This window comes from Peromyscus leucopus, chromosome 3 (genome assembly GCF_004664715.2).
Source record: "Peromyscus leucopus breed LL Stock chromosome 3, UCI_PerLeu_2.1, whole genome shotgun sequence".
NCBI lineage: Eukaryota > Metazoa > Chordata > Mammalia > Rodentia > Cricetidae > Peromyscus > Peromyscus leucopus.
The window spans coordinates 10,024,340-10,096,428 of record NC_051065.1 but is presented as its reverse complement, the minus strand read 5'-3'; the positions used below and the strand labels follow the sequence as shown (position 1 = coordinate 10,096,428).

Here is a 72,089-nt window from a genome sequence, read left to right as displayed (position 1 = left end):
CCTTGCAGTTTTATGCCACTAAGGAACAGAAATAGACAAACATATTTAAAAAAAAAAAGCTCTGGAACAAAAATTCTTCCCAGATAATTATTGATAGGAAAATCTAATCTAAAAATTCTTCTGCCCAGCCTCTTGGCTGCATCCCAGGCTTCCATTTGCTCTGCAGAATTGGATTTCCTTTGCTCTCTGCTCAGAAATGACTCTTTCATGAGCTGAAGGATGCCTAGTGGACACTAAAACAGTACTTTATGAGAGCCAGGTGGGAGCACTCTGTACTGTGTCCTTATTTTTCTACTGAAAATATGTGATAAGGTTAAAACTTATGAGGAACTTTTCTTGCCATCTTTTCTTTCTTATCCTTTAAACTTCAAGGGGGTGGGGCTGTCCTGTCTTGTGCTTGGCTAATGTAGAGTAGGCAGGCAATTTTTACAAATTGGCATTAATTATAAATGAAAGCTGAAAAATATTTGTAAATAAGAGAAAACTGGGGCTGGGGAGATGGACCCATGGCGTGGTGGCTGCGACTGTCAACTTGACAGCATTTAGAATCACCTGGGAGACACACCTCTGAGCATGCTTGTAATGGATTACTAGATTAGGTAAAGTTCTGGCAAGCCCCAGAGACGCTAGCTAGACTAGGTTAATTGAAGCAGAAAGATCCACTTAACTGTGGATGGTGGTAGTCCATGAGCTGCAGTCCCAGACTGAATAAAATGGTGAGCGTGAGATGAGCACCAGCATTCATCATTCTTTTTCTTTACTGTGGACTCAGTGTAACCAGTCGCTTTGAATTCCTTGTACCATGCCTTCTCCACCACCGTAGACTGTACCCTCTAACTGTGGGCCAAAAACAAACTCTTCCTTAAGTTGATCTTGTGGCATATTTGATCACTGCAAGGGGGATGTAACCTACATAGAGGTGGAAGCATGTGGACTTCGGTTCCAATCCCAGCCCCCATATGAAATCTGAGCAGTGTCATATGCATCATGCATCATAAGTCTAGGGCTAGAGAGGCAAAGACAGGTGGATCCTGAGGGCTAACTGGCCAGACTGTCGAGCCAAAATGATGAGTTCCAAGTTCACTGAAAGACTCAGTCTCAAGAGAGCAAGGTGAACAACTTGATACCAGGCCCCAGCCTCTGGCCTTCACATGTTCACACAGGGGCAAGTGCACCTGCACACACACAAGTACAGCACATATATGCATGCACATGAGTGCACACATACACACAGAGAAAGAAAATCATTACATTATACAACACAAAGCCTTGAATCTGAGCTACAATAATTTTTTTTTTTACTAAAATAAAATCTCAAATCAAGAACCGGTGGATGGTTCTGTGGTTTAAGGCACTTTTTACCTAACCTCACAATCAGATTTCCATCCCTGGGACCTACATTGTGGAGGAAGAGAACAAAGCCCCTCGGGTTGTCCTATGACCTCCATGTATGGGCAGTGGCATGCACATACAAAAATAACAGATAAATGTAATAAAAATGTTTAACCTCAAGTCATAAAAAACAACTTTGTGACCCATCGTTGAGACTGGGAAAAGACAGCTCCGCAGTGTTGCGAAAACCAGGATTCCCACCTGCACAGAGAGGAAATTGCGCTTCTTAAAAGTGGAACTTAAATTGAGTGCTCACTAAAGGTTAATGAGTTCCTATTTCATGTTCCGGAAAGATAAAGCATCAAAGTCCTATAGAGATGTCTCTTTAGTATATACAATACTCCAGAAATCAATGAGATACTTAGAAGGCTAAACAGGAACATCCTTTACTTATGGAAAACAGGATAAAATAATGCTAAAATTAATCATCTTGCATTGTTCTGAATGAGAATAGAATGCCCTCTCCAATGACCATCAACGGTGGATACAGACACTCAAGCATGCACTCTTCTCCCCTGTTGTTCCTAAGAGCCAGGCCTTCCCACACAAAAGGTGATTCAGAACATTCTCGTGTATGACATTTTTGAGCCGGGGAGGTCCTATTTGAAACAGATAAAATATTAAGCTGGCACCAATTATAAACAAGCTCCTGTGTCTGAATATTAAACCAGAAATTCCTGGTTCACTGATGCAAGACTTACTTTACATGGGATAGGGAGAAAAGACATGGCATGTAAGAAAAAAAAAGTGGGGGGGGGCCTTTCATAAAGTATCTGGCACCACTTCACAAGTGTGATAACTGAAGGTCTTTAACGACCTCCCACTTTTTATCTGCTCCTTTAAACTTTAGGCAGGGGCAGGGTCCAGTATGTTGTCAGGAGATGAGGGATGGTTGGAGGGAAAGTGGGCAAGAGAGGGAAAGGTGTGGTTTTAAAAGGAAAGTAGAGAGCTACTTGAGTAATTACTTATTCAAAGTCCACTGTGCCGTGGAGAGAGCAGCTCAAAGGAGAAACACCAGTGTCTCCAAATTTCTCAAGCTTTGTCCTTGTGACAGTGAAACCTGATCAGCAGAAGCCTGGCTGCTCTTCTCACAAGGACACAAATCGCTCAATTCAAGTCACCTAAAACGTGGGGAAATAATTCAATAGGTGGGATTTGCCAAAAATCCCTGGATTTAATATGATCTTAAGATGAAATACAAAGCATCGAGACATCCCCTAATCCATGATTTTCAGATATAATCAACTAAACCAGCCCTGCCTTTGTGAAGAAGCTGTGCAAGGTCTGGCAGACAGACAAGATTTGCAAGTTGCTTCTTCTTGGGGTCTCCTGATAGAACTGCTTATCCCTTAGCCGATAGCCAATAGTGCACTGAAATTTTGATGACTGGTATTTTGAAAATGTTAAAGAATAGACAAAATCCTTAAGCTTAACTTTCTTTCCTCCTCCCCCCCCACCCTCCACCCCCCCCAACCCCACCCATTCCACCCCCTGCTCAAGACAGGGTTTCTCTGTGTAACCTTGGCTGTCCTGGAACTCGCTCTGTAGTCTAGGCTGATCTTGAACTCACAGAGCTCTGCCTGACTCGCCTCCCCAGTGCTGGAATTAAAGGTGCGCGCCACCACCGCCGAGCTCCAAGCTTAACTTTTTTTTTATATATGTACATGTAATTTTATGTTGGACTTAATTTTTTATAGACATGAAGCTGTTTCATAATTAACAAAAGGGGTTTTCTATTAAGTTGTTAGTACAATTCGAAACTTTGTCTCAATGCACAGTAAGGCCTCCATTTTTACCATTCATGTGACATTATTCAATAGTGTCAAATTCTAAGGCTGTCAGATCCAGGAACTGGGGGGAAGGTGACTTGGTCCTCAGGGGACATTTGGCAATGACTGGAAACATTTGGGGTTGTCATGACTGGGCAGCAGTAACGACAGTTAGTAGGGTAGAAGCCAGGGATATTGCTAAACATTGTACAGTCCGTGGGACAAGCCCTCATAGCACAGGCTGGCCTGGCTGAATGGCCAATAGTGTGGAGGCTGAGCAAGCCTCCTCTAACCCAAGTGCTTTAACTATCAATAAATTATTTCATGAATAAGCATGGAATACGTTTCATGAATAACCAATGATTAAAGCTGTATATGAGCAATACAGGGCATCAGAAGATATGTTTGTGATTTGAGAAGAAAACGGAAGAGGAAAATAGACTTTATTCATATGCATATTCACAAACACGGTAAAATAAGCGCCCCCCCCCAAAAAAAAAGAACTTCTTTCTTAGACAATGTGAGGGAAAAATGAAGGAAGAAAATCCTACTCACAAATACTAATCTATGATCAAGCTGAACTCCCCCACTATTTTAATATGCCATCTAAAACTATCTTATTAGAAGCCAGGATATATAACAGACAGAAAATGAAAGCAACCGTGTGGATTTAATATGGGATTTTATGTCCCCTTCTTTATAGCAGAATATGTTTTTGAGGCTCATTGGAGGGTAATCCAGCACTCTGGAAAATACAATTGTGTACTCAGCCATTTAGTTCTAACGCATCTCCTTTACTTTCCTTTTCGGAAAATCTATCAGGTTAACAGGCATGGGACCATCTTTCCTGTGGGAATCATGCTGGTTTAATTCCCTTGAGGACAATGGTAACTGCCACGGTCTAAGAATATTCTAGTAGGATAAGCAAAATCATTCTTATAGCGATGCTTTTAAAAAGCTTGATGAATTAAAATAGTGAAACGGGCAAGAATGTCACTAAAATAAGAGTGTCATCCAGTTTCAACCAGTGGTAGAGGGATATATTCAATAAGTCAACTTGTGAGTCTTCCTCTCTTAAATTCTATATGGCATACACCAAATCTAGAAAGCTTCTATTTTTAGTTTTGGCTTCAGAGACATCTTTTTTTTTTTTTTTTAAATAAAGACCTATAATTTTACAAATGAATCTGTAACTGAAACTGCCCAATAAAAGGCTTGTTGGTTTCACCTCTTAATTGCATTGAAAATGTGAAGGTACTGCAAAGACTTGGAAGGGATGAAGCCTCAAAGCCAGATAGATGCTCAGCCAGCATGCAGACTGCAGTCATGTGGTTTTCTTCTTTTCATGAAAGACATTAGTTTTTGAGGAAATGTAAGCCTTATCAAAGATTAATTGGATGTCAACTGTCTCTTCCATATCCTGGTAATCAACATGATAGCCTCCCCTGCAGACTCCTGCCTTCGGAAAGCAGCATCAAGACCAGTAGTTCTCAATCTCCCTAAAGCTGCGACCCTTTAATACAGTTCCTCATGTTGTGGTGATCCCACAACCATAAAATTAATTTTGTTGCTATTTCATAGCTGTACTTTGCTACTGTAACGAATCATCATGTAAATATCTGTGTTTTCCCGTGGTCTTAGGTGACCCCTGTGAAAGAGCCACGACCCACAGGTTGAGAACCGCTGATCTAGACCCTTTCTAATTCTCAAGAAAGTCAGCCTGTTTGAATGAATGCAGGAGAGTGAACTACAGGGGAAAAGCAGTCAATGTAAGGCCGGTGTCGTCCCTTTGAATTCAAGAGAACTTAGATGAAATGAGGAAGGGTGAGCATAAATGCAGGGGCAGCTGGAGGCTTGAGTAAAAGCGCTACATGAGGAGAGGAGGGGCCACCAGGTCCTGGGATTCAACCCTGTGACATTCTGCATGCTGCCACTCTGCCAGCCACACACTGCAATAACAAAAGATTCACATTTTGTTTAACTATAAAAGACAGAATTTTCGCTCCAAAATATGTCCCCCATTCAGCTCCTGTTTTTTATTGTTGTTTGTTTGTTTGTTTGTTTGTTTTGTTTGTGTAACTTTTATTATTCCCCAAATAGAGTTTTCTTTTTCAAAGAACCCTTCCAATCCAGTTCCTGCAAGGGATTTGGTATGTGCAGCTGGCGCTGACCCCTGCTGAACGTGGTACATGGTCCTCCCATCTCTTGGGCTCTGGGCAACCTGCAAGCATCATTCTAAATCTATATTCACTAAATTCCTGTTTCCCACAAGCAAATGTGTAAGTTTACCATCCAGTAAACCCTTTATGCCAACTCCTCCCTTCTGAAGCTCTTGAGAGAATGATCAGCAGGCTCCTTCATGTACTATGGCATGGTTTTGTGCTTCTGTTTACCCTGCTCCTATGAGGGTATTGCAGATCTGTCTGCATGTTAGTAATTCCTGAAATCTTTGAACAAAATCCCGACTCAAGGGAAAATCAAGAGTTAGCTGTAGTTTGGAGGTAAAAGAGCAGACCTCTCCTTGAAGTATGATGGTGCAAACTCCCAGAAAAAGTCTCACATACTCAACTCTGGGAAAACTGAAGGGCTGCTGGAGTCCATCACCTGTCAGTCAGTACGCTTGGCTCCTAGCCTCACTGTGCGGCAGCCACACTGATGGGATCCCTACTGTGAGTTAGGGACCAAGTAAAAAGTTCTGCATGAATTAACATCTATTCCCTCAGGATGAGGAGCAGGTGCCAATGACATTAAACTAACTGAGGGAAATGCAGACTTTCCTATTGCTTACCCTACAAGCACCTCCAGACCTCCCTCCAGTACACACATCTCCCTGGCCAATCTGCTGGCCTTTAGGCACCCGGGTCTGAACTGCTAGCCAAGTGGCCCTGGAGGCCCACTTTGCCCAGCTCCACCGAGCCAGGAGGTGACTCATCCGGCCGCTTCCCCGTGCTCCTTCGGGCCCTGGCAAGCAACTGGAGAGGTGCCCTCCCACCCCGCAGGCCCGGCGGGGCGGGGCGGGGCTCGGCCAGCCAAGGCCGGGAGCGGGAACCGGCAGCGGGAAGCGGCCACCGCCCGGGCAGCGCGACCTAGGCGAGGCGAGGCGGGGCGGGGCTGGGCGCCACGGGAAGGGGTGGCCCGCGCTGCCGGGGACCGACCGACCCGAGCCGCTCACGCAGGGCCAGGCACGATGGGGCTGGAGACCGAGAAGGCTGACGTGCAGCTCTTCATGGCTGATGACGCCTACAGCCACCACAGTGGTGTCGACTACGCAGATCCTGAGAAGTATGTGGACTCGAGTCACGACCGGGATCCTCATCGGCTCAACTCGCATCTCAAGGTGAGTTTCAGGCAGGTCGTCACCGAGGCTGGAGGCTGCTGTGGGTCCCTGGCTCTCTGCAGGAGGATGCCCCTTTAACTCCTGCCCATCAGTGGTGACTGGTCCTGTTGGCCCGCACAGACAGCCCTCAGGCTCCCTGCACAGCCAGGAATGTTTGTCCCAATTCCTGTGTGCCCACTGTCACCCTAAGAAACGCTGGGAATACTCTATAGCCATCTTTCCTGTGGACTTCCCCTGCTTATAAGGCCTCTGCTCCCGCCCCACCACCACCACCCCTCCAGACAGGTTGGTGACAGCATGGGTCCTGTGTCTTGTCTCTGCAGCTAGGCTTCGATGATCTGATTGCAGAACCTGAGACTACACACTCCTTTGACAAAGTGTGGATCTGCAGCCATGCCCTCTTTGAAATCAGCAAATATGTGATCTACAAGTTCCTGACGGTGTTTCTGGCCATCCCCTTGGCCTTCGTTATGGGGATTCTGTTTGCTACCCTCAGTTGTCTGCATATCTGGTGAGAAGGGACACGCGGGGTGGGTCTGCCTTCTGAAGCATAGGGGTGTTTTTATCACCTGCCCCCTGTTCTTCCTATTTCCCAGGCCGATTTGCAGAGAGAGCTCTTGCATTGGTTCCCAAGCAGTAGCAAGACTTGAGAAAGCTTGAAGGGCAGTGTGCTTTCTTTAGAATAATAGTCCTTTAGAATAATAGCTAAGAGTTTAAACAGAAGGAAGCAAGGGCCTCTTTCCTGGGTGTGATTTTTCCTTCCATGCAGAAGGCTGAGCTGAGGGCGGAGGTGGGGGCTGGAAGGCTGCTTCCTGCCACAGGCTGCTCTCTCAAGGCCCTGTTGTGACTTGTGCCTGTGGTTCTGGGCAGGTCCTTTCTTTCTTTCGTTGCCTTTTATTCAGGCACCATCTGTGCTTGGGTTAAACAAGCGTGATCTCAGAGCAGAACACCACAGTCTGACCAAACAAGAATGGCAGGCTTTGGTAAACAGTGCTGTGGATGGGGACGCTCAAGTTTTGCTGTTGGTAAATGGTAAATAATGGAACCAGAGGAGATGGGAGGTGTTTACAATGACGGTGTTGCACACCCACCGTGGATGAATGAAAACTCAAAGTATGCAGCAATGAAATAAGGCCATTGCATTATTCCTTCACCTGTGAAGCATGAATGAATATGACATCTAGTTACAAGAAAGAGAAATATGGAAACCCAATGAACATCGGTGGGATGTTTGTGAGTAACGTTACTCACATTCAAAATGCATCATCCATTTTATAGAGCATTTTTAAGCACTCAAACTTTTCTTAAGGGAAACAGCATATTCCTTCAAGAAATTCTTTTGTGTTGAAGGTTGTCCACTTTATTCAAAGAATCCTCCTCAGTGTCACAATAGTTCTCAGGTTGACTCCTCAGGGAGGTCCTGCGGCATGTGTAACCACAGGCGCCACTGTGTAGTTCTTCATTTGACAAATCTGATAGCTCCTAACACTGAGCACTGAGATGTATTTATACCCCAATATATTCTCAGTGTTCACGGTTAGGGGCTATCAAGTTGGTTCATTCTTCCAGTCTCTACATAAATTTAGTTGCTGTTAGCTAGTTAGTCCTGCACACCAAGTCTATTAGATGCTCAGTCTTGCTGAGCAAGTACACAACATTTTTTTCAGCTTGCCCATCGCCTGTGAGGGGGGTTTAGATACAGATGTGAATAGTGAGAAAACACCACTGAACTCTAATGGAGAAATTGGGAAAGGAGGGCTACTTTGTGAGGGGGAAAAAAGTCTTTTAAAAGATAAACATAATTCAGATGACCAGAGGATAAACAAAGCCCACCAATTTAATCCCTTGAGCCTGTAAGCAGCCATGTTGGAAGTTCCCAAAGACTGCCAGAGAAGAGAAACCCTCTGCTTTATGCACATGCAGATCCACACCAACTAGACGTATAGTTATGTCATATCTGACATTCCCACACATGTGGATTTTTCCCATGCCTAAATCAACATATAAAACTGGACATTCCTAATTAACTAAACCCGCCAATGGAAGGTCTAAGTTAGTTATTTTTCCTGCTTTCAAAAACGTGAAAATAAAAAAGGGTCCCTCATGTACTGTGATTTGCTAGCTTTGATGCTCTTTGAAAGTACAGAGTGCAGATTGATTGACAGCTCTATAGGTCTTCTCGTACCTTCTGTGGAAGAATTGGGGGGAAAAAACAGAATTTTTCATTTGCTAAATAGACATTAACAGTCCTCCAATGACCCAAAGGATGCTTTTCTCCACCTGGCTTTCCCAAGAAGGGGAGGAGTTCTGTGTCGGGTTTCCACAGATGAATCATCAGCCCACCTTCCCTTTTAGCCACATGATATGTATTATTTAACTTCAGCTTGTTTTTCAAATTGCATTCATGTGGGACATTAATATTTAACTGTCACATAGCTGTCACCAGGTAGCTGTGAATCTATGCTTAAATATTACTTTGTGCCTGGATGAAACAGCCTTATCATTAATGGATTACATCCCTAGACAGATAAGCCAGATCAATGGGATGCTGTATTGAAGAGTAGACTCATGTGAGCAAGCATGGGGTTTGTTTCCTTTCTTTTTTTTCCTTTTAAGTTGTTTATTTTATATTTTTAAACAAGGGATTGTTTATTGTTTAACCAAAGTTAAGAAAATAAAAAAAGGGGGGGGGCTTTTAACCAAATGAAAATGTCACCACACATCTCATTTTAGATTTTTGTTTTGATTGTGGTTATTGCTTTGGGAGGGCATTTGGTTGGTGGTTTATTGATTGTTTTGGTTGGTTGTGAGCACAGAGCTCATCATGTTGCCCAGGTTGACTTTGAACTCCTGGACTCAAGGAATCCTTGTGTCTTAGCCTCTCCTGTAGGTGGAACTGCAACTAAACCCCACAACAGCTAGACTTCAGATTCTTTGCCCAAATAAAGAACAAAAACTAAAATATGAGCATCTAGTTATGTTGGACCTTCAGCCAAATGTTCAGGTCTTTAGGACTTAGGAGATGATTTTGTCTGACTCATCAGTCAGATCCATTCACCATTTGGCAAACAAGCTCACTATAAATAAATGCATCATAACCAAAAAAAATGTCACTGGGGCATCTATAATTGTATTTGCCTGGAATGTGATGCAAATAGATGTCCAGTTGCTACAGACAGATTGTTCAGCATCCATTCTAGATGTTTTCAGTACAGTGCAGGGCTGTGACAGCACAGTCATTATGATGCTGTAGTGTAAAAACAAGTAACAGTCCCTGATCTCAGGCTATTTATCCAGCGGCAGCACACAGAATCTGGAGATTATGGAGTATTCATGAGAAGTGCTTAGTTAGCTATGTCGAGCCATTTATCATTTATCATCAGTCTAAACGGTGTGCCATTTTAGAAGAGAAATGATTCACAATGTTGAGAACATAACTTAAATTCTACACCCAAGGATTGTTGAGCTCTCTGATACAAAGAGAGAGTAACTTTGAAGAAAATAAAATATATTCATCACATCCAATGAGCTGAAATCTTCAAACATGGGCAACTGGAGTTTGTTGCATCGAAAATGCTCAAATCCCTTTTAGAGCCCAGAGATATAAGGGTTATGAAGATAGAAAAGGATTAGCCTAAGGAAGAGTAGAGAGCCCAATTTGTTCAGGGGGAATTGGGTTTGATTAACAAACTTTCAGACATAAAGTTCAAACTTTTACCAATTTGAAGTTATTTTTGTTAAATTTTTTCATTACATATTCTGATTTTGACATAGGTCTGTCTATTATTATTTTTTATATGAGGACCATGTGGACATCTCAGAGACATGCAATAAGACTTAGCTCATACAATAAGGCTCTGTAAGATTTTGGTCTCTTTTTAACTTGTGGCAGTGTGTGGAAGTGACATTCAGTGAGAAGCATGTGGAATAAGAAGTGAATAGTTGCCATCACTCAACTTTTAGTCAGTTGGTTAGTTCTAAAGCACCCATAGTTAATTTTCTTATAGAATTGTCTCCAATATTTAGCAGCTGGAACAAAACATAACATAAACGTAGTCTCTGTAGATGGGCAGTATGAATAATTCAGCTTTCTAAAAATATATCCATCAAGCACACAATCGCTGATCCTTTGGGTTGAATGCAGCAGGTCTTAAGTTAAGACATATTTAAGAACAAACCAAGAAAATGGACCTCAGTCTCAACCTGGATAATAGTAAAAATCTCCTCAAGACGTCTCTAGTGACCCAAATTCACAATACCTTTGTGCTCACAGGAAACACTGTTCAGAGGATTACACAAAGAATTCACCTGGGTGATATAAGAATAGTAAGCCATCTTAAGAAAAAGTATACAAGTGTGGGAATACATCTTTTATTTTTGAACTACACCACACAGCCCTTTGTGGTAAGTGTAATTCCTATGAAAAATAATAATATGAAGCAGTTAATTACATAAATGATGACAATATAAAGCTGAACAGAATACTAAGTGCATTTCCATTCAATTCTTAACAGAAGGTGAAGTTCAGCATATATTCTAGAAGGAAAGAGAGAATTCAAGTATCTATTTGCCAGGCTTTTTGATAAATTTGAAAATGAAGAGGTTTGTTTCAATACATTAGAAGCACAGCCAGGAGGCTCCTGCCCAGGAGGCCTGGCTAAGAGAGGAGGCAAAGAGAGAGGCCACAGGAAAGGCAGGCAGGAAGTAGATCCTCAGAGAAACAGGAAGTGCTAGCAGGTAATGTTTAGAAGCAGAGATCTGGCAGAAAAATAAACTGCTTTGTTTATTTTTGTTGTACCATTTCCACTAGCATCCAACCAGCAGAAAGAATATTAACATTTATCATCCATGTGTCTGTTTATTTTTTAAACAGCTTACTTCTTGCACTTCTTATCATTCAGGCCATTGTCCATTTATTTATTTTGAACTGTTGAACCATATTAAAGTGAGTTAAGTCATTATTACATTTGTTCATGCATGTTTGTCAGTCCCCTTGGTAACACTAATTGTTAGTGGTAACACTAACAATGCTTATATTTCCCTCTTCCCCCATTCCAGGATCCTAATGCCGTTTGTGAAGACCTGCCTAATGGTTCTGCCTTCCGTGCAGACAATATGGAAAAGTGTGACAGATGTTGTCATTGGCCCATTGTGTGCAAGTGTAGGACGCTGTTTCTCATCTGTCAGCATGCAACTGAGCCACGACTGACAACTTAGACGCCAGGCCCAGATAATTGGATACTGTACTACTTGTTGATGTAACACTGAAGCACTACTGTTCTGTTCATGCCCCAATTGTTATAATCAAGAAGACTGTTGAGATGGGACCCACGTTCATAAATGTTCACTGACAGATCTTAACAAATAATGATTTCTCCACTAAAAGACAAGGATTTCATATCTAATTTTATAACAAGTATTGGCAACATTCAATGTAGGAACAGACAGTTTTTGCTTTAGTAGAAAACATCCATATGTAGTGATGACTTGGTAATGGTCGAGGGGCAATTTCCTCAAATACTTCAGTAATTCTGTGCATAACTGGTCATAAAAGTATGGGATTTCCTATTCCTTTTACTCTAGGAGTAATACTTTTAAAATTACTTTTACAGATATCGTCATGAGGCTAGCTAGAGATAATATATACAAACATTCTAGAAACTCCATGCAGTAACAAACGCATATACCTATGATAATAACTATCAAATACAAGACAAATAAATGTGAAAATGTGTTCCTCTGAGATATTATTAGTCTGCAAGCCTATTTAACAAGATGTTTCGTTTTGCTGTATATTTTGTACCTAATGCAAGTGTTACTCTAACCCATTTGCTTTAGAATGTTTTTAATATATTTGCCACCTTATTGATCTCATATATAAGGTAAGCAGAGCTACCACAGGGTGACTTTCTTTGTAAGATCGTCTGTCACATATGAGAATTTTTGTAGCTTCTTTGGATTGCAGTGTAAAATGGGCTGTCTAGATTTCCTCTCTGACTTTCCCAGCAAATGTTTTGTAACTGGGGTTCATCTGGCTGTGACCATAAGACGTGGAGTTACTTTTGTTTACTAGACTGTTTTTCTCCCATGTAGTTAGAAGCTTAATCTGTATCCTACATTCCTGTGAATGCTTCGATTACTTTCCAGTAATTCTGGTGCTAGTTAATGATATTTTTATCTATCTCTAACATCTAAGTACAATTTTTACTAGCGTGGCTCATGTAGAGAAACTTACAGGAGAATTAACAATTGTGAGGGTTTATAATAATGAAGTACTTGTGTAAATTAAAAGCTTATAGTTACCATTTTCAAGATATTTTCTGGTATGAATTTTGTGATCTATAAACATTATCCTATGCTTTTTCATTTCTAGAGCCCTAATTTAGCATATGCTCACCATGGCCTTTAAAAAATTGGCATGTAAAAATTTCTACATTATAATTACTATAATTTTTCAAATTCCAGAATTATTATCAAAACCTGAATTAGCATTTTCTTAAATATCCTTATGGGTGTCAAATCGTCATTCAGTGAAAATTAATAAAACCTTTCCAATTTTCCAAGTCTGGTCAGTATTATGTATGGGTTACTAAATTGGAATTCTATTGCAAACCAGATCAAAAGATCATGTCAAGAAACTAAGTTGTAAAGCTCAAACTTTTTTTTAATGTAGTCACAAAAGAAACATTTCAAATCATGCTCAAAAGAGAGGCCATAGCCTGGTAATAGCCACAAAGCGTTGTCACTAACATGAATATAGAGACTGTATTATGTTAGTTTCTAAGGTCAGTCTCATGACTTTATATTATTTTTTTTATAATTTAAGCTTTAAACACTTGGATATATTGATTAACCAAAAAATTTAATAACAAAATACCAACTGAATAAATTATAAGCTTCAACCTTTTTAAATAGTTTTGACAGATTTTTAAAGAGAATTATGTATAATTATATATAAACCTTTAATTTCTAATATATATTATTTCCTTTTTCTGAATATTATTATTTTCAAATGATTTTTATTGAAACTTATCATGAATCATTTTGTACTAAAAAACTATAATTATGGATAAAGCAAATCAAAGTTAAATATGCAGATATATTGGTTCTTTTATCTGGGGCAGTTGGAATTCAAAGGCAAAGAAATTCTCTCATAATCTAAAATAAAATCTAAAAATCAGTAAATGAGTCCATTGATTTTATTATATTTTTTTTTTGCTGCTTACTTCATACATCTGGAAATGAAGGATAAGAGTCTTTTCAAATTCACCAAGACCTCCAACAGCAAGCACATGAGTTATTGTTCCTTGCTGTGTCTCCTGGGAGGAGGAGATGGGTAAATGGCCAACATGCTTGCTCTGCAAGCATAGGACTAGAGTTGGGATCCCCAGAACCCACATAAAAGCCAGGTAGGCTTGGCAGTCCTCTTTAGCTCCATCTCTACAAAGACAGAGATGGGAGCCTCGGGGCCGGCTGGCAGACTAGTCATATCCACAAGCTCTGAGGTCAATGGAGAAACCCTGCTTTGGTGAACGAGGTGGAAATAGAAAACTTCCAACATCACACCTTGGGCCTCTGCATGCTTATGCATGCATGCACACACACACACACACACACAAACACACACACACACACACACACGTGCAAGTGTGTGCACACATGAGACAATGTGTACACACCCACCACAATGCATATAAGAAAAAAAGAATGTTTTCCTTAAAAATTATTAGGACTGCTCATTAGTTCTCAATTCTTCTAACACTTAAAGACATTCTACGAAACGTTTCTGTCACTTGATGAATAATGAGCAGTGGCTCATAATCAACCACTCTTAATCTTTGTAAAATCTCATCTTACTAATCCTAAATATACTCCTGCCTCTATTTCTAAGTCTTAAATACAAAAGTAATAATAATATAAATCACATGTTAAAATACCTTGTATTCCAAAGCCAGATTTTTCCAAAATTATTTTTGGAAAGTAAGTATGTGAAGAACAATTGCTGTTATTGGCATAGACTTTCTTGTGGTCAATTAATCTGACAATAAATCAAATGTTTGGCTTTTTAAAATGTTCTTTAGAGATTGAAAGAACTTTAAAAGTCCCTCTTTAATGGTCATCTAAATCCCACTCACTTATTTCCAAGTCTTCCTTGGAAAGCTGTTCCCTGTAGGAAAAAGATCCCTGCTCTAGATATCAGACATCTTGGTTCCACCCTCAGCACTACCATGACTCCTATGGTACACATCCTGCAAACAGCTTAGCCTCTGTGTCTTGGATTTCTTATCTGTAATGAAAAGACTGAGTTAAATGGTCTCCCAAGAGCTCCACATCCCACTGTTTTCTATAACAGCAAAATTTGGGTATGTCTCTTCTTACAAATCTGTTTAAGGACTATAATAATGATGATAATGAAACATAATATAGTTCCTGTCAGTTATTCAAATGGGATACTAAATATACATCCACAGATATACTTTCATTCTCCCACTGATTATAGGACTCCTTTGTAACTTTGACTCTTTATGACAGGAATTCCTAGATTTGTATGAGCTTTAATATTATTATCCTATTCCTAAATTAACATATTACCATATATTTTCATCAATTAATTTTAAATTAATTTCTATTTTAGATTAATTTGAAGATTTACCAACAAAATCAATGTTTTACCAATGTTATGGTTTGTATTTTTAAATGGTCCCCAAAAGGTTCGTGTCCAAAAGGCTTGGTTATCTGCCTGTGGTACTATTGTAAGCCAGTAGAACCTTTAGGAGTCTGGATCTAGACAAAACAAGCCATGTCCTTGGCAGTGTGGCATGGAAAAAGATATTGGGATCTGAGCCCCTTCCTCTCTCTTTCCTTTCACGTCCTGGTTACCATGAAGTAATCGGTTTACTCTACCACACGTGTTCTCTCTCAATACAGCCCAAGTGCAACAGGACCCAGCAATTGAAACACCTAAAAGAAAATACGAGCCCCAAATAACCCTCTCCATCTCCAAGTTACCCCAGCTGTTTGCCACAGCAGTAGAAAGCTGATTGAGAACCACCCACCCCCATTGTCATTGCCACCATCAGCTCAGGTGTCCCAATTGGCCTCACCCTCTGCCTTCAATCGGTTCTCCGCACTGTGGAGATCCTTGAATGGTGGCAGCACCAAATGTATCCAGGCAGTGTTTTCTGAATGAATAACCAGATGAATAAACAAAAGCAAGGACAATCTGGGTGCTTGTAGAATTAGGAGAAAGAGTCCCATTTCAACCTCCTTTTTTGTTTACAAAAGGAGAATGAAACAGACTGATTTTGGTAAAAGTTTCCTACTTGGATTTTCATGCTCATAAACCCCCAAGAGAAAACTAAACCTCACATAAGGCATGTGAGAGCTGCAGTCCTTCCTCTGGGGCAGCACCAGTTTTGCTGGTCACTCTGCTCATTGCTGTGACTAGATCCTGGACAAATACAACTTCAGGAAGGGTTTATTTTGACTTGTGCTTTAAGAAGGGAAACACTGGGTCATGGTAGGAAAGGCGTGGAAGAGGAGTATGAGGTACTTGGTCCTATTAGCAGTCAGGAAGCAGAGAGCACACAGGAAGGCTCAGAGAGACTCTCTAGACCCGCCCCCATAGACCCTACTTCCTCCAGCCAGGCTCCACCCCCTAAAGGTCTGTGGCTTCCTGCAGCTCTAGCGACAGGGGACCAATAGGCTCTACTTCCTCCAGCCAGGCCCCACCCCCTACAGGTCTGTGGCTTCCTGCAGCTCTATCGACAGGGGACCAAATTTGGAATGTGTGGCGCATCTCACTCAAGCCATGCCTGTCTTAGTCTTCATTGTCTTACCAGAAACCTATTTTCAAATCTTCAGAATAGGAGTCTCTACAGCTTGGAAACCTGCCTGTAGGCAAGCTTATGCACGCCTGAGATGGTAGTGTCTTTTGACACCCCATTTCCCACTGAAATAAACTGAAACATGGTTTCTGTAAACTTTGACGTGTCAGAAAAGACAGCCTATACATTGTGTCATTTGGAGTTCTGGTACAAATTTAACGGCAGTGAAGAGACCACACAAAGGGCTCCATTTCTGTGGTTGCAACTGTACCCCTGCAGCGTGTCTGTGTCAGATAACAAGGGCTGCCAGCAGTTCCTTGGGCTTGCACAGAGCAGGCAGGAGAAGAAAAGTCGGTAGAGCGGCAATGAGAACTTACCACAGCTGATGCAATTCATCACAAATCAGGATATAGGACATTTCCTCTGAAAAGCGAAGAGGAGGAGGCGAAGGATGTCAGTGACTAGAAATTCAGGATACAGACTTAAGGAATAAGAATAATTTGGTTTTGATGCACCCAGTGTCTTGTCTCTTCACTTCGAAGTAGTAAAATGAGCCAAAGAAGTCTCCCCTCGTTATAGTTTAAAATCATTTTGTACCCTCTAGCCTTTCTCTGGCTAGCATCTGAAATGCTACCCCAGGGATCTTACCTCTGATGCTTTTTAAGTGGAAAATAGCCTTGAGTGGGGTCACATTTCAATTGATTGCAGCCTTGTATTTTAAACTCCAGTGTGAATGGGTAGTCTAAAGGGGACATTGAACGCTGCAGAAGGGATCCCAGGAAGAGCCCTGAGTACCGCATGGAGCACATACACAGACCAAGAAGAAAGCCAGGTTAGACGCACAAAGGCAGGCGGCTGCAATGGCACTGACCTTAACCCTTCCCAGCTCTGTTTGGGGGACCTCGCCTTCACATTCCTAAGCATGGCTCAGTGGAAACTGAATAGGAGTGGAGAGAGTGCAGTCCACAAAAGGGACTTCTTTTTCTCCGTAAAGAAGAATTGCTTTTGTCTTATTGAATGAAAATGGGCCTGGGAGGGAGCCTGGGGTCTCTGCAGGAACCGTGTCCCCTAAAGACCATCCAGGGAGCAACCGCGAAGATGAAAACGGAAGTGTAGCTGTGACCACTTGTGTCTCTTTCACCTTGCCCTGCTCCACTGTCGATCCCAGCTATGGTGTCTGTGACAGAGAAAGGAGACCACAGAGCAGCCAGAGAAATCAGAGGACACCACTTCAACAATTACCCCAAAATAGGACAAGGACACCTATCTGCCTGCACTTGGACGTGTTATGTTACGCAGCTCGGCTGCACGGCTGGAGAAGTCATTCTGCCATTATAAGAAAAGGTAGAGGTGGAGAGGGATGAGAGACAGGAAGAGGCGAGAGCCAGCGGGAAACAGCACGTCACCAAGGGCAAATACTTCTCCCTGATATAAATGGAACAGGAAGAGATGAGAGCAACAGGTCACCTCTAGAGCGTTCTTTTCTTTCCCTGCCTCCCAGCCACTTGTCCCTGAGCACCATCCAGTCACAAAAGGGGAGAGGAGGGCAGAAGGCAGGTCCTGCTTCGCTGAATGGTAGATCAGTTCTAGGCAGCTGCTGTCTCCGCTAACTGGGGCAGTGAAACAAGGACTTGTTTGGGAAGTTGCAGGGCAGAACCAGGCTGTTTTTCAGGGAAGAGAGTGGCAAGGATTAGCATGCTTACTGTAATCCTTCATGCATATAAACCTGAGAGCTGCGCTCTCAGTTCCAGCAACGGCAGGAAGGTGCACATTGGCTAAGTACTTAGGAGCTGGGAACCTCATCTGAACCTTATGAGGTGAAGTCTACTGTCCCCATCTTCCAGATGATGAAATGATGCCCGGAAGTTAAAGGATTTGCTCCCGATCACCCCTGAAATTAGGATTTGAGCCACGAAAATCTGACACGAAATTTTGCACGTGGTCTCCACGGAGACATCTGCTTTCCCTAGGATTCTGTCCATGGTTTCTCCTGTCCGTCCTATTAGTATTCAATCATATAACCTTCTAGAAGCGTGTGCTTTCATTCACCCATCTGAGTCAGTCCCATGACCTCAGAGGTAGGTCCTCTCCCAACCCGAAAGCTGTCCCCCAGCTCTGTCTCCTTCTAAGATAGCTCGATGCCCTGCTTCTCTAGGCACAGCCTTTCTTTCTTTATACAGTCTTACTTCTAGCTCGTACATTCTGTCCAATGTCAGAAAATTATTTTTCCAATGCTATTATTCAAGGTAGAAGTTCAAGTCCCCCACAAGTCTCTCTACAATGTGTCTCAGCACAGCGATTTATCTAAACACTAGGCACATTGGCACATATTAACAGTGACATCAATTTCTGCTTAGGCTAATCAGTTCTCTAAGCAGGACTTATTTGGTGTCTTTATTTGTTCAAAATTTCCTTTTCAGTGTGTCCAACCCTTCATTTTATTCAACTTTGTCTGTCGTTCTATTTTTGAAACCCAAGGAAAACATGTACATTTGTTTATTTTCTTATCATTGAAGATTTTATGATAATTTTCAAAAGTGGGGCTTCATTGAAGTAGAAGATCATATTAACAGTTTAGTTCTATATTGCCATACAGATGTTCAATAGATGTATATAATGTGCAATTGCAACAGTAGTGTATCAGTAGTGTATTATGATTTTTTTTTTTTAAGACAGAGTCTTACTATGTAGTCCTGGCTGTCCTGGAACTCACTATGTAGACCAGGCTGGTTTTGAACTCACAGACACCTGCCTGCCTTTCTCGCTCTCATGAGTGCTGGGATTAAAGATGTGTGCCACTATCATAGGCTGTGTATTATGATCTTGCTATCAGTGTTGATATTATGAAAAATTTGTTTATTCTATCAAAAGTGATTAGCCCTCCAAAGACCAATAAATCTTATAAAAACTTTTATGCAAGTCTTTTAATCTCCTCTACCTTGTAAAACATTTATGTAAATGTGTTTAAATTACATTTTTAATATTTACTTATTTTTTACTTTTTATGTGCCTGAGTGGTTTTGCTTACATGTATGTGTATGTACACTGCAGGCACACTTGGTGCACAGGAAGACCCGAAGAGTGTGATAGAACCCCCAAACTGGAGAAATGGACAGCTGTAAGCCACCATATGGGTGCTGGAAACCAAGCCCAGGTCTTTCAGTAAGCCATCTCTATAGTCCCCTATGCAAATCTTTTCATCTCCATGCAAAAGCCCTGCTGAATGCCAGGAACTTAATGACCCTTAGGACCTTTCTTTCAGGCCACTTTTCCACTTAGCCAATCAGAAGTAGTCTGTGAGGTTGAACCTCAGCCAACAAGAAGGAACAACCAAGATTCCCCTTGAATTAAGAATAAAAGGCAGCCAGCTCATGCAACGAGCCCAGGACCCGGCACCTGGGACTTATGCAGGGACGCTTGGCTTGGTCTGGGAGGGGGGGACTGGACCTGCCTGGACTGAGTCTACCAGGTCGATCCAGGTCCTCGGGGGAGACCTTGATCTGGAGGAGGTGGGAATGGGGGGTGGGCTGGGGGGAGGAAGAGGGGGGCAAGGGGAGAACAGGGGAATCTGTGGCTATTATGTGGAACTGAATGGTGTTGTAAAATAAAAATAAAATAAAATAAAATAATATTCCACGAGAAAAAAAAAAAGAATAAAAGGCAGAGGCCATCATGGCCGTGGGTGCTGCTTCCTAATTCAGTTTTATTACAGTGCACCTTTTTGCCATAGACATTGTCTTCTCAGGGTACTTCCACCATTTTAGGTATTTCTCTGTGCAACACTGCAATTTATATATATATATATATATATATATATATATATATATATATATAAAATTTGTGTAATATATATATGTAAGTCAACACGACTTTTTAATTTTTCTTTTCCTTTTTTACTTGTGTGTGTTTGCATGAGTGTGGGGAGTAGATATGATGTGATGCACATAGGTATGGTGGCCTAAGGTTGATCTTGAGAATCTTCCTATACACTCTTTCTACCTTAGTCTTAGGCAAGGTCTCTCAAACAAACTCAGAGTTCATCATCATGGTTAGTCTTGCTAGCCAGGTTCTCCAGGGGCACACATCTACCTTCTGAAGCTGAAATTAAGGTGAGCCTCCACCCACACCCAACATTTATGCTAGTTCTGGAGACATGAACTCTAGTCCTGTTGCTTGTGTGGCCATATGTAGGAAATAGATGAATTGAAATTAGTACTCCGTGACATAGTTTCCATGAGGTCATCATCCATGATGGAGTGATGTAGTAAGCACACAATTAGAACATATGGGGGCGAAGGTACTAAAATGTAAAGGGGAACTAGAGGAGGGTAAGGCAATATTACAGGGTGCTAAGGGTTCAGCTTTTAGATGTGAATCCATTTAGCCTGTGGCAGCACAAATAAATGTACTTCTTGGCACAAAGCCTTGGTGTCCTATCTCTCTGAGCATGTACCAACAGTGGAACTTTGAGGTGATGTAGCTCTTTTTGAGTCTCCCATACTTAGCCAGAAAGCCCATTAAACTCACTGGTCTCGCCATGGTGTGATATTACTTTGGTCTGTCATTTTGGTGCTCATCTGGAGTGATTGGACATTCCTTCACATTTCCTCAAGAAAAGTTCAACATTGCCATTTTGCAAGTATAAAAAGCAAATGAGTATTTTCTAGTGGCCATGAGCATGGCGATCCCTATGTTCATCTTTTACTCTAATTTTTCAATGGCTGTAATAAAACAGTGCAGTACTTTGCAATAATGGTTATACCAGGGGCTGGGAAGGTAGTTCAATGGTTAAGAGAGCACACTGCTCTTGCAGAGAACCCTAGTTATGTTCCCAGCAGTCACATTGAGCAGCTCAAAATTGCCTGTAACTCCAGCTCTGGTAGATCCAAAGTATGGGGCAAGACATGTGCATATGCATAATTAGAAATAAGAAACATAAATATCTTAAAATATATTGCACCAGACTCCTGTCATAGAGCAAGGAGACTGTGTTGCTCAGTCTTAGCTATGACTAGTTCATATCTGTTCGATCTTCTCTTCCTTTACTTCATTCCTCCCCACCCCCTTCTCATTCAGTCCTGTGAACTGAATATTTTGAATGGCTCTAAAGGATGAAGAGTTTCCTCATTTTGCCATGAGACAAAAATTAATTGTACTGCACAACATGGTTTTGGTTTATTTATAACTTTGTCTTAACTTGCCTAACAAAATTTAATGTTCTTTCTGATTCAACTGCATAAGATATAATACACCAAAATAAGTAAATCACCAAGTAAATGTGTTTCAAATACCAAGTAGTTCTACATACATATATGTTCCTACAAAGCAGTAGTTGTAGACCCAACAATATCAGAGATGGGAGTGACAGTGGACATAGGAAACTTTGACTCGGTGATGCATGAAGAGAAGCCGAAGACACAGCCACACTGTCTTCCTCGATCCCGATGCAGGCTTGCAGAGTATCACAAATAGCACACATTTAGGACTCGATGACAGAAACAAGATGAAGTTTCTCCAGAGACCCAGAGCAAAGCGGATCGGTATCAGCACTAAAGCTCTGTAATCAGACTGTGCAGACATGCATAGGATTCAGGAGCTAGGGCTGTGATCAAAGCATTAAAAATAATAATAAAAAAAGAGAAAATCATTTGGATCAGCTAGAAGATACAGGTGAGCAACCAACAGAATCACCTATATACACTCTGTTTAGTCAAAGGTAAGATCCTGGGATGATCACATTTTTAAAAATTAGATCCTTAAAAAAGCATGGAAGTCTTTTGGTTTGATTTGCCCCAGAGGTTGATTGGAAGGTCACTAACAGCATGATAACTAAAAATAATAATGATAATAAAGTCATCTTTGTTTAAAAGGACACAAGACACATACACGTACATACTTGCATGCCCACCCACACTGAATACTATAGCCGTAAAGATATTCAAATAAGAGCAAAGACAAAAAGATTATGAAATAATTTGTCTGGAAGAACTTTGGCCATGATTAATGCCTTCTACCAGGGGCAGGTACAAAGGAAACAATGCTTTATGCTGCATGGTGAACCAGGGATTTCTTCAAAAACTTCCACAAGGAAACATTCAGAAAAGAAACTATCTCAGCCTAAAGTCTACAGTTGAAGTCTCCTAAACAGATACCCTCTGGCAAAATCACTAGGCTGGTGTGCCTCAATTGCAGCTCACTGGCACCAGGTGTATTTAATGCAATCCCATCCCTTCTTAAAGGAAAACAAAATAAAACAAAAACAAAAAGAAAACAACAACTACAAAAAATAGTCATGCTGGTTACTGCCCAGTACATCATTTCTAATTTCACACCAATGAGACCAATTTCTAGGGAAAAAAAACGCCATTTCCCTGCAAGCAATTTAGCCGAGGTAACCTGTGGGATTCCCTTTAGATGATGCTCCCTGTCGTTTACTTACCAACATTTCTTTAACAGTACATTACTTCCTTTTGTTGAGTTGGGATTCCCTCTCAGTCACCCTGCTGCATTTCCAAGAATCATTTTTTATTACAAAGTGTTTTAGTGTTTGTGTTTTCTGTTTGTTTGTTTGTTTGTTTGTTTCTTTCTTTCTTTCTTTCTTTCTTTGTGTTACCTATGGTTTCTGTACAGGTGAGTAGCATTTACTAGCATGGATCCTGCTTTTTAAATGTCTTAAAGTCTAAAGTTTTCAAGTTTCCTATCCATCAGTACTTCTTAAAGACACTCCAGCTTGCATTGCCTGGGGATTTTGATAAAATGCAATTCTGAGTCAGTGTGTCTGTGACCCGACCTGGGACTCTGCATTTCTAGACATCGCTACTGTAATACTGAATCTCTAAGTCACCCTCTAAGGGGCATGGCTCTAAAAAGCACTTTTAATAAAATGTGGAAAGAGAGATATATGAAAGAGCTACAGAGAAAACAGTGATGACATTCATGTATTTGGCCCTATGAAAATGTACACCAGGTAATTTAAATATTAGAATTTTCTCTATCCACTTTAAAACACATTCATATGACCTCATCTTCTCTGAAGTAAGCAGAGTCAACTAAAGCTAAACTGTAAAATTTGCAATAAAATCTAAACCCAGTCACCAGCCATACAAAAGCAAGGTTGCAGTGTTATATTTTCTCTGGGAGAAAAAGAAACTTTATATGATTGTGGAAAAGTTAAGTTCTCTGTGGAAACCAAACCATTCAATAGCTAATGTAAAACTACATATATATACACACACATGTATACACCCCAACACTTTTGTTAAGACTTACATATTTATCATTGTGTCATTGTCTTGAAGGAAGTGGTATGGAGACACATTTTCCCCAGGTAAAAGCAATTTCTGGTAAATAGTTTATTTACTAGGGAACTCACCAAAGGAAGGAGAGTTTCCTTTGTTAAATAATGACTTAAATCCAGATGTGTCTGTAAACAAAGGGCTATTATGGAAGACTCCTCCCAGAGACTTACATTTGCTCAAGGATAATACAAGAGCTTCATATCTCCACTCTATAATTTTGTGATATCAAAACTAATGCCATTTTTTATTCTTTATCATTTCATCATGATCAAAATATACATTTTGATCCAAATATTATTAAAAATAAAAGAAGGTGTATAGTATTGCAATATAATACAAAAAAAAACTCTGTGGATAGTCTTCAAAACAGTATATATCTTAGCTTTGTTTTATTACTTCAAAGTACACTAGGCTACATTATATTATGTATTACAGCATGATTTGTAGTCAGTTCTGGATAGTATTTATGAGACACTTTTATGTCCAAGGAGTCACTATTTATTTAGCTTGGGTAGGAGGAAATGTAGTCATTATTGAGCTACTGAAAATCTCTCAACTAGATAAAATGCAGTAATTTGCTTCACCACTTGCCTTCATACTTTCTGAACACTTCTACACCTAAGACATATTTATGGTAAATATTTTCAAGTTTATATTAAATAAAAATGCATTTGTATTTTCATTATTAATACACATCTACTCAGATGAAAGAATAAACCAAATATTTATTTATTTTTAACTTTCTGCTTTCAGAATATATAATCCTTTGATCATGTTACAATTGGCTATAAGTTTGGATTAAGATTTCTTGTCCTGAATAATGGTAACACAGTTATGATCCAGTTATGAACATAAAGTAAATAGATCACTCAATTTCATGGCAGCCGATTTGATTTGGTATATGTCATCATGATAAAATAATTACTTGAACCTACAATTTACATGGGCTTGAAGCACATCTCCCTACTCTGGAATATTGTTAATACACTGCATAATGCTTTCTAAGAATGAGATAAAGGATAGGAATAGAGTATATATCAAAACAGATAAAAACTTAGAAAATCAGTAAACAGTCCTAACACTACTCTGGCTTCCCTTTATTCACACCCTTACTATGACTTTCTCATTGGTAACATTTAGTTTCTCCTCCCTTGACCTGAGTTTGTCCACATCATTTTCCTTAGGTCAGGGGACAAAGTAAAAGTCATAATTCGCCATTCCAGTTTTAGGCTTTGGAAGCACTATCTTCTTGGGCCTCAGCTACTTCTTAGAGCATGAGAGGAACATGACCCGTTCAGCTAGCTGGTACAAGGAAGGAGAGAAGCATCCAGACCAGCCTCTGCAGACCAAATCATCCAACTGCAATCAACTAGCCAGTGAATCTTACAGAAGAAATGGTGGCTGTTTAAAACCACTGGCGTTTATATAAAGTGGCTTATTTATATAGCCATTTATATGAAACAATAACTGTTTAGTACACCCTAAAGTGTAGTTTTTAGATATGTATTATAGTAAAATCATGCTGGCTCCCTCTAACTTTCACTTTCAGTTAGCTGTTGTACCATATAGACAGAACCATAAAGCCATGATGGACTGCCAGTCTGTCACAAGTCACCATGCTTTCAGCAATTTTTGATGGAACTCAAAAATGAATTCCCTTTTTTTTGTTTGTTTGTTTGATTGATTGATTGATTGGTTGGTTGGTTGGCTGGTTTGGTTTGGTTTGGTTTGGTTTGGTTTGGTTTGGTTTGGTTTGGTTTGGTTTTGGAGACAAGAGTTTCTCTGTGTGGTCCTGAATGTCCTGAAACTCTCTTTGTAGACCAGGCTGGCTTCACACTCAGCGAACTACCTGCCTCTGCCTCCGGAGTACTGAAATCTAAAGGTGTGCCCAACTAAAAACAAATTCACTTTCAATACAGGATTTGGTGCTCGAAAGTTTTCTGGAGATTTTATTCACAGTGAATAACCAGTCAGATTGACTTTGAATTGAGTAGTAAAAGGTTTACTGATTCAAGAGTGAACTGATGTAGTGAAAGCTACATGGAGATCATATTGTTCCACTATTACTATTTTCAGATTAGATAGAAGAAAAGATTTACTACGATGCTGTCCATGAAAAAGAGGTGTTGTTTGCAACTTGAGTCTGCTGGTTTGTTACAGTTCAAACATAGTAAATAGAGCCCAGAGATGTTATTGAGCATGATGATACTTCTTCCCAAAGTCTTCTGATGCCCTTTTCTGATGCCCCCAAAGTTTTCCTTCCCTTCCCAAAGCAAGACTATGATGGGGGGAAAAAAAAGCAGAGTAGAGGCTCTTCATTCCCAAAGTCTTACTGCTCGTGGATTCAGAGCATAGAAACATAGAAATATTACTGGGTGAGTCAGAGCTAGGCTGCCTGCTCAAGATAAATAAAGTTAAGAGAATGAAACAGCAATATATTCTAGGTGTGCATTCAATAAGCAGATAATCTAAGAGGTTCAGAGAGCAAAGATAATGGTTCTTGTTTCTGGACAGGGCTCGTGCTGGTAGCAACAGCCTGGTGTTTCTCTGAGCCAAGGCAAGCCTAGGGAGTGACTCTGTGTGATTTGGGATGGGACTCTATGCTCCCGCATCGCATCATTCCTGTCTTCCCAGTTCATGATCTTCCCTCAGAGCCCTAGGGACAGGACAGAAATAGTAAGAAAGCATCACTGATCGTAGGCTAGTCAGCTTCCCCTCACTGGAACGAATACTTGAGCTAGGCAACTTGTAAGGAAGAAAGCGTTGTTCTGACTCCCAGTTTGTCTCCAGTCCACGGTCAGTTGTTCCTGTGGCTCAGGGGACAGATTTAAAGCAGCCCAGAGTGGGGCATTGAGAAGGACAAAACTGACTGCTTTACGGTAGGGATGTAAAAGAGAGGAAACGGAAGGAGCTGGAGTCCTACAGCACTCTTTGTGAGTTTGCCAACAGTGACCTAGAAGTCTCACCTCATAATGTTTCCACCACCTCCCAATAGCACAACCCAGGGGACTCAGGGGACAGTCAAGATACAGACTAGAGTCTCTCCTAAGAGGTTCATTGAAGGACCATGAAGAATGGTGTAAGGACATCCACTGCCTGAGGACAGACAGGTGACGTACCTTTCAACAGCTGTCAGGCTGTAAAGCAAATGAAGGAACTCCTCCACATACATGCCTGGAAATTGCTCAGCAATTCATAAGCTCTCCTTTCAATACACCACTGAGAAAATGGAGGGAAGTAGGAATTGCCCTCAGTGAAGTTTCTGCCACACCTAAAGGAATGGGAGTTCCCAAGAGAAATCGAGTTTAGCCGTAGTAAAGGGTTGTTATGGTTCACAAGCATATTTAACCGTGTCTATAATGTTTTCCATTTAAATCCCAAAGCAAATATGAAACAAGGCAAAATGATTATACCATCAAGCTTGATGAGGCCTGGTCATATTATTTTTTCACTTTGGACAGTTGGATTATTTTATGGTAAAAATATTGTGTGGTGATTTAAAAAGGAGTGGCCACATAGGCTCATAGATTTGAATGCTGGGTCATTAAGAGTGGTGCTACATGACAGGGATTAGGAGGTGTAGCCTTGTTGGCAGAACTAGGGCTGGGATTTGGGGGTTCAAATGACTAAGCCAGGCCCAGTGTCTCTTTCTGTCTTTTTTCCTGCTCCCTGCGCACACAGATGTGGAACTCTCAGCCACTTCTCCAGAACCTTGTGGGTCTGCTTGCAACCATCTACCCGCCATGAGGATAATAGACTAAACTTCTAAAAACTCTAAGCCCCAATTAAAAGTTTTGTTTTGTAAGAGTTGCTGGGGTCATGGTGTCTCTTCAGAGCAATAGAACATGGATTAAGACATATTGTGAAGTAAAATGTATCCATTCCATTATTGAATTTGTGGTCTAAACTCTGTCGCCAAAGTTAGTAGCATCTATCATGATTTAGGTAGCTTCACCAATACTTCATTTTTTTAGTTAGTTAATTTATTTTACATCCCAACCTCAGTTTCCCTTTCTTCCTCTCCTCCCATTCCTTCCCACCTCTGCCTGACTACCCCTCTGCCCCTCCCCAATCCACTCCTTTGTTTCTGTTCAGAAAAGGGGAGGCCTCCCATGGATATCAACTGAACATGGCATATCAATCAACTTGCAGTAAGACTAAGCACCTCCCCTTGTATTAAGACTGGAGAAGGCAAACCAGTATGAGAAGCAGGGTTCCAGTATGAGGAGTATGGTCCCAGTATGAGAAGCAGGGTCCCAGTATGAGGAGTGTGGTCCCAGTATGAGGAGTATGGTCCCAGCAGGCAGCCAAAGAGTCAGAGACAGCCCCTGCTCCCACTGTTAGGAGTCCCATAAAAGGAACAAGTTAAACAACTGTCCCCTATATGCAGAGGGCCTAGGTCAGTCCCATGCAGGCTCCCTGGTTGTTGGTTCAGACTCTATGAGCTCCTATGAGCCCAGTAGTTGATTCTGTGGGTTTTCTTGGCTGCACCCATACTTTAACTGTGTCGTCTCATGGAATGGTCACAGCATTCCTGATGAGTATGCATCAAATATACTTTCCCTTTTTTGTCTTTTTTTTTCTAATTTATTCTTTCATATATCGATATTGTATCCCAACCACAGCTTCTCCTTCCTCCTCCCTGCCCAGCCCCTCCTACATCCCCTCTCCCCCAGATCCGCTTCTCCCCATTTCCATTCAGAAAAGGGTAGGCCTCCCAGGGATATCAACCAAACCAAATATGACATGTCATTACAATAAAAATAATAATATATTAGTTAAAATAAAAATAATAATAAAGAATGTAAAGCTAATAAAAACAAGATTAAAATAGTACTCTACAGGAATCTTGATCAGAAAAACATAGAAACAGGGTTTTTTTTTTTTAAATAAATTAAATAGAAAAAAATACCTTCAAAATACAGAAAGAAAAGCCAGGCACACCGGGCAGTGGTGGCACATGCCTTTAATCCCAGCACTTGGGAGGCAGAGGCAGGCGGATCTCTGTGAGTTTGAGGCCAGCCTGGGCTACCAAGTGAGTTCCAGGAAAGGCGCAAAGCTACATAGAGAAACCCTGTCTCGAAAAACCAAAAAAAAAAAAAAAAAAAAAAAGAAAAAAGAAAAAAAAAGCCAGGCACGACATGCTTATAAATTCCAGTATTTGATAGGTAGAGGCAGAGAGATCAGGAGTTCAAGGTCAGCATCCTCTGATACAGGGAGTTTGACTTTGGATGATGATGATGACAATCAATATTAAACCATAGAAGGTCCCAGGTAGGCTTCAAGTCAGACGGGGTAGGAAAGGAATTATCAAAACATAGCAAATGTTCATTCAGAATGCTGTTACTTTCCAAGTAAAAACCAGAAAATACAGAAGGAAGGCCTCCATGGAGTCTGGGAGACAAGCTGAGCAGGGAAAGTGATGTGAGGTGGCAATGATGATAAACTAGTAACTATTCAGCTAGACAGAGCAATTGCTAAGATGTTGGCATGTGTAACTAGCAACTCCCTTGACATGTACCCTTTATCCAAAGGGTCATCAGCTAATTTTCAGTGCCCCGAGGAAAGCCCCAGTGTCACAGCTCAAGTCTGGAATGAGTGGTGAATGACTTTGTCATACTTACACACACACACACACACACACACACACACACACACACACACACACAGCCCTTTACAATCCACGCCAAAATCTCTTTTTTAAACTAATTGACAAAGACACACAGGTAATCTAGACATCTGAATGTTGGAAAACATTGAAAAGATTTTGCATCCTGTTTGAAGGTGTATTTAGTTTATTTTACCCGTATGAACATTTTGCCTGCATGCATGTATGAACACCATGTGTGTGTCAGTACAGAAGGGCAGAGGGTCCTCTAGAACTGGGGTTACAGACAGTGTGACCTACCATTTGGGAACTCAACCCAGGTCCTCTGCAAGAGCAGCAAGTTCTCATAACTCTCCTTAGCTCTGAGCCATTGTTCCAGCCCCAGGTTTTGCTTCTTAAGACCACAGATGTTGTATGTGATCAAACCTTAGCCTTCTAACCACAGAGTAGAAAGAAGATAAAACCAGATGAGAAGATGAAGAGGAATCAGGCTGATGAGAATGGGAAAAGGGATGCATGGCAGGATGAGGAAGCTGGAAGAAAGGAGGGAATACAAAAAGCACCTAATTCATTATTTAGCCATGAGCAGACCCCAGATGCAGTTATTTGTCAACTTGAAAATGGTCTATCATTCAACAAAATTTCCTCAGAAGGACTTTTAGCTTGTGGAAACTTCAGTTTCTTCATCTCTAAAGTAGTGGGAATTAAGATTATCCATGTCCTATTTAGTTCAGTATCTCTGCTAACACATAACCCACAAGCTGACCTTTAACGTTGCTTCTAACATGAAAACAAAGCAAATAAACTGCAATTTCCACTCATTTCTGGTCAATGATTTAGAGAAAGTTATTAACTTGCCTTCGAGCCTAAAGTTATCTGTGTAGCTATCAAAGGAAAGAATTGTTTACGTCATCTAGTCACTGAAATCTTATACCTAAGTTAGCAAGTTCTGCATCTTTACTTTCCACGGGACTGGAGTTGTTTCTCCCAGCCAGCTGTAACAACCAGCATAAGACTAGCTTGTCTTTGGTACCTGCTTCTTGTTGAGGCAGGTTACCTAAACAGTTTGCGGGTTTTCCACTCATTAAGAATTCATCTTGGCATTGACAACACTTCACTGATCATCACGATGCCAAGTGCCACTGCTGATTTGACTTGGCTATGTATCCTGCCCCCTGACAGGGTGTCCCATTCCCCCGCTGCGGGCCCACTCCCCCACCCCCTACCCCACCCCCACCCCCCGCCCCAGAGGTGGCTTTCCCTCTACTGGAAACTAGTTAGGCATTTGTGGAGGACCTCTCCTGAAGCTCCTTTCCTGCCTGGAATGCAAGATAAGCTCTCCTGACTTCTGTTGACTTCTTCTAAGACAAGCTCTCCTGACCCCTGTGGACTTCTTCTAAGACAAGTTCTTCTGACTCCTGTGGACTTCTTCTAAGACAAACTCTCCCAACTCGTGTGGACTTCTTCACAGTCAGAATTACTCACCAGCAGCTGCGAATTGAGTAACAATAGGTGGGAACCAGTTACTACATTTTCCCTAGAACAGAACCAGAATTGCCTTGCACCAAATATTGATGAAAGAAAATGTATATTGATGAAGGAAAAGGGCACTCTAAGAGATCATCTGAAGCGGTCAATGCAGGATATGTGAAACCAGAAAGCATCCTTTTTCTGGTCATCTATCATGTGCATTGGCACACAAGTTGATAGAAGACTTCAGAAAAGGTAACAGCAGAAATAAAACCGAGGGAACTTGTCTTTTGGAATATCTTTAATCTCACGGTGAATAATAGCCAGCATAAGTCACCTCATGTTTATCACACTGATTTTTCCCCTGCCAATCCTAGTTTAAATTGATCCTTTTATTTTTACAATGCACAGTTAATCATCCTTATTTGATCAGTATAATATATGCAGATGTTGAAATATCACATCATTAGCAGTATGGTTATCATATGCTAATCAAAATAATTAATTAAAAAACGGATTGCCTTTTTCCCCCCATGAGCAGGGGCCGATTCTGCTTAGGTCATTGGTCTTTTTCTGTCCTTCCAGCTAGATGATCAGTTCTTCCAGGGTTCTACTCTCTACTCTCAGGCCGGTGTTTCCTCTTCATCTTCCCCCTGAGCCCATGTTCTAGTCTCCTGGTAGCCATTCTTAAATTTATCCTTGTCCCTTCTAGTGTGCTATGGAAGTGTTTGCTTGTGGATGCTTAAGTAAAAACATGGTTTTCAGTTTGTAGGGGGTGAATTTCTTAGCTGCTGCCTTTAGTTAGTTACTTGATTCTTTAGTTTAAAAGTTTATTTTATTTTTCTTTACAATAAAATAAAAGGAGGTTGGCCAGATTTTGAAACTGATATATTATTTGTTAACTAAAAAAAAAAAAAAAAAAAAGTCTAGTCAGTTTGTCAAAGACTGTCTCCTCTCAGTCTCACAGCCAAGCATATCTTTCTGGGCAGGGATCCTCTAGGGCTGAGGGTGTAGTTCAATAGTAGAGTGTTTACCGCCAGGTAGAATGCACAAACCCTTGCTTTGATCTCAAGCCAGGAAGAAAAATCCTCTTGGGTAACAAACAAACCTCTAACTAAAGTTTTCTGCAGTTGAAAATATTCAAAGTGTCTATAATTACGGCATGACCTGTTGTTAGAAATTTCATTTTTACAGAGATCAATAATGACATTACAGGCACCCATGCAGATTCCTTCCTTGTGTTTATGTGTAAAGTGCTCCTTCAGTTTCCTAGTCATCTTGCATACCTTCCTCTGTGAAACTGGGAGACAGATCAGCCCTGGGAGGTAATGGAATGTGGGCGAAGCCGGGAAGCAGCTTAGGACAGGGCAGGATTCCTTCTGCTCCGGATGCCCATACTGGGCATCTCTGCAAACTCTTGTGCTCCCTCCACCCCTGCTGAGATGATGCACTGGGAAAACATTCGCTCTCCCTGGGATGCCTCTCTGTTGGTTTATAGCTGGGAAAACGTTGCCCCGGGTCGAAAATATCTGCCCAAACAGCCAGCGCTGATGAAGGCTTTCTCACAGGCTCTCAGCTCCCCGCGGGCGCTCCCCGCCCTCTGCTGCCAGAACCTTGGGGATGTGCCTAGACCCGGCGCAGAGCACGTCCCAGCCAACTGAGAGCAGAACAAACCACTGGCCGACAGCCAAGAGGCTCCCTCCTAGCCACCGCCCCCCGCCAGCGCCTTTTCCCCCCTATACAATACAAGATCTTCCTTCCTCAGTTCTCTTAAATCACAGCCCAGGGAAACCTCCTCAGAGCCTGCAGCCAGCCACGCGCCAGCATGTCTGGGGGCAAATACGTAGACTCCGAGGTAGGAATGGGTGAGGGCGCGCCGGCTCCAAAGTACCTGCTTTTGCTATCTCCCACTCCAAATGCTCGGGCTGCTTTCCTAAGGCCGAGTCCTCTCTCCACCTTCAGAGCACTCCCCTAGTGCTGGCACCGCTGAGGAATGGGCCTGGGTGGGGAGGTGAAGAAAAGCCAGGAACGTTTTAGGGCTCCCTTTTGGAGAGCGGACCAACAGAGCCCACCGGGAAGAGAATCGGGGTCCTGCGTTGGTAGTCTGCCGGACTTAGGAAAGTTTCCCAGGTGGCACAGTTCGCAAGACCCCCAGGGACAACTGATGGGAGGCTGAGAGCTGGTAGTGTGTGTGTGTGTGTGTGTGTGTGTGTGTGTGTGTGTGTGTGTGTGTGTGTGTTTGGAAGGGGGGGGGTCATTTGCCCACAGTCCTGAGGACAATCCCCATCAGGAGCCTAAAGTGGCTGGCTGGGGCGGTGGCGCGCGTGTATTGCACTTAGCAAAGTTCTTGAGCACTTCAACAATTTCTGTCCCTGGGCGAGGCCGGGCCGGGGGAGTTCCGAGGTGGGGGAGCCTCCTTCCTCACAAGTACCACCACCACTGGCAACTACTTCTTGGCACTCAGGGGGCCTAAACGTGGAGACCTCAGTTCCCAAACGTGACTACCGCTCTGCCTCGGGCAGACAGCCTAGGGGTGATCTAAGTAAGGGTGGGTCAGGGAGTCCTTCAGGTGACATGTCCTAGAACATTGGGGGTTGGTGGTGGGGTCTGGCACATGCCTCTGCTCGGAGATGAAAGTATGTTAGATTTTGACCCACCTAATCCACCCCACGGCCTAAAGAAAACCACGAAGCAAAAGGGGCTAGAAGGGTAGGGGACGCGGCAGGTGCGAGGAAGACGCACCGAGGAGCAGAGAGGATGGGACCCCTGAGTCTGTCAGTATGATCCAGTTGGATCTTAAAGATAATGGTGGAAGGGATCGTGGGACAGGATTAACAGGGTCAGGGTGGGACAGTGGAGCAGGTGAGGTTGTGGGGACCCTGGTGGCCTGGCAGAGAGAAGGGATACAGAGCAGGCGGAACGCGGACCCCTAGGCTGGGGAGTCGCGGCCGGGAGCGGCGGGGTGCAGGAGGGCGCGCACCGGGCTTCGCCCTGACCCCTGGCGGCGGGCGCGGGAGGCAGGCGCTCCCTGCCTGGTACCGAGGGGTGTGGTGTCCTCTCCTCCGTCCTCTTAAAAAGCTTGCGGCGCTGGAGTTTTCTGTGCGCAACGCCTTCGAGGCTGAAGCTAGCGAGCCTCGGAGCTCCGGGTTCCCCCGACAGCCAGGCTGACTCCTGACGCTTGTTTTTCTTTCTGAACTTTTCTTCCCACCGCCGTTGCCGCCCTCCCCTGGCTTGGCCGGCTGCCCTCACAGGGACATCTCTACACTGTTCCCATCCGGGAACAGGGCAACATCTACAAGCCCAACAACAAGGCCATGGCAGACGAGGTGACTGAGAAACAAGTGTACGACGCGCACACCAAGGAAATCGACCTGGTCAACCGGGACCCCAAGCATCTCAACGATGACGTGGTCAAGGTAAGCCTTGGTGGCTGTCTGGGTCCCACGACCCTACTCTCCCAAGTAATTGTGCATCTTTTCATAGCCTCGTCACACAAGCACTGTTTCCTAGGCTTGGCTGTATGTGAACCCCTGCGGTCCGTTGTCAGAAATATCCCGTCCGCCTTCCTCCTCCTACTGGCTAGTTCTGCAGGAATTTAGCTAAAGGGAGCCTTGCGCGAGTTCATAGAACCTCAGCCACAGGTGGGCCCCCACACTCCTTGGGAAGGGAAGATGGTTGTGGTTCATTGCCGTGTTGTAAGTCCAGTGACAGGTCGTTTATGTGTTGGCAAAATAATTGGGTGAGACTTTGTACCACCGGTAAGATCAGAATACAGAATGAACATATTTCTTCAGCTAAAATAATCTAAAGTGATTAAGTTAAAAATATTAAATGAGTGGAAATGTTTAACACTAATAACATATGCAGATAATGTACTTATGTGTATGCATATTACATGTTTATGAATAGTGTTTCAACTATAAAAACACAGCACATGTGCAAGGCTAAGCCAATTTACCAAACCGAAATAATTTCCACCTCAACTTCTGGATCCCTCTAGCTAAATGTGGAAAGATGCATCTGTGGAGACAGCCAAGGTCAGCCTGCCCTGGGCTAACAGAACGTTCAGGTTGGAGTTCTGTTTTACACTTTCACGATATACTTGTTGAGATTACAAATTCGTTACTTTCCTGGGTGGTTGGCCGAATGCAGATTTGACACAGTGGTCTGATTATCATTGTCATTTTGTTATTCAACTTTGACCCCCCCAGCAATTCTAGCTCAAGGAATTTATTGTCTGAATCCGTGTGGGTTGAGAAATCCTGGACTTGAGCTGTCCTTGGCAGAGGGTTTCCTCCGAGTAGCCTGGAGGGCCAAGGAAAATCCTGGCCTCAAGGGTTCGAGTGGGAAGCGCTGTCCTGCCCCGCCCCTAAAACACCACTGAGCAGCTCAAGGAGTTTCCTCCCACAGCCTCCTATCTATGGATGGGAGGCGCTCCAGCACGGTTTCACCTTTATGAATAATATATTTCAGAAAGAGGAGCGGTTTAATCTACAACCGGAGGGAAAGTGTACCTGTCAGAATTTACTCTCTTGGTTTGCTGGTAGAGAGAAAGGGAAAATTGGACCGTTTTCTTCTGGCCAGATTGTGGAATATTTAAAACCAGCAATGAAGGCAACTCATAAACTGGAAGTTAAGATTGCTAAAATCTGTTTATTAGCCACATTTCCTTAAAGGGGAAAGACACGTTGCTTCTCAGCCATCTTGTGCTGGCTGCTTTGATCGGGGCGGGGGGGGGGGGGGGCTGGAAGGACTTCAGATGGGCTCCCTTCACTGGACCCTCCCTGTTGCTGCCCTATGCTGGGAGAGGGATTCCCTGGAGCCAAGGAGCCTCCTGGGATGAGTCAGAAAGGCCAGCAGTGTGGATGTGGGTCTCCACATAGCATGACTAAGTGGAGAAAGAAGGCCCCGCTGGGAAAAAAAAGACTTCAACACAGATGGAAAAAAGGCATGACAGGCTTGGAGGAAATAGCAGTTTACAAAATATCATTTCAAGGGCGAGTGTGGGGATCCTCACATTAGAGAAATTAGAAAGCTACGGCCACGCCTGCCTACTCGCTCTCAGAAACAAGAGCAAATCCAGACAGTCAGGCAGACAAGAAAAACTCACCTTGAGAAAAAAATTTGGCGAGATTTAGGCAGAAGCCCTACCTAGGAGGATGTCTTCAGAGAACACTGGCTCTGCAGAGAGACACCCAGGCTACCCCTGCACATTCTGCACCTTCCCTCCCCCACCGTACTAGCTAGAATTTTCCATCATCATAGACATCTCTGCTGGACAATGTCTGGCTAGAGTGTCTCCTGCTCTTCACGAATAACTTTGTATCAAGATGAAAAACACAGCTAAACAAGCCCTCTCTGTAGAGAAGAAATGAGGCCCAAATTTAAAGTGTGAACAGCATAGTGCGCTGTACATCCTTCTAGTCCTGCACGTCAAGTATGGAGGCGTGGCTGGCCTCCACAGCCTTGTGCGCTCCACACTTGCTCTTCAGTAACACAAGGCATAATTGCCAACAAAATCGTTTTCTTATAGAGGTTCGCCATCCCACATAATGATTTATCTGCATATACCCATTTACCCCAAAATATTGCGATTTGAATGTTTTCTTAACTTTCTTCTCCTGAGTGGTTAAAACTCAGATCCACCATTCTTCCTTTAACATTTCTAAGTTTTCTTATTATATTAAGTATATTGTGTTCGTCATATGCTTATTACATGTGATTAGAACTTGGAAGTAAATAAAATGCTTTAAAATATATGATTCTTATATCTTATTAATTACCCATCAATTTGTTACATTGTTATGATGTGTTAGACTAGATGCTTGCTATTTAATTCTTAAAATAAATCCAGGAAATAAGAATATTACTGCTAATGAGACAAGAGATGCACATATTATTAAAATCTTAATCTTAAACACACACACAAGCTCCACGGGTCCTCTAGCTTTGCCTTAACTGCCTTGACACATGTAGCTAGATTATTTTTTATTTTATTAGCACATTTTATTTACTCTCTCACATGTGGTTTTGTGTTTTTACTTCCTTTTTTACTGGCATGCAGTTTTATGAGGCTTTATTGTAAACCTTGTCATTTTAGAAATAGACAAAATTATATAAGTCAAAGTAAATAGTATCACATATTGCAGGATGAAAATGTTTTTAAAATAGTGATTGCCATTGACTAACTGTCAGGAAGATGCTGCTATGGAAAGAGCAACAGGTGGATAGAAGATTCATTACAAACACTTTAATGGAGAGGGTCATGAAGGGCGTGCTATCTGACCAGTGGAGGACCACAGTCTGCTTGCAATGCTTAGGGGGTGCAGGAGGATTCAAGGAAGAGAGACAGGACTGTCTCACACAGATACTTTTAAAAAATATTTTCATACACATATTTCATATATTATATTTTGAGAGATATATTGTTATATATTATGTAATATATCATATATTATCATATTAAATTTATATACATATAATATATTATAATATAATAATATATATTATATTTTAACATATATTTCATATATATTATATTTATAATATACATTGTATTTTGAGCATGTTCTCTTCTATATTTCCCTACCATTTCCCTTCCATTTTCACCCTGCTTCTTCCCACTTGTCTCCTTTGTTCCCCTAGACAGTTCTTCATTTTTCTCTAGTTTTTGAGATTATAAAAGCATCACCCTCCCCCTCCATTCCCTTTTCTCTTTCCAGCCTCTCCCATTGTAACCCCTGACTCTTTCTCAGATTCGTAGCTACTTTTTCTTTCATTGTTGTTACATATCTATGTGTACACATATTTCTAAATATATAGATCCGGCCTGTTCAGTCCATATAGTGTTACTTGTGTGTATATGTTTTCAGGGCTGACCATTTGGTATCGGATGGATAACCAGTTGGTGTACTCTTCCCTGAAGAGGACAGTTTCTCCCACTCCCAGCCGTTACTTGTGATTCTTTGTCTAGGGTTGAGGCCTCATGATCTTTCCCCCTTCCTTAGCACATCTATTGATGCCATCCTCGCTCAGGTCGTGTTCAGTCAGCCATGTTGGTGAGGATTCATGGATGTTGCTACTCTGACATTCCTAGGAGACAGAACATCACAGTAAACTTCCTGTTCCTCTGACTCTTAGAATCCTTCCGGCCCCTCTTCCACAACAACCCCTGGGTATTAGGTATGATTGTACCATACAAGTCTTACCATCTCACTCCAACTGGAATCTAGAGATTCATATGGCACAGCGGAAGCCAATAAAAATGAAATGAGTGATTCTGACCAAACAGCAGAGGCCTGAATCTCACACTCACTTGAAGGGTGTAGGCTCCCCAGCCAGCCATACAAAGCTGTGGAAGAATTCAAGTACGGGCTTGGTGTGAGAAGCTGGAGTTTTGGAAAAGACTGGGGTCAAGTGCAGGTGTGACGCAGCCATGTTGGGGAAGCAGGGAAGAAATACAAGTGGCCCACAATGCACAACGGTTCAACCTGATTATTCAGTTTTACAAAGCTACAACAACATAACAAATTCAGTAGGAACTATTCTTCAAAAATGTGAATCTTGACCTTTCCCTAGTCTAGTGACTTGTAGTACAATGGTCTCTTGTGATGCTGGGCAGTGGCAGGGAGCCATAGCTGCGAGTTAGCCACAAGATTACAAGAAGAAACAACAACCAGTACTACAGTGTACCGTGTGGCTAAACTATGGTGTCCAGTATGTTATGCCCATTAAATGCATCCTTGATGTGAAATATTTTCAACTTAAAATGAACATAATCAAATGTAATCCCTAGTAATTTGAGGAGTATCTCTATTTAACCCACGATCCAGATGTGAAAATGAAAAGGATGGTACACACACTCTGGGAATAGAATCATCTGAGCACAAAACAACATAATTTGTGGGAATGTAGTAACTACCATTCTAGCTTCTAGTTCCCCCTTTTGATATTAATAGAAATTAAGTGTTAATAAAGTTTAAAATGTTTTCCCATAGTTTCAAGGAGTGTTCAGAACAGATATTTTGAAATGTATGACTAAGGAAGAATAGACAAGATTACATGATTCATCATGGATTATTGTTGTGGGGAAGAAATGAGTTTAGTGATTCTGAGATTAGCATTGAGACAAATCAGAACATCTTGGAAGAGGTCTTTGTTCAAAAGTAAAAATGTATGCTTTCTCCCCTAAAACATGAATGTAATGATTCTTAAATACATACACAATTTTCTTTAATCATGGAGTGAAGGCATGTGTGTGGTGTGTAGACCAATATCAGTGGAGTTTCCTGATGCATCTATAATCCTTTTATGTGAGAAAATAAATAGTCTAGAAAAATTGTGATTAATGTCAGATAAGCATCACATAAAATTAAGGCACTTTAATATACATGTAATCAAAGCACAGTTCCCAGGCCATGGTGCCATCCTTTTCTGTTGAAATTGATAGCAGTTTTACTTGTTTTTTTTTCTGTGTTTAAGATTCTTTATAAGATGATAATTAATATTCTGCCACACCTGAAATCATACCTGGAATTCAAGCATTCCAGTTTATAAAACCACATTGCAGTCATCTTTGATTGGAAGTCTTTACACATTACTGAGCAAAGAAAGATACTAAAATGAGGAACATTACTTATTTCTAAGCATATGAAGTGACTTTAAGTTCAGCAGAAATGATATGTATGTGTGTGTGTGTGTGTGTGTGATGCTTTTTAAAAATTTGCCCCTTTTATCTCTATCTCTTAACTAAGGTTAGAAAGCAGTGAGAAATTACCCAAACTTTGACTTTAACTGTATAAAATTGTATATTGTTATTATTATTACTTACCTAGTATACTATATATCATTGAATTATGCAGAGTTCATGATGTGGGATATTTTTCCAATAACAGTGAGCAGTGCTGACTACATTTTAAGAGGGTTGAGTTATGAACAGGATCTAAAAAGTCCAGAAATTTCAAAAGCCCCTGCTTATGCATCCTGTCCACTCAAGTGTATACAACAGCAGGCATGTTTTGCCCCACTTTGAAATAGCAGTTCACTATGATGAAATGCCTAGAGAGAGCCGATAGCTAGGAAGAGGGGCTGTGTATACTGATTCACCTGTGGGGCTCTGGATCCCTCTATAATGCCATGTTTGTAGTGGGGAAAGGGTAGGGAGGATGAATTCCTATGAAGATGGCTTATTCCAGGATGCATACATTCTTTTTTCTGCTCTGGAGAACTTGTATGTATATGCATATATGTATACAAATGCACTCTGTGGAACTGTTTATTATATGATACGCATTGTACTAAGATTTTATATATATATATGTATATATATAACTTATATGATGCCAGTGAATTATCTTTGCAAAGATATTTTGTCTTTGAAAGAAATATATGTCTTTGAAAAGAATGTAGTAAAAGAGCCCTCCTCTCCCACAAAGCTGCCTAATAGGGAGGGATTCAGAGATGTCCTGGAGTAGTGGGAAGAGTACTGTGCTAAGAAAATACTTATAAACAGTGTTCTCTTTTGGAGTTCTGTAAACTGTGATTAGATTGTACAAAATATTACAGTTAATATTTAATATTCTTTTCCTTTCGAAAATTGACTTTCAAATTTTCCTATTGAAAATGTGAAATCTGAAGCCTTAAGAAAATGTGTAGCTTCTTAACAAACCTTAGAGGTTTCACAAATTTAGTCAAAACATCAGAGTCAAGAGAGGAATTCTTAAAAATCCAGATGCCTGGGAATACCAAGATCTGTTAAATCAGAACATATAGACAGCAGGCCTGAGTACCTACATTTTCAGGCCTTCAAATGATCATTCTCCACATGATTACATTGTGAAGTCAGCTTTAGAAAAAGTTGTGCCCAAGTTGGCTTAAGGATATATACTCGGGTTTCTTCTACCCCAAGAGAACAGATGAGTCACATGGTAGAGGCTTTGTTTTTGGGGTTTTGTTTGGTTTTATTTTGTTTGTCAGTTAGCTTTTTTATTTGTTTGTTTTTTGTTTGGTTGGTTTTTTGACATTTTCTGTGATGGAACACTATTTGAGGGTCTGGAATTTTAAACCTCACCAGAGAATTTTGAAACAACATGGAGTACTCCCAAGTCAGCCTTGCTCAATGGCTTTCCATCTCTTGAGGCCATTTGAGTTTAGAGCCAACTGGAATCCCAGAGCCCCAGGGTAGCCTGAGTGAGGCAACTATATATTCCATGTTGCCCCATACCAGACAATATTGATCAGTCTTGAGCAACCAGGTTTTTTTTTAAACCTTGAGCAACTATCAATTCATAACCAGAAGTGCCTCAATTTGGAAGAAAAAAAATGTTCAAAAACATGATCAAAAATGCATTAACAATCACCTGTTACTGATTCTTACGCCTGGGACATACTCAAAATCTCTCTACTCACTTGTCTAACAGATGGTACAAAATTTTCACATCCCAAGTGTACGCTGCCTTTCTCTTTCCACATTCTCCAGCATCACACTTTTCCTACCCTTCACCACAGCTAGCAAGTTGCCCCATTATCTGGATGTGCAGTTTCTAAATGCAACCTACCCTATACTACCCCGTTGGATTCCTTCCATAAATCACAGGGTTAAATAAACTGACATGCCTCCATCACATACTTGTCAGTGACTCAATCCAAAGTCTAAAATCTTTAACTATTTTTCAGTTAGTCCAGGAAACATAAAACAGCATATTTTCACATGAGCCATTGTTTAGGGAGGGGGAAATGTTTTTGAATTCTGTTTTAAAGGAAATCTGCGTGATCCATGTACTGGGCGACTACCAAGGGATTTAGTTGGTAGAACAGTGGTACACCTGCAGAGAATACATATTTCCTGCCTCTCCCGGAAACTGTGTTGATGGTTCAGATATAAAACACGTCTTGCTTTCTTTATTGAACCTGATGAAGATGTCTCTTGTTGGTCATTACTTCATGGAAAGGGAAGTTCAAGTTTCCTTTTAGCCATTGCTGCCTGTTTTGGTGATTAAAAACCAGGCATTTTTAATTTTGAGGATACTTAAATATGTTTTGGTGGAGTATATCTCACAATAATTTAAAAGTTAAAATTTTAAAGCTGCATTAAGTATACAGACCTTTACTGAGCCCAATAACAGCATTATATGATAGCTAGACCATGACAGATTCAATGCTAGATATTTGTGTCTAGAAATCAACCTGGGTCATGTGTGTTGCAGATATTAAACACAGTTTGATTCTCATTTACAGTGAATGTTGAAAGACACTGAACCCAAATAGTGAACAAGCAGGAGACAGAATGCAAACAAACAAAAATTTAAAAAGTTTTATAAAATCTTTGTCCCTGGCTAGCCACCTGCTCTGTGCTAGGCTAGGCTACACACAAATATCAACTCCAGCTCCAACTTCCCCCATATTCACTTCTTTTTACACAGTGCTAGCATGTACTCATACATGGCAGGCTTAGGTATAAATTCAAACATTCATATATACAGCCAGGCTCAGGTATTACCTGAGTAGCTGAATCATGCTCCATCACAAAGGGTATAGGATTTAGGGGAGAGATATGCACATAGGTAATCGTGAGTAAGATCATATAGCTAAAGCAGTCAGGCACAAAGCAGAGAATTCTTCCTAGTCTTCAAAACCAAGTGCATATTTGTGCAGAAAATGTTCCCAACAAGAGCAGCCAGGGAGGTGAGGGTGCCTGGCGCCAGCAGCAGCTTAGTGTGCAAACCAGTTCAGCACAGCCTTCTTCACCCAACCAGAGTATTTGCATCTTTATAGGTATTGGTGACCCACAAACAGGCTTTGGGGCCCCACGGTCATCTGATTGTACAAGCCCTTTCAAGGGCTGGTTCCCGCATCCTGGTGCTAAATGTGTGCGTAGGAGGGAGAGAGGAATGGGAAGCCCCCTCCAGCACTTTCTACAGCATGGCTCAATGGAACTTACTCCCCCAGCAGTCCTGTGAGCTATATACTGTTGTTACTATCAACAGCACATTCATTTTGCAAAAAGAAAACACAGATTGCTCAGAGCTGCACAAATAGAAAGTAGAAGAGTCGAGATTAGAACCCAAACAGTAGAACACAAAAGCCTGGGCTCTTAACCACTGTAATCCTATATCCTTCTGCAAACAGGTCACGCTCCAGGGAAACAACGGTGCTGTGAAATGCTGAAATACATGATGGCAGCCTCACCTTGACCAAACAGGCATTTTTGCTGAGGTCTGTGTTGGGAGTGACAGGAATCACTGTAGGCCCTGACTCCAGATCCTGATGGGTTGGTAGGAAAGAAGAAAAATTGATGTACAAACCTATGTAAATTCCCAGGGAGGCAAAGGACACTACGTTGAAAAGACCTGAAATAAGCACAAACTCCAGGGGCTTCTCAGTGAGTGGAAGCAGCATTGATGGGAGAGCTTTTAAAGTGCCTGGATTATCCAGGCTCATGAAAGTACCTGGGGCGGGGCTGATCTTGCTGGATGTGAAGGGTGGGGTAACCACCAGCGAACAACGAAGCCAGTCCCAACAAGTACAAAACAACTGTTCTGCAGGCCCTCGGTTGCCTGCTCAGTCTCTATAGACATACGTGCCATGGAGCCATACATTGTGAAAACAGGAAGCTATTGAAATAGATGCTGGTGGGAGAAAGGTCTATTGAGTTCTGCAGGGAGTTTCTCTGAGACTTCCTCCCTAGGCATTACATGTTTGTTCTAAAAAACAAATGCCAGGAACAAAAACAGACTTAACTAGTGCATTTTACAAGGCAGCATTAGTCTCTTAGAAGAACTGAAGTGTTACATCAGTCATGCCTCACTGTTTGCCTTCCTGAGGCTGTCAGCAGTAGAACACAGCCAGAAGCGGGCATACCTGGACCTAGCAAGGAAAGGGCACTACATTTGTTAGAATCATCACTGATTCTTTTTGATACTTCAGTAAATCCTTCTTTCTTGTTTGTTCCTCAAAAAGCTAGACTTTTTGTCTGTTTGTTTCATTGTATTGTTTTTTGGAAATGGCATCATTGAGGAGAAGAAGAAGAAGGAGGAGGAGGAGGAGGAGGAGGAGAAGAAGAAGGAGTTCCAACCAATTCTCCAAACTATTTTTTGATAAATTCCTTCCATTTTCTGTAGTTCAATAGATGAGAATGAATCGTTCCAATAAAACATGCTCAAGAAATACCTAGGAAGACCAACTCGCCACCATACCCAGAGTACATGGAGTCCCAGAAGACTACTCCACACCCCACCACTCAGGCAGGGCTCCAGCCATCCTGCAGCAGCAGCCTGGGATGCCTGTGAGTCGGCAAAGTCTGCTCTTTCCTCTAGCAGTTATGTTCTCACTGTTAGAGCATTGTATAGCTTTCTAGTCATGGTCTCATGGCTCACTAAGAGCAAAGTGGTTTCCTCCCTTTCTTTTGAAGCCTCATTTCATGTCTGAGTTCCGCAGACCCAGGCAATGGCTCTCACTTCTATAGCTACCCCAAACCTCCAGGTAGACCCCACAGCCCAGCACTGAGTCAGCCACCAGAAAATAGAGGCTCAATTGAATCAACATTCTGAACTTCTTTGACTGAGTTAGTCCTTTTGAATAAAAACACAGTTGGATTACAATATCACCTGGCTTCATTTGTGCCCTTTTTATTGACTACAGCTTAAAACTTTGTAAGAAAACAAAACAAAAAAAAACTGATACAGTGATAAAAATGTCCAAATTATCAGTCAAAGGAAAATGTGTTCTATATGTATATATGCCTAAAGATACACATATTTGTCTGTATTTATAATACTTGTATGTGTAGTTTTTAAGATGTATTTTTCAATGTTATTTTGATTTTTTTAAACTCCAGTATCAGATGAACACAATATCATACATCTTCCTTGGGCCTTCCAGTGTTGACCTCCTGGGGTGCCACAGATCAAATCCAAGCACCAGGGTATCCCAAGCACATTCCAAGGGTGCCATTGGCTGCTGCCTGGCTTCCCCACTTCTTCCTTCACTCTGCTTTATCACTCTGAGATGATGAGCATGCACAACCTGAGGTTTACTTGCTTAGAGGATCTGAATTGTCATCCACTATTCCAACAGCAGAGACATTTCCTCTTATCCTAGAGCTGATCTCTTGCAGATCACAGATATTTTCTCACAGAGAAAAGTAAAAATAAAACCAGAACAGAGACAAAATGGAACTCTGGGGTCAGCAGGTACTACTTCATTACTGTGTCTGTGCATTGAACAATGAAAGGTCAGCTTTTATCTCAGATATGCGACCTATTCTTTCTCCTAGAATAGCAGATAGATTTACTAGAATACGTCTAAGAATCATCAGCTTGACTTCCAATAGGAGTCCCAGCAACAGGAAGAGTGTAAAATACATGCATTATTATTCAGTTAAAAATGTGTAGGAAGAGGAAGTGCCATCAAGAAAGAGTGTAGAAGTGTAATGAGAATGTTAGAGGTGATGTGTGACCTGGCTTCAAACATGGGGGCCAGAAGCACAATCTTAGTACATACAATGCTTTGTCAGAGACTGGAGTGGACAAGTTAAGAGGTCTTTCATCTCACAAACGACACCAGTTATTAATATCCTTGATTAAAACAAAATCAAAGTGACTTTAACAAATTACAGATAGCCTATAAACATAATGACCATTACAAAGCACAATTTTGTTAAAGGACTAGAAATAAAATATATAATGAGAAGCAGATAATTAAACATGAGAAACAGGAAAGAAACAGGGAAAGATGTTCTTTTTCAAGGGAACATGTGATGTGGAAAGCCAATATGCCCATTGAGCATAGTGGAATAGAACTCTCCGTCATAATGATCCCACAGTGCTCTGGGATCACCCCCTCCTTTGGGGACCAGGGCCTGTTTTGAGAATCACTAGTGTAAATATGCCCTTAATGGATGCACACACAAAATCCCTTGGGCAATGGGAGATGCCAATTAAGTCTGTCCGTTGCTCCAGAACATTAAGCATCTCCATAATCAAATGATGCTTTAAAGCAAGTGTGATTTGATGTCTCAAAAGGAATATCACCTTCAAGATTCTTTACCTTACCAGGCTACAGACTGCTTGGTCTTGAAAAGGGGTGGATCCACGACTCTGGATGACATTTTGAAAAATAATTTTGAAAAATGGTACTTTGGAAGAGACCAAGGAATGACAGCCCTTTGCTTATTATCAGATTACTGGGAGATTTATAATAGAAATATTATTCAGATAGAGCCATCATTCAAGAAAAGAGAAGGCTAACATGATTTGCTTTTAAAAAAAAAGTATAAAATATTATCAAGTAGTAACAGTAGTTAATCCCAGGAATGTATCACAAGAAGCAGCTCCCTGATAGTTGTGTATTTATTTCCTTGTCTATACAACTTCTCAAATCTTCCCTCCTTTCCTCTTCAGTTAAGGTTTTGTGTATGACAGACAGCACATACACGCAGCCTGACATAGACATATATGAACACCTTCCTCTGTTGCAGCAGAGTACCTGATTTGCTTGGGTAAAGAGTTGAGTAGCTTTGCTTTAATCAGCAAGGGAGAATGAAAGCGGTAAACATCCAAAAGCAGAACACTGAAAAATGCATGCATTGTAGCGACCAAAAGGTCAGCACGAAGCATTATCTGTGTGGCAAGTCCTCCACTCCCTCCTACACAGCACATATTCACAGAGCTGGCTGCTTGTATAAACCCCATTGTGGTAGAACCTTGAGATGTAACTTCATGAGAACGTGTGGCTTCCACAGAGAAGCTCTTCGACCAGCCTCAAATCATCTGGAGAGCATTTTAAAAACACTGTACATCTGCACACTGGATGCAGAAAACCTGATGTAATTGGTCTATGGTAGGGCCCAAGCCCCATGGAATCTTCCTTTGTAGCTCCTAGATACAGCTGATATATAGTCAGAATCAAATTCACATTGGGTTAGACTCTTGAGATTTATTAATAAAAAAATCATGTGTCACAGTAAGATTTTTCACAACCATAAAGGCAGTAAGGTATTACTTCACTAGCTCCTTAATGGTGTGCAGGAGGGTCTTAGCCATTTTGTCAGAATATAATGTTTTCTGCTGCAGCAGCTCTATGAGATACAGTTTCCATGCAGAGTAAAGGTCATGGTACTTGCAAAATCTGGCTATGGCCTGCCTTCCATCCATTTGATTATTCTTCTCCATTCTCCCCCAAGAGGACAGTCTGTTGTTCGGAGCACCAAAATGTCACCTCCAGTCCTTTTTTCTTACCTACCCTGGAGCTACCGACTCACACTGGTTTTTCTCCTAAAAATGCTGTAGAACACCTTTATACCAGTAGCCAAGGGCTCTTCAGAGAATCCACACCAGGCAGGTGTTCCAAAGTTCTCCAGTGCCTCATAGAGAAGAGAATCCAAGAGAATCAGTGACATTTACTGATGCCAGTTACTCTTCAGAGCAGAAGGGGAAACTAAGTCCAAAGGCATACTTTTCTAGTCTTCTCTTGGACATGTATCTCCAGTGTTATTTAGGGCCTTGGAAAAGTCCTATCTACTTCCTGTGTCTATAATAATCAAAATGAAGAACCAAGACAATCCCTAAGAAACTTTCATTTCTAAAGATTATTGTATACTTGTATATTGTATACTTGTAATTCAAGTATACAAACATTCATACAACAGCAGAAACCCAGAAATATACCTGACAAAGAGGAAGATTTTGCATCAATAAAGTGTGTGTGTGTGTGTGTGTGTGTGTGTGTGTGTGTGTGTGTGTGTGTGTTGAGACAGGGTCTTACTAAGTAACTATGGCTGCTCTGGGACCATCTGTGTAGATGAGGCTGGCCTTGAATTCACAGACATCCACCTGCCTCTGCCTCCAAAGTACTAGGACTAAAAGCTTATGCCACCGAGGCCAGCTAATCATCAATAGTATTTTTATTATGAATCTCCTAAATTTTTACCAGTTGGCATCTTTGCTCTTAGTACTGCAACTACGACAATTAATGAAATCATCTTTGAAAGACTAAACTTGAAGGTGGCCTGCTGAACCCATGTGTTCCACAATATGCGCTTAGTTCTGAGGACGATCTGGAGCTGGGGTTCACGTCACGCATCCGGACTCTGTACTTCACACTCTTCTCTTTTACTGCCTCCAGATTGGTCGCTTGTGTTCCAAGATGAACCAGAAGTCAGTTCCAAAGTTGGCTACAAACCTTCAAGTTTTCCTTCTCCTTTTTTTGCAGCTAGTCAATTCATCCAAGTTCAGAAAGCAGAGAAGTCATAGCTGAAGCTTTGGTTAGAGCTGGGGTCTAATAAAGACCTAGCTAAATAGAAAATTCCTGTGAAGCCAACAGTTGTCAAGCTCACCACGTTCGTGTGGCCCTGTTTCTGGAGTTCCTTTAAGGCCCATCTGTGAGCAATAGGATCAGATGACTAACAGGCAAAAAAGGCAGCATTACTTTGAGTCATATTTTCCTGTCAGGGAGCTGTAAAATTTGTTTCTTTCCAACTGACATAAAGTTTAGCATTTAAAGGCCCACATGATTTTAATCCCATCACTTAGCACCCCAGCTGTGAGGCTCTGAAGGTAAACATGAAGTCACTTGAGTTCTAGGCCACCTGAGCACTCTTAGGACTCATCAGCTCTCACAAGCAAAGCTACACCCAAACCTGTAGGGTGGAATCTGAATTTTCATTATACACAAAACTAAATCAAGCCATCTTCCTTGCCATTAGTCAGTCTCTGTGCATGCTTTTACCAAAATTATTATACCTGGATTGAAAAAAAATGACTATACCAGTGAATTCGGTTTCTAATCCATGAGCAAGACAATAACATATTCAGAACTCTGTTTCTTAAAGGGGATGTAAGGAAGACAGTGATTGCTCTTGTAAGGAGGAGGAGGTGCGACTCACAAACACCCAGTGTGGTACTTTGAAGGAGAAAGGCCCCTATAGGCTCATATATTCAAATGTTTGCTTCCAAGTTGGTGGCGCTTCAGGAGGAATTAAGTAGTGTGTCCTTGTTGGAGGAGGTAGTCACTGGGGGTGGGCTTCAAGGTTCCAGAAGCCCATGCCAGGCCCAGTCTCACTTTCTCTGCCTTCTACCTTTGGATCAGGTTGTAAGGTCAGCTGATGCTCTACCACCATGCCTGCCTGCCGTATGCTTCCCCCACCCTCATGATGGTCATGGACTAACCCTTGAAACCATAAGCAAGGCCCCAATGAAATGCTTCCTTTTATAAGCTGCCTTGGTCTTGGTGTTTTTTTTTTTCACAGCAATAGAAGAGTAATCAAGACAGCAGGTTTCACTAATTCATTCATATATTTAACAAATACTGATTTACGAACCACTGTATTTCAAAAACTTAGAGTCTAGTAGCAGAAACAATACACACACACAGAGAGAGTGGGGAGAGGGAGAGAGAGAGGTAGAAAGAGAGAGAAGGAGGGAGAGAGAGAGAGAGAGAGAGAGAGAGAGAGAGAGAGAGAGAGAGAGAGAGAGGCATACCATTAAATATAGTGATGAAGTGATAACCTGGGTAGAAAAAAGCGTTCAAGTGAGAAACCAGTGTGAAGCTAGAAGGAAATCTTCGAGGCAGGATAGAGAAGTAGCCAGGTAGACAGTGGTAGGGGTCGCAAGCCAAGCACATCCCACAGCCAGTGAGAGGCTCAGTAGCAGGAATGGACTTGGGCATGGGCCTGGGTCTAGGCCTGTGCCTGGGACATGTCATCCTTGATTCCTCGAAATTCTAGTAGCTAGTGATCTGGAGTCATGAGGGATAATGACTTCCTCTCTTACCTAAAAGCAAATGAGTCCATCCCAGAATAACAACACCCATCCCTGGCGATGATTCCTAAGTGAGTCTGCAAAGCCAAAGTTCGTGTCTATTTAATTATACTGTCCCCTTTTCTACGATTCGCAGCCAGCCTTATGACCTTGACCTGGCCCTGTCTCCTCGTTTCATTTATTCCATCCTCAAAAAGCAAATGCTTCCCAAATGTTAGATGAATAAATAAAGGGCTCCACCAGGCCACGGCCATGCAAAGCAAACATCCCTGCAATAAACAGAGGCATTCCAGGCTGCAGCTACTTCTAAACTGAAGGTATTGCCTTATCCTAGCATATTATGATGTTTTTAGGGCAGGATTCTTAACTAGGTGCAATTTTTCCTCCCTTCCAAGGGAATATCTGGCAATGTCTGGAGACAGTGCTACTTGTCACAATTTAGAGGATGTTACCGGCATCTAGTGAGTAGGCTTCAGGGACACAGATAATCATCCCACAGTGCACCCTCACAACGGGGGCTTATATAAACCTAAATATCAAGCTGCCAATCATGTCTGTGTGGAAAACCCCATTGTAAAGGTCAGGGGCTGTGTCTGGATAGTTACTTTGCTTAAAGTGTCAATTCTGTACAATGGGCTATGAGCCTCCTTGCGAGGATACTCAGATGTATCTTTCCCCCTGTTTGCCAAGTCACGTCCAGGCTTACAGTGATTTATTTGATTCATTTTCTATTTGTTTAATAAACAAACTAAAAGCACTGGAGGGAAAAACATTCCAGCCGTGAGGTAAAGTGAATGCTGTTGATAATGCTCCTTTGAGTGGAATAGTAGGATGCTGCATCTGCCACCAGGAAGGATCCTGTGACAACTGCAAAAGGAGTCCGTGCTGTTTAAAAGGCTCAAGCAAACACGTTTAGAAACTATGGGAGTAGCCTGCAAATGACGAAGACATGTCTGCTTGTTGTATCTTCAATAAGATATAAAGAGTCTTTTTTTAGTATGGTAATCATTCATATCTACCCCATGGCATGTCCAGAAGCTTAAAGAATAGTAAACACCAGAGCATAAACACAGAACTCAGTGAGCAAGCCAGACCTTCTGATGAGCCCTCTAACTGGGTGTTAGCACAAAATAAGATTTCCATGCATTTAGTGAGGCAGGCCTTTTCTGTTGGAGACAGCATTTACCATGCTCTGGATGGCTACAGTTATTCCTCCTCCTGCATGGCAAATATAAGTGGACCCGAATAGTCATTCTTCTCTGTCCAAGTTCACTAACACTCAGTCTCCTGCTTCCTATCTCTGGTCCTTTCTTGGTCTATTTTTATACTGTTGTCTGTTCTCTGTCACCTGTTTGGTGACACTCAACATCAACAAGTGGCACCAAATAGACACCAGAAGTCTGTGGAGAATAAAAGGAATCAGGAGGTACTCAGCCTCCTTTGTAGAGCCACATCTGCAACTAGACACTTTGTGATGAGGAAAATGTGAAGGTGTATGAACAAAGTATATTAGATTCCCTAAGGAGACTCCTGGCCAATGGCCTCAATTACACGATCTGGTTTTAGGTTCCTGCCCAGATCACCCTAAAAGAGTGCACACTGTATATGAAGAGGTGTGGAAACACTCAGGAATCCCTAAACCCTGACATTGAAAACAGGGATGTGTATGCATTTCCTGGGAGTTCCCACCACCCAACTGTTACAAGCTGGGTTACATTAAAGCAGCAGATATCCATGGTCTCCTGGACTGAAGACAGGGGGTCCGAAATCAAGGCACTGGGAAGGCCATGCTCCCCGTGAAACCTCTGGTGGATATGTCTTTTCCTTGTTTCTGGTGGTTTGTTGAGCATCTCGGCAGATTGTAGATAGCAGCTACTTAACACAATTCCCTGACTCCATAATCACTTGCCTTCTCCCTGTGTTTACTGGAAATCAGGGTTCTAATTTAGCTTGTAATGGGGACATAATTCAATGCATGGCAAAATATAATCTAGGAATGTACACCTGTGTTATCAGACTGGGGATATCCAGTCTACAACGGGGAAATGTAATGTGAACCTCAGAGTACTTCTTACTCCTTCCTGACCAAGACCACTGGACTAGTGCTCCTGGTGCATCGGGCACTATCCTAGACAAATTCCATAAGTTAACCATAAAATACTTAGAATATCCCTATGGCATTGACACCACCATACCTGCATGTTCTAAATAAGAAACCAAGGCAAGGAGCAGATTAGCTGTTTGTGTGATGTGATACCACCACAAAAGAAGGCAAATCCAGCTTCTATGGTGTTGACCTGGACAGTGTATTGCATTTCAAAAACAATACACTCATATGCTATTGCATTAATTCAGATCTACAGATTGAGGTTTGTAGAACTCTCTATTAGTAGCTTTGTTTTTCTTTCCTAGACCTCCTGCATCAAACTCTGAGTGGGAGGGAAAGATGCCCAGATACCACACACAGACCACTGGTTCTGATTCAAGACCCAGAAACTTGGGTTTTCACAGTATCTCCAGGAAACTCTGAAGCATTTTAGTGTTTGAGAAACTGTCCATCAGGGATAAGAGAGAAATAAAATGTTATGTTTAAAGAGAGAGAGAGAGAGAGAGAGAGAGAGAGAGAGAGAGAGAGAGAGAGAGAGAGAGAGAGGCGGTGGTGGCGCACGTCTTTAATCCCAGCACTCGGGAGGCAGAGGCAGGAGGATCTCTGTGAGTTCGAGGCCAGCCTGGTCTACAAAGCAAGTTCCAGGAAAGGAGTAAAGCTACACAGAGAAACCCTGTCTCAAAAACCAAGAGAGAGAGAGAGAGAGAGAGAGAGAGAGAGAGAGAGAGAGAGAGAGAGAGAGAGAGAGGGAACAGAAAGGAATAGCAAGGCAAGGGTCCCAGAGGTTGAGAAGAGTGAGGTTGCCAAGGACTGGACATGAGGGAGATAGTTCAAGGCCAAGCTAAACCCAGGCTTCTCACTGCAGACCTTTTCCTGCCCTGTAATCCATACCCCAAACTCTTCACTTGCTCACGCTTGTCAACTTGCACTGACACTCTGGTTATGGATGCATCCTTCCCCCTTGCTCCTCAAAAGACTGTCCTGGGAACTTTTGAAAGATGAGGTTACTTCCCATCTCCCACTACAAAGCAGCAGGCTTTCAAGCCAAGAGCATTCATCAATGTTCCTACCCCAGATTTACATTCCTCTAAAGTTACGGGTGGGTCACAGTGGGGTTCATGTGACTGTAGGTGTTTCTAACATAATCCAGACCCTCTGCCTTCAGAACTGGCTGCAAGAACGCCACAGCTTCTTGCCCAGTGGTGCCAGTTTTGCCCAGTAAAGTCTGCCTCTGAGAAAACACATGGGAATTATGGCAATGCTGCTGTGTTCTGGTAACATTTAATTGCGTTCTTTCTCATCCTCGTCCATACCCACATGCTCATACACAATATTATTCCATCAGCTTCAAAGGCCTCTCAAGATGTTGGAAATCTGTGTGGGAACAGAGAAGGGGTTTGGAATACACTCTCTGCATGTGACTAGATTTGGTGTACACATTAGAATTTTAGAAATATGTATTTAATTTTGAAAAAAACATACATTTGTTTTTATTGAATATAGGGTGGTAGAAGTACACCAGGATTTCTAGTGAGTGGTTTTTCATAATAATCATCGTAAATTTTAACCAATTATTCATATTTTTATATTAAAATTAGGAAATCTTGCTCTGAGGGTGTTTTCATTTGTTTATTCATTAGATCCTGATGTCACCCAGCATATCAGGACCCCAGAGATAGAAGAAGGAAGGAAGCCAGGGATGCAAGGCCAGAGGATACAGCATAAAGGCAACAGGGCTGCCATTAACTACAGGAGCCATGGCAGGCTCCAGTCCTGTTTATCACTGAAATAAGAAAAGAAATCTTGTTTAACAAGAAAGCCTTGGAGGCTAGAGAAACAGTTCAGTGGTTCAGAGAGGGAAAAGCTTTTTCTGAGGATACAAGTTCAGTTCCCAGCATCCTTATCAGATGTCTCACAATCACTTGTAACTCCAACTCCAGGGCATGCTACACACTTTTCTACAATCTGCAGGTACCTACACTCATGTGCTTCTACTGACCCACAAGCAGACAGATTCACACACAAATGATTTTGAAGTGAACTAAAAGTAAAATGAGAGCCTCAGAACCGGGCTTGTAGTCTTAGTACGCAGAAGCTGAGGCAGGAAGATAGTTCAAGACTAGCCTGGGCTACATAAGGAGATATTGTCTGAAATAATGAAAGTGCAGACCCAGATCCCAGCCCAGAGAGTCTAATGAGTGTGTCAACTGAGAATACACATTTTAGCACTTTTTCCTTAGAAAAATCTTCTTGCCATGCGGCTCATGCTGAGAACTTCTGAAAACCAAGAACCATTACTATTGCATTTTGAAGTAGTAAATTTAAAAGTCTAGATTTGCTTGTCTAGGTGTGTTTTCTAGATCAAAATGTCTCTTGGTCTTTGGAGCACATCTGACGTTCTGTCAGGGTTCTCCTGAAAAATAGAACCAGTGGAATGTATGTCTTATAGAAGAGGAGTTATTAGAGCAACTTACACACGGGAACTGCACAGTCTAACAATAACTAACTGCACACTGGACAGGCTGGGAATCCAGTAGCTTCTTCAGTCAGGAAACTGGATGTCTCAGTAGACCCAAACAGGTCCTGTATGCCAGGAAGATTCCTGGAGAGCTGCTAGTATCCAGTCCACAGTGGAAGGCCAAAGAAACTGGAATTGGATGCCCTCAGAAAGAAACAAATGCAAGCAAACAATATTGCTTTTCCTTCAGACCTCTTCAAATATCAGCCACCAATGGAAGGCACCACCCATCTTAAGGCAGTTGATCCACTCTGGAAATGCCATGGTATGGGTTGGATTGTAAATACTGGATTGATTTTAGATCCTGTTAAGGCAACAACTAAGACCAGCTATCATGTGCTGTGGGATGTTCTGTATGGCAAATGTGTTAATAAATAAAACACTGATTGGCCAATAGCCAGACAGGAAGCATAGGCAGGACTAACAGAGAGGAGAATTGAGGGAACAGGAAGAGAAGGGAGAGACTGCCTGCAGCCGCCGCCAAAGGAAGATGTAAGGTACCAGTAAGCCATGAGCCACGTGGCAAAGTATAGATTAATAGAAATGGGCTGAATATAAGAGTAAGAGCTAGACAATGATAGGCCTGAGCTAATGGCCAAGCAGTTTAAATAATAAAAGCGTCTTTTTGTTTATTTTAAAAGTGGGCTAAGGGACTGCCGGGGTTTGGTGGGACCTGGAGAGAAAACTCTCCAGCTACAATCACATTTGGTTATAAGCTCGAGCCATTTGAGGCATATGGGTGGATAGTCTTATACAAACACTGTAAATGGTCTAATTATTTTTCTAAGATTCTGTGGATTATAGAAAGTTTAAGATGTTATACTTCCTTTTCATACACTTATGAATTTTTGCCTCAGCACCAAATTGTAAGAAATTAGGTATACATTCACTGTGAATGTTTATATGTAAGTATGAAAGTTAAATTGTCTAATATAAAAGATAAAATTAAAATGATAACATAAGAGTGACTTGCTTTAGAATTGGATTCATTATCTATACCTTCATAACCAATTATCCTCAAATTTAGTAATGTAGAGCAACAAACATCTATCACTTTACCCTTTCTGTGTAGTGGGAATGAAACTGTGACCTCTCTGAGTGGTTGTTCGGGGTCTCTCACAAGGTGCAAGGCAGTTGTCAGGACTGGATCCTTCCAAACCCAAGGTCAGGGAGGTAACGTATCCAGACTCATCTACATGGTGGTGACTAACTCTTTCCTTTCAAGCTGTTGGGATGAGGACTTCAGTGTCTCAGTATGTGATAGCCAGACACTGCCTTTAGTTCTTACCCATGCCCTGCTCTTCCAAGGGAATCCAATCATGGCAGCTAACTTCCAGCAGAGCAAGCCAGAGAGCAAGAAAGGCACATAGTCAGCTGTTACAGTGTTTTGTAAACTCATCTTCAAAACGACACCCTTCACTTTTGAAGGACAATCACGACTTCTAGCCACCAACTCAAGCAGAGGGCATTGAAAGATGTGAATAGCTGGAGAGGGATCCTTGAGGCCCATTGTAGATACTATTACATTTAAATTTCATTTTTATAGATGAGAAACACGTTGTACTGCTTCCTTCAAAGTTAATTTATCATTCTGATATTAATGTAAACATTTCCTAAATTAAGTTTGGCTGCATTCTGTGGGAATTTCTTGCAATGTGGGGAGGTTAAAGCCAGATATGGAACATGTTTCTAAATGTGTACACAGTATACCTACCAATAGAGGAGTGTGTTCTGGGAATTAAACCTAGAGCTGTGGTTTAAAATAATGTTATGGACATACCACATAGGAAAAGCCACATGGTCAACATTGCTGGCCCTGTTTCCATAACTGGTAAATGGCGAAAGAGCATCCTTTCCATGCCCTTGTCCTTTTCCTCTTTCATGTCACCTCGTGGTCATGAGATGACATCACTTTACTGTTGTAAGCAGGATGAGAGGGGTCTTCCCATAAGACCCAGTCTTTTTTATTAAGAAAGATAAAGTTTTCCTGGAGGCTGGAAATATGACTTAGCAGTTGAGAATGCTTAGTGCTCCCCAGAGGACCAGAGTTACATTCCTGACACCCACATTGGGTATCTCAAGACTGCCTCTAATTTCAGCTTCAGGGAATCTGATGCCCTATCCTGGCTTCTGCCAGCTCATCTATACATGTGCACACACTAACACACACACACACACACACACACACACACACACACACACACACACAATAAATGAATACCTAGCAGACTAACTTAAATTTTATTGGTCAGAACTGAGTCACATGTATATTCTCAACAAACCACAAGCCATTTACCAAGAAGACTAACATGATAATCCCAGGTATAAATTAACCATGGCATAACTCTGAGATCAGAAGACCTTTCCAATTACCTAAGTGGTTAGGACTCTGTTGGGACAGCAGTGTGACTGTGTTGAACAGACAACAGATGGGTCTTCAGCAAACATCTTGGTAGCTGCTTTGTGATATGTCCTACATTTTAAACATGCTAGTAATGTTCTGATGGATATTTCTTATATTCTAATACAATTAGTTTCCACTAACAGTATAAAAATATATCTTCCCCACAGAAACCAAATGTGAAAACATTGTGCATAAAACCACAAAGGTACCTAAATTTTCCTTGACTACTTCTTATTCAGAAAAAAAATCCATATTTTGAGACAGAAAAAAAGCTTGACCGTGTTTCTTTAATCCTGTGTACATGTAAACTGCCTTTAAAATATTATCTTAAGATATATTTAACAGGATGGGCCTTCCGAGATTTATTGCATTAGCTAAACATTATCAAAACATAATAAGACAGATTGCGTTTCTTGACATCTGTTGCTAGACTTTGTTATGTTTCAGAAACAGCCACTGCTTTGCAAAGGTATTTTAGCATCATTTATAAAAATCTAGTAATATAAACTGTTGACTCCTGAGAAAGCATCCATTGGGACATGGAAATACTGCTGAAGCACATCCGTACTTTTGATCTGTAGGTCTGTGGAAGGATTATTAGCAAAATGGCAACATGTTCCTTAGATTACAGGACAGAAAATCATTTCTTCGGTGGGCTAATTGAGCATCATTAGAGGTATCTCATTCTAACCCACAGGTGCTTACACCACTTGGGTTGTTCTTGTCTCATCTTTGAAGAACCTGCTAGAAGAGAAAGTAGGAAGAAAAGCCAATTTCTAACTTGTATGCCATTCCAAATCTGAGTGAGCACATGTTCTAAGTGAGGCTAGCAACACTGAACAGAACATGGTTCACAAACAGTCACCTAGTCAATGCCAGGGCAAAATTCCACACCAACCAAGGTACAGGCACATTGGAGAGGGACAAGTGGAGTAAGTCCCCTGCAAAACAGGACTCAAGAGTGGCTGTTTTGATGGAAGGTTAATCAGTCTGATGCTTTATGTAAACAGTGAGAGCCCAGGGGACGGGCAGAAAAAGGAGCCGACACTTGTCTAACAAACAGACCTGTGGGGCCTCTGGCAATCAGGACAACGTTTCAATTCAAGTACAAGACCAGAAGTTGTTCTTGTTGGTCAGAGAACACAGCCACCAGACTGACTGGGAACATGTGGTGATGGCAGGCAGTGGTGGCAGAAGCCAGGAGTGTTGCTGAGCCTGAGTTCCAATCCTGTGTCTATCATTTGATGAATAGATAGCCTTGTTCTAGCCAAGACAGTGGTGGTCATTGGTTCCTGTCTTTTAAATGGGACTCTGGTTCTTTATGAAGCCTTTGCTTTAAATTTCTATCAATCTACTACATAACTGTACTTTGGTTGGTGTGGAATTTTGCCCTGCCATTGACTAGATGACTGTTCACTTAAAGGAACTATCCTCAGTTCAGTGTACTTTGAATGCAAGTCAAAATATACACTAAAGATAGTTTGTTGTTGTTGTTGTTGTTTTTTAAGTATTCCTCATGGCTTAGTGATTAAAAGTGCTTGTTATACAATTATGAACATCAGAGTTTAGACTCCAGCACCTCCCCACAGACAGGCACACCCAGCTGAGCAGACACACACACACACACACACACACACACACACACACTTTTAAAAAAAAGGTATCCATTTCCAGTTTTCTTCATCCTGGCTGAAGTATGAAAATGTCATGAGCATAGTATTAAGGAGACATCTCTCTAAGACATATGCAGAGATACTTCCAAGCCAAAGTCTTAGATGGCAGGGGGGATTTGTGGGTACCTAGAGATAGAATAGGTACATGGGGAAAGGGAGGCGGGGGTAGGGGCAGAGCTCTGGCTGTTTGTGCACTTGGGAATTGTGAAATTAGCATTCTAATTTTAGCTTTTCTACCAATTTACTTGGGACCATGATATTCTCTGCCTCGTTTTAATCATTTTGTGCCTCAGTTTCCATATCTACCATTTAGCTTGACAGTCCCTGGCTGAATTCCCAGGATAGTAAGAACATACTGTTCCAAGCAACATAAATATAATCAGTTCACACAACTCAAAATATCCCTGTTACCAGATGTCCTGGCTTAAAGTGGTAATGCTAGCAAGAGCCATTCCTTCAACAACCAGAGAGTGCTTCTGGGTGTCAGTCTGCCCGGCAAAAATCACGCACCAAGCCTAGTGTAAGCATTTGGAGTCCCAGCAATGCAGAAGCCAAAGGAAGGTTGACCTGCAATGTGACACATGCCAGCTTTGCTCTCTAGCATCTGGGTGACCTGGAGCAAATTATTAACGTCCCTTAATATCCTCATCTGCGAAAATGTGTGAGAATGGGCATCTCAGAGGCTTGCAAGAAAGGCGATCACAAGCACAGGTTAGCCCTTTTGAGCGGGGGGGGGGGGGGGGTAAGCACTGAATTTGCATCTTTTCTAGTCAGCAGAGCAAGGAGCTTATCAATACTGTTGCTTGTTGAGAAGTTGCTGCATTCCAGGGCTTTGTGCTCACAGGAGGCACTCACTCAGTACCTGGATGTCGCTGTAGAAATGGAGGTGGGGAGGAGGAAGCAGCCCTCTGGCTTTAGTGCTTCCTTAGTCCTCCTTGCCTCTGCCCCCAGCTACACCCGATTTGGTTGTACTGTTTCGTCCTTTTAAGCCACTGTTAATTCTTAAGACTAAATTAGCAACGTAACTATATTTATGTAATTTTTCATTGTTTTTTTTTTTTCCAGAAAACATGCACAAAATTCTCTGGGATACTTGAATATTGTGCTCACTTCCTGTTTTTGGAAGGCACTTAAAATGTTTCAAAAGTACCTAAAATGAGAAGAAAAAAAAGGATTTCCAATATGCTTACTTAGATGTACAGTTAAGGAAATTGTTATCAAGAAAGTTTGCATATAAACACATGTTCCTAGATATCTTCCCTAACAGAATATACTTTGACAATATAGCCAATTGCATATATTCACATATATGTATACACCCAGACATGCACACATATGTTGTACCGCCCCTAAGGCCATGCTAAGGAAAGGTTAAATGTGGCAAGCTTCTAAAGCTACTAACATGCCTATTCATTACTGGGAAACACTCTTCATATTCAAATGAAGAGTATCTTTGTGATGTAAAGTGGCTCAGTATTTAAGAAAGCATCAACTTCCTTTGGAATAGATTTGAGTCTCAAACCAGCCTCTGATTCACCTTGACAATTCGTTGTCATTTCTGGGGTAATAAGTAATAGATGTTCCCTGTAATAAAAACAATGGGCCATTGTCCTTTGTGCACTCAAGCAGGTGTGCATTCCCAGGACATTTGTAAACCACCATGGTTTATACTTTGTTCCCAGATTTAAATTTTCCTGAAAATTTTGACATCTTCAGTTTCACTTACAAAATAATGGAATCTTTAAACAGTTTTTTAAAAAAGGAATATATTTCAGTTGAATCGAGGGAAAATCATCAGTTCTCATTTTTTATTTTTTTGGAAGAATTTATTATCATAATTTATTATCATAACCTTGAAAACAATTATAAATATTATAATACATTATAATTATAAATAAATATATTACATTATTCAAGTATTGATCTGATTTGCCTTATATTTCCTATATGGTGTGTGTGTGTGTACATGTACATGTGTATGTGTACATTTACGTGTGTGTGTGTGTGTGTGTGTATTAAAGGACATATCAGGTATTGTTTCCTCCAAAGGCACCCATCTTTTTTTATTAAGGACAAAGTTTCTCACATTAGACTAGGCTGGGTGGCCTGCGGAGCCCTATGTCTGTTGTTTTTGGATTTTTTTTTTTAAGTGGGTTCTGGGAGCTAAACTCAAGCCCTTGTGATTGTAACTGAGCTATCTTCCTGACTTCTTACAAGCTGTGAAAAAAAACACAAGTGGATGTTTACCTCTGAGTCTAGGTCTAAATGTGCTGAGGAAAAAAATACAATGACTATTTACAAAATTATAGCTGAACTATTTTTGCATATTATACTATTAGGACACTGGGCAATAGAGCAAGAAACAGAATGTTCTGGAAAATAAACTTTAAAAACTGGTAAGCATCATGTACTTTTTCCAAAAGACATTTTGGTGTGTTAAATCAAAGGTGGCTCTTTGGCACCAAGCAGCGGCCAGAAGTTCTAGCCTTGACTCTGAGCTCTGGTGGCTGCAGAAACAGCTGCAGAAATAGTCATCAGTTTGTGCAGGTTTCAGACTACGCTAGAACCCTCCACATAGCAGCCACCAGGAAGCAGTAGCTCAGAACTATCCAGCCTTCCTGATGATAATTTGTTTTCAGTCCTGTGCTTCATTTAGTTTATATAAAGTCTAAGAATTAACTATGTTGGTGAACAGGTACCTAGAAGTGGATGCTAATGCAAAAGGGATGCATTTACACTAGCAGAGTTTACACTAGCATCCCCCTATTGCCGGGAATCTGTCTTTAGAAAGTCACCTTGAGTCTCTTCTTCTGTAAAGTGACAGGAACCTGCTATTCCAGGGAGCTTTGAAATCACAGATCACCAACCCACAGAGCGTTTGGTGGGTGAAGTGATGAAGCTGCAAAACTGGTCGGTTGGTTCCCAGGAGCCATTTCTAAAGTATTCATGATTCCCGGACCGCTGGTATTTATCTTGATCGCTACCAAAAACTACACTCTCAACTTGTCTAATCTAAAGTGAGGTTCTCTTCTCCTAATTTAATTTTTTTTCTTTCTAATTTTCTCCTTGCTCAAATGTTGCCTGTGTCCTCCCCAACAGTTAGATCAGGAGTTCAAAGGTCACCCTTTGCTCCTCTCTTTGAAGTAACCAAATCTTCCCGTAATATCCAGAAATTCTTTTCTCTTTTCTCTTGCTCCTTTTCCTTCCACCATTTCCCTCCTCCTTTCTCCCCTACTTCTTTCTTCCTTTTCTTTTTATGACCACTTTCCCACCTTGACTGCGCTGTCTTCACTTGGGTGTGCCACAGGCTCCCTGCTGGTCTCCTGTAGCTAGAAATTTTCCTGTGTCCTGGCTGGCTGGCGGTTGGAACAAATCTCTCCCACTTGCGTCCCCCAAGTAAACACACAGAGGCTCATATTAATTAAAACTGCTCGGCTTACTACTGACTAGCTCTTACACTTAAACTCAGCCCATTTTTGTTAATCTATATGTTGCCACATGTTCCATAGCTTTACCTGTGTGCCATTACATGCTTCTCCTTGAACGAAAGGCAGGCTTCTCCTCACTCAGCCTTCCTCTTTTCAGAATTCTCTTTGTCTGCTTATTCTGCCTATACTTCCTGCCTGGCTACTGGCCAATCCACATTTTATTTATCAACCAGTCAGAGCAACACATTCACAGCATACAGCATGATATCACCCATCAGTCTCCTTTCCCCTTTGTCCAGCATACATACATACACACTCACATACATAAACACACACACACACACACACACACACACACACACACACACTTGCGCATGCACATGCACTCACATTACATTGTCAAATTCATTGATGAAATTCTACATGGTTGTGGCTGAACTTCCCTGCTCTAACATGCTCATAGACCCTCACCATTTGGATAACAATATTTTGGTCTCAACCTCTTTCCACCTGGTCATTCTAGTCTCCTCTGCCTGTGACACTCCTCATCCTCATTCTCACTTGCTCCTGAGGCTTGGCTCCCAACATTTCCAATCTCCTTCTTTCCTTTCCCTGTCACACACATTTCCAAAGCTCTGCTAGAGTCTTGCCTGTCATCTCAATGTCTCAGCTCACCCAGGACCTCATTTCCTGAAATGATTCTGCTAATTCTGTTTGGAAAGTCATTCATGGATTCTAAGCTAACTAGTCCTCAGTACTGTATGTATGATTGTCTTTGAAAGCAGTTAAATTATGTTACATTCTTTACATTTTACCGTGTTTTGTGTGTCCTTAGCCATGTTTCTGAGTTTTACTTTAAAGCAAGAAGTTTAAACGTACCCATTTGTTCTAAAAGTAGTAGTTCTCAACTGTTGACACAGTAAAGAAACACCTGGAGAATATGTTAAAATTCTTTTGGGCTCCACCCTAGAACACTCAGATCTGAGAGGAACTCACATATTCGTTTTTCCAAGTGAGTTCCAAGGAGGCAGATGCCTGATAATTGTCTGGCACAGGGCTGGCAAACAAATCTTAGACATTTGCATAAATCTCCAGTCCTGTCTCCCCTTTCCTTCTGTTCACACTCACATTCTGCAACCTCTTTCTTTCAGATCGACTTTGAAGATGTGATTGCAGAACCAGAAGGGACACACAGTTTTGACGGCATCTGGAAGGCCAGCTTTACCACCTTCACTGTGACAAAATATTGGTTCTACCGCCTGTTGTCTACCATCTTTGGCATCCCTATGGCGCTCATCTGGGGCATTTACTTTGCCATCCTCTCTTTCCTGCACATCTGGGCAGTTGTACCGTGCATCAAGAGCTTCCTGATTGAGATTCAGTGCATCAGCCGCGTTTATTCCATCTATGTCCACACCTTCTGTGACCCACTCTTTGAAGCTATTGGCAAGATATTCAGTAATATCCGTATCAACATGCAGAAAGAAATATGAGTGACATTTCAGGGATGGAAGTATTCTCAATTCTTTTTTTTTCCTTATTATTTCCTTGGTGCCAATTTCAAGTTTCAAGTTGCTATCACAGCAGCAATTTATGAATGGTTTGTCTTGGTCCAGAACAAAGAAGTCATTCACTCTGTTTTCCTATGTACTACTTATCTCTTGAGCTACTGCGTCTATTTTTGACAGTCTGAAATGTTTAAACCCACTCCCACCCTCTCTTTGCATGTGGATCATTGTTTGATTGGTTAAAATACAAACATATCGTTGAAAGAGAAAAACGGTTAGAATTGGGGTGGGGTGGGGTGGGGATGGAAAAAGAGGACCACCAGCCTCAACTGCCCATTCTAAAATGATGATGTCATAGAAAGGAAAGATTTCCAGGCTAAGGCCTCATGTCTAGGGACATGAGGGCAGGTTTCAAACAGATACTTCCTCAGCCATCTGAGGAGTTAGCTGTTGCCATTACTCTTAACAATCACAATCTAGTGGGATCTAGGGACCACTGTCAACTTGGAGACAATAACCTTCATGCTCATGGTAGCAGTAATGTCTTATTCATCTTGACATTTTAACCCATTATCTTGTGTAGCTGAATATTTGTTATTACCTATAATAAGACCTGGGTGCCTTCTAATTTTCCATGTTTCCTTTTCAAAGAGGGTCTAACTCATCAGCTCTCATTATGCCAGTGGCTTTCCTAAAAAAACAAAACACAGAAAATCTACTTGCTAGTTTTCTATACTTGTTTCTGACTCTGCGATACAGAACCTGTTGAAATTGATATCTGTGCTTGGTCATGTAACATCTTTCCCTATGTCAAGCCTGGTCAGCATTAACCCAACGAGATGATTTAAAGCAGACAAATGAGGCTGAGCTCTCTCTGGGCCGGCAGGAGTGGAAGCCAGCTTTTCCTGCCTCTCAGCAATGGAATGAGGTCAGCATGTCTATTCAACCTCACTTATTTTCAAGAACAACCACACTTTACTGAATGGAAGCTAATTCATCACTGGGATGGTTAGTGGCTCAACACTGTGCTCCCTTTCCAGCTGATCAGTGGGCCTCCAGGGAGGGCTGTCAAAAGGAGGCCACCAAAATGAGACCCCCAAAGCTGTTGCAAGCATGACCCCTTCTACGCATAGCGCTTGCAATAGTCTATAATGCTGTGACATATGACCCCTCCCCCAGCCAGGAGCCTTTGGACTAATCCAAGCATCACTTTGCTCAGAGAGAAGATGGGGGAGGAGGCAGCAATAAAAGCTTGAGGTGACGTTCTTGCTGGAATAAGTTCTAGTTCTTCTGAACCCAAACTGAGGAATTTTACCTGTGTACCTGAGTCCCTCCTGAAAGCTGCCTACCTGAGACACCCAGAAGCTTTTTAGTCCCCCACTCACATTTCAGCTCTGCCCTGGGGGGCATTTTTTTTAATTCCAGGTAGGCTTTTCTTTTAATTCATACATTTATTGGAATTCTGCTTGACTTTTGTTTCCTCCCTCAGTTCCGCTGACACTTTAACTACCAACCTGCTACCTGCTTTGATTGTTTGCATTGAAAACAGACACTGGCATGGACACAGTTTGACTTTTCAACTGTGTACATAACTGAAAATGTGCTATACTGCATACTTGTTTAAATGGAAAGATATTCTTTATCTTTATATAAGGAGAATCACTTGGGAAATGGTTCTGCGATTCAGTCTATAAACTGTGTGTCCTAAGACATGTCTGTTCTTCTAGATGCTTGATCTCATGTAAGTCAGTTGCTGGTTCAAAAAGTTACTGAAATTTTATATGCTTACTGATATATTTTACACTTTTTTATGCTGCATGTCCTATAAAGATTTCAAACCTGCACAATAAAAATGTTTAACAGTTAAACAGGTATGTGTATGTATGTACGTGTATGTGTGTGTGTGTGTGTGTGTGTGTGTGTGTGTGTGTGTGTGTGTGTAGTAAGCATGTGTATAATGTGTATTTGCATGTTTGTATTGTGTTTGGGGGGTAGCAAACTTCTCAAATATTAAAAGTTCATTTAAGTAAGATATTTCTGCTAAAATTCATTGCTATTCATGGATTACTTAAAACAATTTAGCTATAATTCATAACCAAAAACAAAGGGGTTTTTCAGCAATTTACACAATGATTTATTACCTATTAACATGAAACCAAATAACCTTATATTATGGATAATAATATTGTCATCTAATTCTACCTAAATTTATATTTGGACTTCTGTATTAAAGTTTTCCAAAGAAACAAAGATGATAACAATGGAGATTGAGACAGAAACCAAGATAAGAATAGAGAATAAGAGATTTATCAGAAGAACTTGGTTTCATGATTGTGCATACTGGCTAGTTCTAGAAGGTGAGCCAGGGTCCTGGCGATCCAGCTAAAGGCCTATGAGCTCAAGACTCCAGAAAAACTAATATTCCACTTCTCCAATAATAACAGTGGGAGAAACTAATATACCAGTTGGCAGCACCCAAGCAGATGGACCTCTCTCTGTCTTGAGGGAAGATCAGACTCTTATTGTGCTTAGACCTCCAACTGATGGAATGAGGTCTCCCCATGCAAATGAAGGCAACAATTAAAACATAACATCATTCACACCACTCTTGAAGGAACCCCAGCATAATGACTAACCAGAAACCTAGACAGCCCAAGATCCAGTCAATGTGACAAATAAAATTAGCCAGCAGAAGCTTCCAAATTCAATTTAGTTGTTTTTTTTTAAATTCCTAAATTTTTTCAGCTGAGAAAATTTCATGTGCATTACAAGGTTCTTCTCTTTGCTGAGAAAACTTGGAAGGTTTTTAGCTGACTATTCTGCATGGAAGATGAATTTATCCATCTTTTTGTTTCCACTACACACACTCTGATTATCATCACATGATCCAGGAGGAAATGGGACTTCCACTTAAAGGAGAATGAGTGAGGTGTCCATAGACAGGAATAAATTATCCTTCTATCCTGTGATGTGAATGTCTGACTATCTAGATTTGAACAAAAATCACACTGTAGTATGGTTCATCCACACACATGAAACAGGTCCATCACTGTATACACAAACAGTCACATGGTTTGAGGAGACTTTAATTCCATATTGACAATAAACAGCTTCATTTATCACACATTTATATAGTTCCAGGTACATAAAAAAGACATGTCGACCCAGGGGACTAGGGCTCAGTCTGAATAACTTACTTATATCTTCTCCAACATGAGTACTGATTTTCCAACATTTTACCTTTCAAATTTTCCACATTTTGAGGAGATATAAATTGACGAAAGACACCCTTACTATTAAAAATGAGTAAAACCACAAAAGCAAAGATTTGCTTTATGAATACATAAATGTCTAAACATCAAAAGTATATAAAATAAATGGCAAAGAGAATCAGAAACCATTTGCTTTGTATATAAATTATGTAGCACACAGCATTATAATATACTTGAAATATAAATTCATTATAATTTTGTAAATTAAGATAATAAATATAAAAATAAAAGGCATAAATAATTTATACACACATGATAATAATAAAACATTTTACTAGGCAAATTAAATTATTTGTGGGGTTTGCTGATAATTTTGCTTTAAAAAATAGAAAAGGGACATTTGATTAAAATATCTCATTATTTCTGCTTCTCAGATACTTACCATTGTATACATAAAATATTTAAAACTAGTTGTGTTTGTAAAACTGGCCCCATTTTACAATAAGATTTACGGGGTATACTGAGTCTCTAGTCCCCATAACTAGTGTACTGTACTATTGCTCCATCCCTGTGTGTCACCCACCAAACCTCTTCTTAATTTCTTGCTTAGTTATCATTAACACCTAAGAAATCATCACCAAACCAAAGACTAGAATGGTGACTACATTACATATGCATTTCATGTCAAATATTGAAGGACATACTTATTTAGAAATATGGTGTTTTGCCCTGCATGGGGTCACAGACCCTAGGCCTCAGGAGGCTGAAACAGGAAGATCCGGAATACAGGACCAACCTGGGAAGTGTAGTGAGGCTCCATCTCAAGTAACCAAGGTGTGGGGATTGCAAGTGCAAGGCCTGGGATCTACCCTCTGCACCACAGACCCAACTTGCATCTATTTTTTTGTTTTCACTCTTTTTTGAGATTATAATATAATTACATTTTCTCCTTCACTCTCCTCTTTCTAAACCCTCCCATAGACAACCCCTCCTTGAACTCTATCAAACTGATGGCCTCTTTTTCATTCATTGTATTCATATGCAAACATATATATATATATATATATATATATATGTCTATATATATTTCTAAATGTAAGCTGATCCTTTTTTTAATTTATGTGGATTGGTATTTTGTCTACATGTATATCTAAATGTGGGGGTCAGATCTTGGAGTTACAGTCATGAGCTGCCATATGGGTGCTGGAAATTGAACCTGGGTCCTCCGGAAGAGCAGTCATTGTTCTTAAACACTGAGCCATCTCTCCAGCCCCACTGATCATTTTTTAATATTACTTGTATATTTTATTTTCATGGCTGACCATGTGGTATTGGTTAACCAATTGATGTGCTCTTCTCCAGGGAAGACTATTTCTCCCACTCAGAGCATTCTTTAACTGCATGTAGTTCTTTGTATAGGGTTGTATAGCACTCTAGCAAAATAAACTTTAAGATGAAACAATTCACTCAATATAGGAAGACTCACTACATAACTGTGGAAGATTCTATAGCTTGATTAGATGGATGGATGGATAGATAGATAGATAGATAGATAGATAGATAGATAGATAGATAGACAGACAGATAGGTAGATAGACAGATAAATAGACAGACAGATAGAACTTGGTGACTTACCTGCATGTGATAAAGTTTATTTTGCTAGATATTTATGTGACTTTACCATTCTTGCCTGATGTGTTCATTTCCAGTCTTTCCCTTCTGGGCTGCTATGCAAGGCCGCATTGGTAGTACAGTATACAAAGCGACACTATACACATTGCAGTGTCTTTCAGAGAGACTGCTATACAGATAGCACCCCTTGGGTTGTACACAGTTGAGCATTCTATGGACCTATACATTATGTCTTTTAGAAAACTCAGAGTTGGAGCTGACAGTATGTTGTTTGACTAACAAGTTAAGTTTACTTGTATATGTTGGAAATATTCTGGTTTTGAGGATTGCTTTTAAAGAAACACACACACACCACAGCTTATACCTCTCATAGGGTTTCTCATTGTATTCGGTATAAAATTACCTAGACTTGCATAGTCTTATATAGTCCTGTCCATGCCCATTTCTCTGGCCTCATCTTGTCCCACATCCTCACTGCCTGTGCTCCGGACACACCTATGTTCCCCCATTTCTAGGAGTAGGCTGTACCCTCCTGGCCACAAGACCATGCGCAGTTGCTTCCTCTGCCTCTGCTGCCCACTCTGACCCTTTAGCTCCCAGTCTGAATGCCAGCAGAGAGATCGTCCATGTCTTCCTTAACTGAGTTAAGTCCTTTCTTCTCAATTCCTACCTTGACCTCTTCCCCTTCTTTTTCTCAGCATATTTCAATTATTTTCTCTGACTGTTCAGAAGACGGGCATTTTATCACAATAGTTAATTTTACTGGGTATATTCTTTCTCACACTGTCCAGAAGCCTATGAAGGCATGAACTATCAAGTTCACTCCCTTATCACTAGTAAGGTCATGAAGTCTCCTAACCAATTCTGAAAAGAATTACATTTGCAACAAGACCTTTGTCATTTCTGTTCTTCTTTTATTTCATTTATTTCATTCATTCTTCTCCATCAGAACTTCTATAGTCCTCGTTCAAACATTCTGTGTCAAACTGTGAACTTCAAGGCTGGAGAGATGGCTCAGTGGTTAAAAGCACTCTCTGCTTTTCCAGAAGACTCAAGTTTGATTACCAGCATAAGCGTAGTGACTCACAACCATCTGTAACTCCAGTTCCAGGAGATCCAACATCCTTTGCTAGCTGCTATGGGCACCAGGCATGCAAATGGTGCACAGATACACATGCAGGAGAAACAACCGTACACACATAAAATTAAATTGAAATCAAAACTGAGATTATTTTGGAAGCATGAATTCCTCTAGTGAAAATTTTAGTGAAGGCTAGCATGGAGGTTTGATGCATCTATTTTTTTCTTCCTGAGATAATAGCAAACACATGTTGATAGGGCTATTAAGGAGAAATAATTTCCAGCAGCTGTTGACTTCATCAATTCCACTATGCAATGAGTCATTCTAAGCTACACAGTTACAACTGAGGAAGTGTGGGGTTTCTTTTCAATCATGATGAGAAGAGTGGGAAGTGTTAGACATAGAGAAAATGAAAAATAGTAGCCAACTGAAGGAGGGATTGCACACTATAGAAGCCGAGTAATCCACATGCTAAAAAGGGGGGAGGGGATGCATCTACCCAGTGCTTTAATGGAACAACTGGAGAGCAGGGAACTGGAAACTGCAGAAGGAGTAGGATTTTTACAACAGAAAGAAGATATCCTCTTTTTTGTGCTAAGAGTGGCAGCAGCTGCCAGCGAGAGCTGTTCTATGAATTTCCAATAAAGAAGCCTGCTCCTTGCCTTCAGCTATATTAATTATGCCAACTATTAATGAGTTAATAGCTATTCTGGACATTAGTCAGCACTCCTTTCAAGGATATTTCTCTTAAATCCCATATCATATTGCCCAACATCTTGGAAAAAGTGGCATCAATTACCTAGCAACTCTAAGTCAGGAGGCTGGGCTGACCATGTAATACAAGTGTGCATTTTGCGGTGTGCACAGCCAGTCTATTCACTGATGGGTGTCATTTGGGGCTGGGCAGAGACTTTTCTTTTACCTTATTGCCTTTTCTATTATTCTCAATAATAGATTATATTTATTGAGCACATATTGAGCTATACTCTAGGCAATATCCTAAACATTTTATAAATATCCCAATAGCCTTGACTTTCATATTACCGAAGTCAAGTGAATATCATTGATCTGTTTTAAAGATTAGGAAACCAAAGCTTAGAGGAGGTCAATAACTCAATCTGGGTCAGCTAATGAATTTAAGACCCATGACTGTTAGCTTTAAAGTTTTTCTGTGTGGAAAAGCTCATATTATTCTTGCACAAATGTTCCAAAGTGTAGTTCCATTTTAAAGCACTCCGACAGCATTGCATGTCATCAACCAGAAAAATAAGACAATAGTAAATGGTTAAAAGAGATTGAAACAATGTATTTTTTATTTAGTATATGGTTCTGTTAACAACGTTATTAAATTTATTTTCTCCACAGGCATTAGTGGAACAATGATTTAGCATTATGGGGAATAGGAAGGTCAATAAAACAAAGGTCTGTCTCCATGGTGTTAATGAAGCCCCAGTGGCAGCAACTGCAAGATCAGATAGATTCGTATTTTGTTGTCTTCTGCTGGGGGGAAAAAAACAGCTTTTTGTAAAACAAAAACTTTTTGTAATAAATTGTATAGCTTAATACAATGACCTTAAAACTATGCCCTGTAGGATCCCTGAGAACCTTGGGGTACAGTGGGGATTGATGTAGAAGGATGGTCTCTGGCACTTCTCGGCAGACAAGTTCTGGTTGAATTTCTTTTTGTATTGATTCTCACTCTCACACTTTCTTTGACTACCATGCTCCATCACAGAGAAAAATCTAAAACCTACTGTGCGAGTTGATACAATAAGTGCATATTTTATACTGACTTAGATCTTTAAGGAAATATTGATACTTGCTTTCATAATTAACACTTAAATATATGGGGAGTAATATTTAAATTTTTTATTTTTTAATTATGTGTGTGTGTGTCACATGAGTGTAACAGCCTACTGAGCACAGAAAAGAGTTTTGGGTCCCTTGGAGTCAGAGTTACCAGCAGTTTTGAGATGCCTGATATGGGATGAGAACCAAACAGGACCCTCTCCATGGGGCATTGTAAGTTCTTTACTGCTGAGCCATTACTGCTGATGGATTGCAGCTCTATCCTGGAGCTGTAATATTCTTAAAAAGCAATTTTAACAGAGTAGATGACCAAACACAGGAAACATGTATCAGAGCCATGAATAAATACCAATTAAAATGCATGATGGCCTTGCAAACTCTCACACCCTGGCTCTAATAGAAGTCAATGACTTGAGTGGGACAAATAGGAAAAATGTGGTAGTGTCTTTCATATTCCAGGGGAGGAAATAAACTTAACAGTGAGGTTATCAAGGCTCAGCTGAATGTCTGAAAGGCTGTAAAATATTGCTCAAACAAATTACATGTATCAGCCTTCCTCTGGCTTGTACGTTGGACTAGAGCAATCTCTTTAGCTCTTATTTGACTGTCAATTCCAACCTTAAAGAGTGATTAAAGAAAATAAGCAGGAGATGATTTGAAATTAGAGACAGAAACCTACAGTCAAACCTAAGCTAATTTCAGAACCAAGTGGGACTTTGGATAAGTCATGCAACTCTCCTTTAGAAACCATACTACCTCATTAGGTTGTGATGTGCGTGGCAGGGGGGGGGACTACTGAAAATTCCTAAACAGACTCAGACCTCTTTGGAATAAGGAAGATTCAGGCTGTCTCTTGCTACCTGAACCTTAAATAAGTACTCTTTCTAGAATCCCAGAGTTACTTACCTGATTTTAATAACATAGCCAAGCCTTTCTCTGGCTTTCTTTTATAGAATACATTCTCTTTGTGTACCCTTCAATATGATCCAAGTCAACAATTCCCCAAATATACCTGACCTTTCAACCTTAAGGTCTCACCAGTTGTGTTACCCTTACTGTCCCTGCATTCAGCAGGTGACATCTTATTTGTTCAAGCTAGATCATAGAGTCAACTCATCTTAGATTTGTAGTCCATCCTGGCTCCAATCAGTTATGGGAGCACAATGCTCAGATTTGAGGCAACTACAAAGTTGATTGGAAATTGGGATATAACAGGAAAACTGGCAGACACCTCCCCCAGTACGCATCCTCGTAATCCCGT

General features: G+C 41.2%; 2 protein-coding genes across 2 annotated transcripts; both read left to right on the top strand.

Annotated features, from left to right (window-relative positions):
• The first annotated feature begins 6,263 nt into the window (after positions 1-6,263).
• On the top strand, positions 6,264-13,683 carry Cav2 (caveolin 2). Its single transcript, XM_028871769.2, has 3 exons — positions 6,264-6,498; positions 6,822-7,009; positions 11,557-13,683. Exons 1-3 carry the CDS (start codon positions 6,349-6,351, stop codon positions 11,705-11,707), a joined length of 489 nt encoding a protein of 162 aa, XP_028727602.1. The 5' UTR covers positions 6,264-6,348; the 3' UTR covers positions 11,708-13,683.
• An 18,666-nt stretch (positions 13,684-32,349) lies between these two features.
• On the top strand, positions 32,350-64,962 carry Cav1 (caveolin 1). Its single transcript, XM_028871768.2, has 3 exons — positions 32,350-32,556; positions 33,953-34,117; positions 62,738-64,962. The coding sequence occupies exons 1-3, from the start codon at positions 32,527-32,529 to the stop codon at positions 63,077-63,079; spliced, it is 537 nt and encodes a 178-aa protein (XP_028727601.1). The 5' UTR covers positions 32,350-32,526; the 3' UTR covers positions 63,080-64,962.
• The last annotated feature ends 7,127 nt before the right edge of the window (positions 64,963-72,089 follow it).

Coding starts and splice junctions, on each gene's coding strand:
- Cav2 (XM_028871769.2), top strand. CDS start 6,349: ATGGGGCTGGAGACCGAGAAGGCTGACGTGCAGCTCTTCATGGCTGAT. Junction 6,499..6,821: donor GGCTCAACTCGCATCTCAAG/GTGAGTTTCAGG, acceptor TTGTCTCTGCAG/CTAGGCTTCGATGATCTGAT. Junction 7,010..11,556: donor CTCAGTTGTCTGCATATCTG/GTGAGAAGGGAC, acceptor CCCCCATTCCAG/GATCCTAATGCCGTTTGTGA.
- Cav1 (XM_028871768.2), top strand. CDS start 32,527: ATGTCTGGGGGCAAATACGTAGACTCCGAG. Junction 32,557..33,952: donor GCAAATACGTAGACTCCGAG/GTAGGAATGGGT, acceptor CTGCCCTCACAG/GGACATCTCTACACTGTTCC. Junction 34,118..62,737: donor TCAACGATGACGTGGTCAAG/GTAAGCCTTGGT, acceptor TCTTTCTTTCAG/ATCGACTTTGAAGATGTGAT.